Raw genomic sequence first — 72,089 nt, 5'->3', positions numbered from 1 at the left:
TAAAAAATTAAAATGAAAGGCAAAAGTTTTAAATACAAGAAAATGTAAAAAATGGACAATAAAATGTGAAAAGGGACCCATCCAAGAAACTATGAATTATGCCAATACACAATGGAGTACCTTGGTAGAATTAACGCGAATCTTTGTACCCAATAAGCTGAATTGAAGAAGAGATGAAGAGGGAGCTATTCTTTGATGCTGGAGAGGGAGCTCGTTGTACATAGGTGCCCATTGTCTTGGGACCTGGAATTCCAAAAAGTACTGCAGATCCTCTGACGTAGGTTTGTCTGAAGAGATCAGAAAGATTATATTTCAGATAAATAGGTAACAAACCACCAGATTCCAAATGAGTAAATGAATAATATGCATAATAATACAGGTTCACAAGAACTGAGTTCTGGTATCCTAGAAAACATGTTCTTTCCACATATTGCATTGTTGAAAGATTGAACAAACACAGCTGTCTGCATATAGAAAAAAAGCACTAGCGCACCAAAATTGCAAATTAAACCAAATTTCAAAGATGTACGGTGAGAACTTACATCTTAAATACAAATTAATTGCATGGCTGAGATAACCGCTGCCTGGGATTCCAGTAAGGAGTGAAGTAATAGGCACAAACTTGAAGAGAATTGCATCAGGGTGGCTAGGGACTGTCTGGAGCCATTGGGAGTGACTATGCAGAAAAACATTCCCTCCTCTTCGTGAACGTATAACAGAGAGTCCCTGAACAATTTAACAATATAATTGATAACTGCTACATAAGAAGAATAATATGAATGAGAGCTCAAAAATCGTCAAATCGAGCTTAAAATTACAAACTTACATCCTTGTTTGATGTTTCAACAATGCTAGTCAGTTGTAGAGTATTGGACTGCAGGATCCGACTGAATACCTCGGGAGCCTACATGATAAAAGAAAGTACAGGTCATAAAACAAAATATATAATTTTTCAAGCACAATAAAAATATGATCCCGTACCTTTGGTTGCCCATCCCTAGCTTTTCGCAGTAATAGTGGATCTTTTTCATCTGAAAACAGTGCGTCTCCAATATCCTCCAGATGTGCTCTGAGTTCAGCAGGAGGGATTTCTGACGAAGGTGCCTGTCTCACACAAATCAAATCTTGACCTCCAACTGCCAAGCCCACAATTATGTGTGTCCCATACTTCTGGATAAACCTGCCTAACAAGTGAGATCAGAAACTGGTGCACAAACTAAACAAACACAAAAGAATTTGGAGTAATACCATACGACAAGGGAGGACAACATATCAGTGTTGTTTTTTGTCTATTTACCTGTGATAGTATAATACATGCTTCCTCCATTTTTTTAGCTGCAACGTTTTGACTTTTAAACTATTTACATACTCTACATTGATACTCCTTGATGATTAATACTTGAGTAAATTAATGGTCATGTGGGGTCTTGTTAGATTCATATCAATGTATACTTTTAAAATATCAACTTTTTATAATTTTTGCTTATTGATAATTAGAGATGTTAGTTATTGAAATAATTGCATTAGCAAGCATGAAATGAGAAACTTTGCAACTAAATAAAAACGGAAAAAGTATTACAGAATACAAACAAAAAGAATTGGACTAAAACAAATCTACCACAACAACTGCTCAACGTTGAAAATTAGGGTAGATCACAAGAATTTCTATGTGAAACTGCATTGAAGTGTAAATACGTGAGTGACCTTCTATGCAGAAGCTGTTAAAACGTATAAGCTTCAGGCACTCGTCGATTAGCCAAGTGGAGGCCAAAGGCAGACAATTTTAACAGGTAAATGGCAATTTCTATACCAGTACATTTCTTTTTCAAAGTAAAGAAATAGACTAGATTATAATTTCCTGTGTTGAATGTAACACGTAACAAGTCATTCATTATCATTACCCCATTGCCTCAAAGAGGCTCCCGCAAGAAGCGGGGTAAGGGGGGGTCGGACGTACGCAACCTTACCTCTGCAATTACAGAGAGGTTTCCAATTGACCCAAAAGCGATAACGGGACGACAACGGGACAACCATCTTCTACTTCGTGGTAAAGAAGAGAAGAGGTATTAAGAGCCATTTTGATTTAGTCCATTACATCCCACAGCCAAAAGAACAAATGAATATTTGGCTCCATCAGAAATGGACAACGTAACACGTAACAAGTAAACAAAAAAAAAAGATATCCCTCCAACATAAGAAAGGGTAAAGAAAAACAGGAAATGGGTAAGGTTTTGAGATGTAGGGTTTATCATGTTAACCTAAGCTGAATAACAGATTCTTGCAGCAGCATTCATTTTGCAGATTTAGACAGTTGTTACCCACAGAAATTAATAAACATCAAATATCCAGTATAAATCCTGTCAATAGAAGGTCCAAAGATTCTGCATGCAACTTTACCCCAAACCAGTAAATTATTCCTATGCATTTACTTGCTAATCAGAACAACTGCAAAGGAGAAGCTACCTTGATAATGATGCAGGATCCCAATGTGATGGAACAGACTTCTTTACTTTGTCATGCAGAACAATGGCAGATGCCATTAAGTGCATGTGGTACAAAGCAACGAAGTAACCATCAAAAGCAAGATGTTTACTTTCCGATGCATCATTTAACCAGGCTCCGCTAAAATTAAACATGGCATTGAAGTAGCCAGAAGGAACTTTTCCTTGTACGGTAGATCTTTGATTGAGTAACTCTGACATCTGCACTTACAGAGACATAAAGTTATTTATTTAATTCAGATACTACATACTATCAAAATCAACAAACAATCACTAACAATTCAGTCAGCCATTTAATACAAATAAGAGTATTATTATTGTGTAGGTCTGTGCAAATGCCTTCAATTGACAATTAATTTTTTCACTGACAATTTAAGCCATAGCAGATAGAAAATTCTTACATTCTCACTAGTCACTACTATGACACTCAATTCTAAAATAACGAAAGAATACGGCATACCAAATAGAGATTTCTATGCCAAATAGCCTCAAACATTGTCATTTATACTCTCTACTGTTGGGCTGCTGGCAATACTAGCATATAGTCATATACTTTTAACAATTGTCTTAAGAACAGATGCATTTAGCATACTACGAAACTTTTCATCTTATCCTGTGTGGAGGTATGTCGTCCATTGGTGATGTTGACATGGAAATAAAAAATCACAAAAAAGTACCAAACTTGACATTTCTCCAGTGCTCAAATGGGAGTGGAACGTTTAGAATAAACCGTAAGTATAAGTATAACCAGATGAAGCAATCTCATTAATTCTAGGAAATGAATTGCATATTATGGATGATATTGGACTTCGAATACATACATACATTATATTCAAATTCGACAATTATGCCTCTCTTTTAATCATTTTAAATTTCCAGCTAATTCAACAGCTAAAGAAATCAAAAGCTAATAATACTATTCCATTAAGTCACAAACTAAGAGTCTAAACTCCAAAATTAACAAGGGAGTGATTTCTGCTCACAATTAAGTGTCCTTTCAGCTATCCAATACAAAAAATAGTCCGTATAACCTTATGTCAAATAATTATGTATCATAGAATGTGGACTTTTAACAAAAATTGAATTGAGGCAACTTGGTTATCTGTAAACAATCTGGATACCCTTGAGACCTCTACACACAACTTATATTACCTCCAAATCCCAAATGTAACTTTCTTTTGTGAACTAAAGCAGTATCTATCGAACTTCCAACTAATAATACAAAAGTATGGAGTATGTAAATAGCTATAGCTTAATACTCCCACTGTGACTGTCCCTTAATCTCATTGTCTTAGCATAAAATTCTTTCCAAAAAATAAGTGTTATTTTAGGATCATACAAAACTTTGATCATTTTCATTTGTCCCAAATTATTTACGGAATAGTACCTTACTAACTCGAAAATCTTTTCAACATTACAGAAATAGGATAATTTAGCCGTTCAAATTACCTCCTTTAATTCATGAGCAAAACTCTAAAAATAACCCCTATATTAGGACAACAAGGGAGTGCTTACCCTCCAAATTCCAATATCCAAACAGCTATATTTGCACTACAATTCCTGAATTAATTTTTCGTATGTACATACGAAAAATTACAAAAAAATAATTAACTTAGTCCCTCCTTTTTTTTCATTTAATAAATATAAAAACCATAAACTAGTAACCATATTTTTGTCCCTTCAATTAAATGGTTCCTTAATCTATACTCCATATCATAACCTTAAATGACCTCTAGGATCGAATTCCGTCTATATCACCGCCCTTTGCGGCTAATAAGAGCATCTTTAATGGTTAGCTAATATCATTGTAGCTTGGTATGCCACATCAATTTTTCAAGCAACAACATTTTCTAGCAAGAACATGCTCCAATGGTTAGCAAGTGGCTTGAATTTTGTTTTAACTTCTTTTTTAAATTTTTTTTATTCTATTCTTACGTTTACTTTCCTAATAATTAGGTAAAAAAGGTTATTTTTTTTTCCAAGCTAATTAGCTTGCTAGAGCTAATTTGCTTTGTCTAGCTAATTTAACAAAATTGCTCCAATGGTTAAGCCACTTGCTTGAAAGTTTTGGAAATTACAAGCAAGTCCCTAAATGCAACCATTGGAGTTGCTCTAATAACCTTAAAACGACCCAAATTTATCAAAAAAACCAACTTCAACAACCATAATTCTCAGGTCAATAAAAATTAAAACTTGTAAAAATTAAAAGCAACCTGATTAAATTGAAGAACATCAGACTTAAACCGCAACTGTTCTCCCTTGTCGCAACGAATATCAACTGAAACACCAGGAATCGAAACGTTTCCACCAGGGATGACGACGTTTCTTTTATTCGCTTCATCCAAAACAACGAGCCTGTCTTTTTTGGCGAATTTCAATCTGAAATCAGAAGTTAGATCAAAACCTAACCCTAACGATTCCACTGCTCTTAACTCTATCGGCTTCTTTTCTCTCTCCTCCCCCCAATCCTCCATTTTTTTGTCGATCGATAAAAAAAAATCCAAAAAGCGAAGGAAAATTCAATCAATTCAACAGAAATCGCTTAATTCAATGATTTTTAATGGCGACTGTAATGGATTTTGAAGAAGAAAAAAGTCAAAATTTGTGGAATTGAAATCGCCAATTTGGACCAGCAGCCTTTCTTACCATTTATGATTTATGAATGAATAATAATGATGAAAAAAATGAAGAACAAAAAGAGGAAAGTAGTGAAAATGAAGAGAGGGGGGAACAATGTGGGGACCCCACTCTTGGATAGTTTGACTATAGTGAGGTTGTATATTTGTAGTATACTCATCAATCTTGCTTACTTGGTCAACTTTGTTTTAGGATAGTCTATCACTCTATTTTGGAGAGTTGTATGAAATTTTGAAAGTTTGCTTATTGTGAGGTTGAATTGTGTTCTATCTTTTGACCTTGGATTTGTGGGGAAAGTGTTTTCCGTTAAGATAAACGGGGTGTAAGAAATGATATGAGTCTCATTTTTACTAATGAGATGTGCATTTTACTTTTTAAGATAGGTAAGATGAATTGTCTTATCGGGCTGAAATCTCTCTCGAGTCAATCTGATCCAAATTAACAGACTAAACACTTTAAAAGAGGGGATAAAGGTAAAGGAATTGCCAGTCATCTCTAAATACTATCGGTAGTAATTAAACCCCCTCGGTTTTTTAAGGTATTTTACTTTCCAATTGGTCAATCTCTAATCTATACCTAGTATTTAAAAACCCAAACCATATATACTTACACGCCATGTGTCATATTTTCTTTCACCAAATTTTCCTGCCACGTGTCCTGTTCTTCTTTCACCAAATTTTCCTCCTTTTACCCCCTCAACTCATTTTCCAGTTTTCCGATAAATGTCTACGCTGCGGTGTCTGATGGAATGGGTGTGAGTCTTGGAGTGGTTATTTGGGATCATGAGGGAATGGTAGTTAGAGCAACGAGCTCTCAAGTGAAGGGAGTTTGGCCGGTTGATGTTGCCGAGGCTAAGCCGCTAAGGCTATTGCACTAGGCTTGAAGATCGCTCTTCAATGTAATACGTTAATGGTCCAAGTAGAGAGTAATAACATGTTTTTCATAAATAAATTGAAGATCAAGGCTATGGATGGCTCGTACTTCTAATTTAGTAGGTGCTTTTGATTGTGTTGCTTTTAAGCATGTGTTTAGAGAAGCCAATGTTGTTGCTCACATCATGGCTCACATAAATCCATTTGATTACTCTACTAGGGTATAGGTTGGGTGTGGTCCGGAAGCTAAAGAGGATGTAATCGCTGCGGAATTTTGTCTTGCCTCTAATGAAAATTAAGGCCTCTCGGTTGTTATCAAAAAATAATAATTATTCGTTATGTTTGGTTGGTTTTTAAAATTTAATCTGAATTTCTTGTGAATTGGAAACTTATCAGAAATGGTGTTTAATGATAGCCTATTCGATGATAGGAATAGTGGTTTACTCTACTAAATATTAAATTATAACCAATATAAGTTTATTTTTGTAGAGAATGGGAGGCCTACCAATCTTCTATAATTCTCAAAGATAGATCGATGTAGTATCATGCATTTCTAAATATTTCATCTTGCATTCAGATAAAGCTTGATGGTACCTATTCATATTAGATTATGAAACAACAATGTAATAGAAATGACCCGTTTAAATGAAGCATGAAGTGGTGCGTAATTTGAAAAGAGTTTGGAGCAATTTGGAAGATTTTCCTTAATTTTACTGTGTTTAGGCTTGTAGAATGACGAGTATAATGAACTATAAGTGGCAGTGGGCTTCAACCTTTGACTTAATGAATCATTTCGGTTAAATAGCCCGTTCATGGAACAGGCCAAAAAACTAGTTTGATTTAATTTACAAAATGTAATGTTATATGAATTGCACATTTTTAGTATGTGTCAATGATACGTCGGACGGATAAATGTATGAACAACACAACCATTATAATGTTTGAATGTAATATAACCAAACTTTTTAATCATTCAATGATACTTAAAATTCTTTTATTCTACACATGATCGACTAATTATTATTATTACTTATTCAGGTCTAAGGTCGTGGTACATGTTTGGCATAAACACATGGTGTAATTTTGGTAATGGGAAATCACTTATTTATGTGTGCTCCATAGAAAATAAGATTTTTACTTAAACTAATTAGTGCATTTGTGAAACATACTCCGTAGAAGCTTAAATACAATATACGTCATGCACAAACACCACCGTTATCTCAAGGACTCGAGGTATATATGACACTCGATAGACTTGAACACTCCATAAGCAATGGTCGTTACAACTTAAATTTGTGACATCTTAACATTTGCGGTGTCTAGTTCACTGTATACACTTTAATACTACCTTCGTTTTAAAATAGTATTTATTGATATTATTTGCATAAATATTAAAATAAAAAAGGATGACCAAACTAGGATAGTTAAATACGTTTTGCGAACCGTTTGCAGGTAACTAGTATGACCAAACTAGGATAGTTTGCGAACCGTTTTTCTCTGAATGAAATTTTTAAATATGGTATGCGTACCATGAAGTCTGTGAAAAGGTGGGTGAGTATAATAAAAATATAGATAAATTAAGAGAAATGTGTTAAAAATGTGAAAGGGTGTAGGAAAAAAATGAATAAAGCAAGATAAATTGAATTGAAAGTTGTAAATGTTGTTGTATAAGAAGGGACGGATACACAATAGTAAATTTTCATGTTCAAAAATAATATAAAACACGCTATAAAAACATTTATACGAAAAATGTAAAGATCATTTTGAAATGGAGAAAGAGCACTTGTCTTTATCTAAAGTAACTATATTTCTATATGGTCTACAACATATGGTTATAAAATTATAAAGTTGTAAATGGAGTGTAATATTTTATGTATGAAGTTGAAGATTAATGTTTGATTAAAGGGGTGAGTTAGTTTGGTATTGAAATTGAATACCAACTACTCACCTAACACTGAATTAGCTGGTCTACTTGGAAGTCTTCCACTTTACAGTGGACGAGATTATAATGGGTCACCATCTCATAACACACACCCCATAACATTATACTTCTACTTGTACTTCTCAAGTTCTCATTGTCTTAATGCTAAGGGAAACTTCCTGGGAAGTTACCTACATTTTGGTACATCTTAGTATCTTACTATGTACTTCCTCCGTCTATTTTGTTCTTTGCGTTTGATCTTTTGTACGTTTATTAAGGGCATGCTTGGATTGAGTGTAATGGATTATGGGGGTAATAAAAGTCAAACTACCTTAATAAAAGGACAATGAATGTGAATTGAGGTGGTTGCAAGGAGGATGGTGTGGTGGTATTGTGATGAGAATTTGTGGTAGTGGTGGTGTTGTGAGGAGAAGAGAGGAAGGGGGGAGTTATTACCCCCCAAATGAGGGTAATAATCATCATAGTGGGAGGTGGGTAACTATTTCCCCCATAATGAGGGTATTTGTTCCCCCTTTTCTTTTATTTTCTTATTGCCAACACTAGCTTATTCTCTATGCCAACACTTCATCCCCTCATCATCACCTTCAATTACCTTTTTTTTTTTTTTTTTTTTTTTTTTTTAATTTGACTTTTATTACCCCCTTAATGTATTACCCTCAATCCAAGCATGCCCTAATGATTAATTGATGTGCATTGCAATTTCTCTTATTTTTTTTATTTAAACAAGAAAAATTACATTTATTTATAATGTTTTCACTTTTATCAAAATTCTGATATTGGAACAATGAGAAAATTTTAATTTTGCAATAGAAAAATGTGAGAGGTTAAATGAACTAATGAATTTAATTGGTAAAATTAATCATTGGACACAAATTTTGATAGAATATTAAAGCATTTATGTGATAATATAAAAGGAAAGGTAAAGAGCATTTTGAGACACCCTAAAAAGAAAAACGTAAAAAACAAAAAGAAGCGGAGGGAGTAATGTCCTTTATTTTATTTCATGTTTATCTACTACTACGTATATTGTAATAGAAAATATAGTGGGAGACAGTGAAAGAAATTTTAATCAAATATAAGGAGGATGTGTGATGTGGATTTGAATAGCTATGGTTAAGATTTAAAATGAACATCACGGTTCAAGTTTAAAAAGGTTGTACGACGGAAAAGAAACTTGACGTACAGGGAGTCTATTAGGCTTACTCCTAGTCAAGTTAGGATATACCATAATTTTAATGCTTTAGTAGGTCTTATACGGTTTGACTAGTCCCTTAAGCAGTGAAGTATACATAATTACATATAGAAAAAAAAGATGTATTTATTATTATTACGAGTCCTAGTATAATTAGGTGTTTGTTTTTTAAGTAACTTATAATTCTTATGTTGCCTATATACAATTAAGGCCTTTGGTTGCTATTTCATTAACAATAGTGTGATTGAGATGAATAGAATTTTGAGTTTTGTGATAAAACTTATGAGAGTAGGTGAGATGCTCAGCTTATTTAGCATCTCTAGTTGGTTATTATTTGGTATATTTGATCAAATTGTTTAGCTAGGTCCGTTTGACTCTAAATTAACAAGTTTTGTGAAGTCCGATTAACCAAACAAAATCATATCAATGTGAGATCATAAATTTTGCAAAAGGTCTTGCGCGTATAAGGTGTACAATAAATTTATCGTACACTAAGATATATAATTTATACTCAGTTTTTTGCAACTTTTACCTAGTTTGTGTAACTTTTAATATGTTTTGATTAACTTTTACTCCGTATATTATAAAAAAAACTTGATAGATAAACATTTTAAAGGATTAAATGATTAACTTTATACTACCTCCGTTTCAAAATGATCTTTACGCCTTCCGTTTTACTATGTTTCATAATATTCTTTACACTTTGCTTTACTCTATTTTTGGACATTAAAATTTACTATCTTATCCTTCTTACCTCACATTATTTACAATTTCCCACTCACTTTCTCTTACTTTATTCATTGTTTTCTTACACCCACCTAAAGATGGTCGTGGGCCTAAACCGGCCCATGTTAGGCCCACTCTCCATCGCGTCGGGCCATATGCCGAGCTAAAAATTCAAAACTGTTAGGTTATGATTCATATGACAAAACATAAATCATGCGGAAAAACCATAAAGTCAGGAAAGCATATTATTTACACATAATCATTTAGCACAGTTTAGATGCATACACTTTGTTGCGTGCCCTCCCTAGCTGCGCCCGAACCGAACAAGAACAAGTCTTTAGGACTCCAAATGTCGTCCCTCCGTAGATAGTCCACAGCACGTCCGGATCTGCCTTAAGCTTGACCAACTAGAATCTCCCTTAAGGTAGCTTAGGAATTTCGGCTAATATGGTGCAAGTGTATGGCTGATTTTTCTTCAAAATCTTACCTTTAGAATACTTCAATTGTGTCTATAAATTATGACCCTAGGCACCTATTTATAGAGGTATGGAAAAGGAACTGGAATCCTATTAGGACATGAATTAATTAAACTAGAATCCTAATAGAACTCTTATTTAATTAATTCATCCTTTTAGGTTTAGGAATTTAATCATATGTCGAAACCTGATAGCTTTAGGATTCGTATAGCACACAAACACACACACACACACGCACAGCAGCCCACGAGGGGCGCCATGCGCGCGGGCGCAGCCCGCGAGCTCGCACCCCATTGCCACGAGGCCCACACGCTGCCGCAGCCTTGGCGCGCGCTGGGCCTGCCTTGCGGTGGGCCTGGCGCAACCTTGGCTAGTGCGTTGTGGCGCGCTGGCTTGCTGGGCGATGGCCCGGCTTCGTGCTGGGCCTTCGTCTGGCAGGCCTCGTCCGATGCTAATTCGTACGATACGCTTCCGATTAATTTCCCGATTTCAACATTCATTTCCGATACGAACAATATTTAATATTTCCGATTCCGGAATTAATTTCCGCTTCGAACAAATATTTAATATTTCCGTTTCCGGAATTATTTTTCGATTCCGATAATATTTCCGATTCAGACAATATTTCCGTTTCCGGCAATATTTCCGATTCCGGTAATATTTCCATTTCCATCAATATTTTCCGATACGTACCATGTTTCCGTTTCCGGCAACATCTACGACTTGGATAAAATTTATATTTCCGATTCGATCCATATTTCTGTTTCCGACAATATCATCGTTTCCGGAGTATTCATTTCTTGCTTGTGAGGATCTCAGCTCCCACTGAAACCAAGATCCGTCGATTCCGAATATCCATAGATGGAGTATTTAATGCCATTAAATACTTGATCCGTTTACGTACTATTTGTGTGACCCTACGGGTTCAGTCAAGAGTAAGCTGTGGATGAATATCATTAATTCCACTTGAACTGAAGCGGCCCCTAGCTAGGCATTCAGCTCACTTGATCTCACTGAATTATTAACTTGTTAATTAATACTGAACCGCATTTATTAGACTTAACATTGAATGCATACTTGGACCAAGGACACTATTTCCTTCAGTCTCCCACTTGTCCTTAGGGACAAGTGTGCATTACCTAATTCCTTTGTCGCTCGATGCTTGCTCTTGAACATAAGGTAAGAGTTGTCATCCTTATTATGTCCAGAGGTGTTTCTCGGTTTCAGAGTTCAACTGATCAAATAAACAGATAATCATAGCCTATGATTCATCCGAGCACGACCATGCATTTTACAGTTTCTAGCTCTCCGAGTGGCCTTGTACAACTTTTAAGCATCTCATCCCGATTTATGGGAGGACAATCCCAATCTTGCGGTCTTGAGATTAGACTTCGTTTGATAGGTGATTACCTGAGCGTTGCCTTTATAGCCTCCTTTTACGGTGCGACGGTTGGTCAACGTCAAAGTAACCAGTTCTCAAACAAGTAATCTCAAATCACTCAGGTATTGAGGATTTAGTGTCTAATAATTTTAATGAAATTTACTTATGACAGATTTTCATCTCTTACAGTAAAGTTTCATAGGTCTGTCCGACACTAGTCTTCCCAAAGTAAGTATCTATGCAAATGATTGCGACATTGCCATGTCCACATAGTTCAAGAAATAGAACTACTAGTCATCTTGCATTCTAGTCGTCTAACGTTTTCTATGCGTCCAATTTTATAGAAAACTCCGACCAGGGACCATTTTCAACTTTTGACATTCAAGTTCACTTGATAGACATTTCTTAGTCACAGGACTGGTCCTGACAGTCTATCTTGAATATATCGTCAAATTGAAGGGACTCATCATTTAATAAACCACAAATTAAATGGAAAAATGAATTCTATCATTTATTGTGAATGATTAACCAATAATGTTTTACAAAGAATTAAACTCTAAAACTTTAAAACATTAAACAAGGACATCAAAGCCATTCTCCAATATGCTTGATTCCCATAGCTGCAGTGTGCGAGTTGTGCTTCGCCTCCGGCAGAGGTTTAGTCAATGGATCTGATATGTTGTCATCAGTTCCAATCTTGCTTATCTCGACTTATTTTCTTTCAACTAACTCTCGTAGAAGGTGAAATCTAAGAAGTACATGCTTGACTCTTTGGTGGTGTCTAGGCTCCTTTGCCTGTGAAATACCTCCGTTATTATCACAATACAGGGCTATTGGTCCTTTAATGGAGGGGACTACACCAAGTTCACCTATGAACTTCTTTAGCCATATAGCTTCCTTTGCTGCTTCATGTGCAGCAATGTACTCCGATTCAGTTGTAGAATCCGCAATGGTGCTTTGTTTAGCACTTTTCCAGCTTACTGCACCTCCGTTGAGGCAGAAGACAAACCCAGACTGTGATCTGAAATCATCTTTGTCGGTTTGGAAACTTGCGTCCGTATAGCCTTTAACAATTAATTCATCATTTCCACCATATACCAGGAAGTCATCTTTGTGCCTTTTCAGGTACTTCAGAATGTTCTTGGCAGCAGTCCAATGTGCCTCTCCTGGGTCTGACTGGTATCTGCTCGTAGCACTGAGTGCGTACGCAACATCCGGGCGTGTACATATCATAGCATACATTATTGAACCAATCAATGATGCATATGGAATCCCATTCATTCGTCTACCCTCATCAAGTGTTTTTGGGCACTGAGTCTTGCTTAGAGTTATTCCATGAGACATGGGTAGGTAGCCTTGCTTGGAGTCTGCCATCTTGAACCTATCAAGCACCTTATTGATATAAGTGCTTTGACTAAGTCCAATCATCTTTTTAGATCTATCTCTGTAAATCTTGATGCCCAATATGTACTGTGCTTCTCCTAGATCCTTCATCAAAAAACATTTCCCAAGCCAAATCTTGACAGTGTTCAACATAGGAATGTCATTTCCGATAAGTAATATGTCGTCGACATATAATACTGTGAGGGGGTCGAAAAAGCACGAGGCTAATGCGTGACCTCATCCCTCGTGGGTGTGACGATTCTTTTTATTCAATCAAGTGTAATTGGATTTCCTGTGAGTTTACACCCAATTGACTAGTAATATAGGAGTCGCCATTCAGTTTTTAACGACAATGAGAAAAACTGACAAAACCCGGTTATCGTGACATAAAGGGAGTGCAATTATGTTTGACCACGACGGCCGTAGGTTCCCTTGTGATCCCTGGTGTGGGGATCTCTCAACATACACCCGCAAGGTAGAGATTGAGGGTTCGGGGGACTGTAACTACCGAGAGGAGTACTTCGCTCGTCGATAACTCCAGAGGGAGGATATCCTTACTAGCTCAGCATAAATAATTGAAGGGACATGCGTTAACTATTAAACTAATCTGAGTTGATTTTAGCAATATGCAACATATAATACTAGATCGATCGCGATTATCTGATTTAAGTAGCATTAAGGGACCTAGCATGATAATCCAATTTCCCGAAAATATTATATTTGTTAGGCGTGATAGAACAATCAGATTTAGTTAGTTTAACAGTTCATAAAAAGGACGAGGAAAGCAATTAAATCATCGAGAAGGGACACATTACGACGCACCCTTGAGAGGTGCGTCACGGTTCTCAGAAAACTAACCACTTTGACTTTGCTATTTCTCCTTTTTATTTAACGAATCTCCATTAGGGGACAGGATACGTTCTGTTCGATTTATGGATCGATTGCGACAGAAAGCGTGAACAATTTCGCAGCGTGAGGCTTAGGCTAAGGGTTGGAGTCAATACTCAGAATATAATTGTGTGTTGTGTGTGTGTGTTTCACGTCGAATTTGGGGCTGTAATTATAGGGAAGAGTTCGTGGAAAGATAGAATTTTAGAACTCTAATCCACGAGTAATTAGGAAAAAACACGTCCCAGTTATTTTCAGCGCCCAGCTCTGGGCGTCAAAGATTTCGGCGCCCAGCTCTGGGCGTTGAAAATAGGACCCATGCAATTTCAGCACCCAGGGCTGGGCGTTGAAATTGCTGTTTGGGCCGTTTTTTGTCAGATTCGGATTCCTGAAATCCGTAGTGTTTGAGACTTAATCGAGTCTTTTAGTGCGTATCAATTTCATGACGGAATGCGTCTGGGCCCGTTACGAACTCTAGGCTCGTTAGGATTTTAATTAATACGTAACTCTTATTTCCGAATCATATTAGGAATAGGATTCTCGCAGTTTTCTATCTCATTTAGGATTTATGTTGGAGTGCAACACCTAATTCTGACAGGTTTCTATCTTTTATGACTTGCCACTTTTAGAAGCTACCTTTTACGGCAGTTACTATTTTTAGCAGGTTTCCATAAATAGCAGGTTTCGGGTGAAATGAAAAGGGGAATTGAGATTCGTTATTTTATAGGAGATGCGTTGTCAAGTGGAGATTTACGCTTTCATCATCGAACCTTTCCCTTTCGGGAATGGGGACAAAAGTAGGTGTCTACAGTTAGCCCCCACTTTGACTGAGTCTTGGAGTAAGACGATGGTCAAAGTATTAGACGGAGTGTGTCACACAAGCCATGGTGTATGTGACCTGTTTTGCGAGGGTCTCACGAGCCCCCGAGTGATAACATTTGACTTAAGGGTCATCACTTGAAATGTCGACATATCCCTCACGTGTTATTGGGATTTGTCAACGGATAGTATAGAATACTCCCTCACTTTGTCATTGGAAGTATCTAAAGAGGCGTAGAAACTCCCTCACTTTGTCATTGGGAGTAGCTACAGATGTTTTCGAAATCAAAGCTATAAAGTGTAATTGGGCCTGGCCAAGTCCAATCACGAGGTGAAAATGTTTTTAAAGATTCTCATTTTCAGGGCTAGCTAAACGAGAAAACCCCCTTGTTTTTATTGGACGTAAAATGAAGGAAAATCCAGCACGTCGCTCTTTTTTGGAAAAACGGAAAACCAATCTTTTAATTTTTGGAAAAAGGGAAAACCAGTCCTTTAATTTTTGGAAAAAGGGAAAACCAGAAAAAGTTATCGCTGCAGCGACTAAGGACCTGCGCGGTTAGTGGCGCAGACCCCGCCGGCTAAAGATGGCGAGCCTGTCCGCTAAGGGTGGACACCCCGTCCGATAGAAGTGGACGAATCTGTTTTTGAAATTTGAAAATAAGGACCTACGCGGTTTGTGACGTAGACCCCGCCGGCTGAAGATGGCGAACCTGTCCGCTAAGGGTAGACACCCCGTCCGATAGAAGTGGACGAATCTGTTTTTGAAATTTAAAAATAAGGACCTACGCGGTTTGTGACGTAGACCCCGCCGGCTGAAGATGGCGAACCTGTCCGCTAAGGGTGGACACCCCGTCCGATAGAAGTGGACGAATCTACTTTGAAATTTGTTTGTGCTTTTTGAAAATAAGGACCTATGTGGTTTGTGACGTAGACCCCGTCGGCTGAAGATGGCGAGCCTATTTTGAATTTGTTCTATTTTTCGAAAACTGAGGTCCTGCGCGGCTAGTGACGCAGACCCCGCCCGCTGAGGGTGGGCGAGCCCTGTCCGCTGAGGGTGGACGTCCCTGAATTCATTTTTTCGATATGGAACTCGCGCGGTTCGTGGCGCGATCTTGCCCGATTGAGGTGGGCGAGTCCCTATTTCATTTGTTCTTGTGATTTCTTTGAGAATTTCTTTTCTTATTCATTCTCGCAGGAGCGAATTCTTTCGAGGGATGCTCGGATTTAGTTGTAACCTGAATGTGGGTTGACAATGTGTTTAGATGGACCATAGTCTCGTGGTCATCACCTTTTCATGGTTTTGAGCTAGTCTTTTCGGCTCAATTTTGCCACTACCTGGGTCCTTGATTAGGGGACTATGTATAAGTATCAACGGCGACCTTTGTCTTGAGGTCGTAAACCCGTTTTATTTTTTGAGACATCCAAACACGGGACTTCATACAACGTTAGTCCGGGAATATTGTTTTTAACTTTGCATAATATATATTTTCCTTCGAGCCCCCAAGCACTCGTGCTTGACGTTAGTCCGGGAATCTTGTCAAAGAGGTTCCTTGCAGATAAGCATTTTGTAATGTCCTTGATCGTGTTTGGGATTGTGCTCGTAAGTGCGAGCGATCTTTGTAGTGGTGTGCTACTCTTAACAAAGCCGTGAGGTGCGACTTTCAGTAAAGAAATCGGCAATTTTCAAGTCGAATGAATAAGGCAGGGCCCTATAGAAGTCAGGGGCCTTTTGGGTCTGGGATCATTTTCGGCGCCCATGCCTGGGCGTTAAAGATTTCGGCGCCCAGCGCTGGGCGCTGAAAATGATTTCATAGTTGGCCTTTTGTTCGTTTGTTTTCTTTTTTTTCTTTTGAACGCGTTCGTTAATGTTCGATATTTAGAAAGATGATATGTATGTGCGAACGAGCGTTCATAGAATGGCCGTTTGTGTGCGGTCCATTAATCAGTTTGTTTGAATCATTTTTTTTTTGAGCAATGACTGATTGTGAATAGTTTGCTTAGAAGCTTGATAGGGTTCAGGCCCATTCATGAAGTGGGCTCAAACATCGTGCCCTTTCGATTGTTCAAACATTTGCTTCGAGATTTTTTTATTTTGCTATGGTTGTTTCGTAGCTTGGAGCCCCCAAGTATGCATGTTGGGATGCTTTCCTTTTGGTGTACGATTTTTGTAGGTTCTTTCGAGAAAGATGCCTTGGGGTTCCGCTCGTGTAGGTGCGAGCTATCCCTTTCGTGGTAAGTAATATTTGGCTACCTTTTAATCCTTAATGTAGAAGTCGTGTGGCTTGTATTTTGAATTTGGGCGATAAGTAGTCTTTGCCTCTTTTACACGTGCTCTTGGTCGTGCCTACATTAGTGCAATATGCCTTACTCTTTTTTTAGACTTGTTTTGTGGGATGGTTGAACTTATGGTGCGACGTAGGCTTGTGTGGCCTAACAACAGGTATTAGAACATTTCTCTAGGTGTTGGGATATCATTATTATTTTTTGCATTGGAGTACTTCATCACGCCTTGTTCAGGTGCTCGAACAAGTGTAGCACCTTCTGCGTGGGTGTGCACGGCTTATTACTTCGTTCGATGCGAGGATTCATAGGTGTTTCTTTCTTATTTTTATATCTGGGCAAAACTTGGCTAGCAGAAAGATTCAGCGCCCAGGCTGGGGCGTTAAAGGTATCGGCGCCCAGCTCTGAGCGTTGAAAATGATTTCTGGGTATATTTTGACAGTTCTTATCCTTGATTTTTTTTTTCGCTTTTGCCTTGGAACGAGGTAGACTGTGTAACGGGCGCTTTATAGGGCGAGCGTTATGTGCAGTGGTTTGATCGGAGTTTTGGTGACTCGCGATTTTCAGTTACCCTTGTTAGTGGGGTGACTTTATATATTCTAAGTAGTGCTTAGAATTTGGGAGGGGTTGTAGCCATTCTAAGGTTCGTTTTGCACGATTAAAGCTTAGGATTGAGCCCCTATGACATATGTATAGCATTAGCGTCGAGAATTTGCGATAAAATCGTCATTTCGAGCATTTTTAGAGTGTTTTTCTCAAGCCCCCAATTGTAGCTACGGGATTGGCTTGGTGCTATAATGCTTTGCATACGTCTTTATGCATTCATGGTGACATGGATCATGAATAGTTTGAACCAGACTCGTTTAGTGCGAGGTACGTTTCGAGTAGTGACCCGCTACTTCTCTTGTAATTGTCGTATTGTGCGACATTGCCATGGTCAAGGTAGTCACATGTTGAAGTGTGCCTTGACCAAAATCTAGGTGCCTTTCTTTACCCATAATCATATTTAGAAATCTTTTGACTCACTTGCAACATTGAGATAAACGCATACTTTGCTTAAACCAACGACACTTTATTATGTTCGAGGAAGTCTTTGAAAATCATTTGAATTTTTTTTAAAAAATCCGAATCCTTCTGTGTATAATCCGAGGTGTCCTAAGTAAGTTGACTTATAGAAGGGTTCGCACAGGATTACTTGAGTGAATCAAAATACTGTTACGATTTTTGGAATGCTGTCTAAGGATTTGCTGGAGGCCAGGGTGCAGGCGTCAAGATACACTTGTGCCCGTTTGGCATATGCTTTAGGCTTTTAGGGCCATCTTTTCCAGAATTGCGGGAATATGAACCGTTTTCAAATAGACTTAGATTTACTTGGTGTATGTCCGTACAAAAGGTCAAGGTATACCTAGTTCTCTCCCTAACTCTTTCATTTCAATTTTTAGCCCCCACTTGTTGTTATGTCTCCCCATTAATGATGCTTTCAGAGTTTGATTTTAGATGCCTGTGTCATATGTCTGAGTAGGGTGAGCCTTGGTTAGGTGCCAAGTCATATTGACAAGGTCTGATTTTTTTTTCAAAGGAGATTAGCAAGCATTTGAATTACCATGAACGGGTGCCCTGAGTTCAAAGGAACGATGGGGCGATGCCGTAGAAAAATCCTCTTCTTTGCAAGCTTACTGCCTTTACTACTTGTTGGCGATTATGACTGTGTCTAGTGGTGAACTGAAAGAGGTCATGGATGCTTGCGCTAGCCCCCATTCAATTGAGGCAAAGCGATCTTTTGAGTCTTGGCTAAGTGCCTAGGAGTGTGAGTGCTCCTTCTGGCAAGGGTACGTGCCCTTATTATTTTTCGATGTGTGCTCGTTTTGGCATCTTGGTGACTTGGATTCTTCCTTTGACTTTTCTTTCGACTTGGGTTGCAAGTAATTAAATTTCAATAAGGGACTTCTATTCTTTATTCTTGTTTTTCTATAGGCTTTAATATTTTTGCAAATTGGTTGGACCGAATCATGGATTGCCTACGTATCCGCCTAAAATAGATTTAATTTGGAATCAGGTATTGCGTAGTTCTTAGCCTAGAAAATGGTTTCTTAGAATGCCGAATTCGACAAGTATGTTCTGAGATGGAAACATATTATTTAAAACGGTAGAATAAGTGAAGTTTATTATTATTTTAATCTGCTGCTTTGCCGCAAGCCAAAAATTTGTTTTATATATTTTTTTGAGTACATGTATTTTTGGTGGTACGTATATCTGAATACGTGTTATACCCCTCCAAGTGTTCGTTATTTTTCCGTGCATGTGCGGACAAAATGACGAGCACTTCTGGACAAATTTTAGCAAGCAGAGAGATTCAGCGCCCAGGCTGGGGCGCTAAAGATTTCGGCGCCCAGCTATGGGCGCTGAAAATGACTTCTGGGAGGATCTTTTTTGGTGCGCTAAATGCTTCTTTTTCTTTTTAGACGAACTTTTAAAGGCGCTTTGCAAAGTTTGCTTTTTTATTATTTATTATTTTTTTGTACTTTTCATTTGTCTTCCTTTTTTACTTGTGACTCAAGACGGTTTGAAAGATGGGTTGAATGAGATAGGATAATTTGTATAGGCATTGGTCAAGCATGAGGATTATATCTGCTAGGACTCACAATTTGCAGCCTCAAACTAGTGTCACGAGTTTACATCAATCAAGGCCAATGAGTAGTATGGGGACGGCTCAAGGGCATATCAACAGGATGTATCCACACAAGTTATATGGTCATTATGCTAATGGTGGTGTAAGAACAGGTTTTGGGCTTTGGAAATAATGGGTATGACGCACGTGTCAATGGCCGTGCGTGGTTTGCAGTTGATAACAAGTTCAAGAACAAGAGTCGGGGTAATGGTTTCTTGGGTTATGGCAATGAGAACATGGATGGGTTAAATGAGCTGAACAGGGACCCCAGAGCGAAGGCGTTTAAGAACATAAGGACTGGAAAAGGGTAGACATCGTAGAACTTTATGTAGCTTTTGTGGCATGATTTGGGATTGGTTGACTCAGTTCTTTTCCTTCGTTTACTTGGGTAAATGTTGCACTTTGGGAGGTACGGGATAAGTATTCCATGGCTCGCTCTTTTCTCTCTCCCTTTTCTCTTTCTCTTTTTTCTTTTTCGCTCGAGATTTCCCTCCCCTTTTTATTTAGGCTAAAAGGTAGATGGTTGTGGTCTTTGAGTCACGAGGCGAGACTGAGTGAGCCTCGTTTGGTAGGCCTATAGTGGACCTTTAGCCTTAGTAGGCCTAGGGTGGACCTTTTAAATTGTCTTACTTTGCAAGCGTATTTAGTCGTTTCTTAAGGTGTGCAAATAGCGTAGATTCGAAACCTTGTTTTTACCTTTATTGAAATTTAACAAAAGAATTACATCGAAAATAATATTTTGCTTCTTTTCAAATTCCAGTTTTCGGGATTTAATTGGAAGTTGTGATTTAGACTCAAACTTTCATTAATCTTTCTGATTATAACCCGGGTATGAATATAAGGAGGTGGCCTAGACACAAAATAATAACGTGGCGTAAGCCTATAATACTTGACCAAATGACCCTCAGACTTAGGCTAATTGGACCATAACTTTCGTCGGTTGACACTTTAGATTTTAACCCTTGGGTGTTCGTTTGTCATGCACCATTTTGCTTAATGTTGGCCAGGTAGTTAATTGGGGAGATCGAATTTTTATTTTTGCAAGACTGGAATCATTAGTGCGGCTTCTCTCTTAGTGTGTATTGCTTTACCCCAATGGTAGCCTTATGGTATGCAATGAGAACATGTATGGGTTAAATGAGCTGAACAGGGACCCCAGAGCGAAGGCGTTTAAGAACATAAGGACTGGAAAAGGGTAGACATCGTAGAACTTTATGTAGCTTTTGTGGCATGATTTGGGATTGGTTGACTCAGTTATTTTCCTTCGTTTACTTGGGTAAATGTTGCACTTTGGGAGGTACGGGATAAGTATTCCATGGCTCGCTCTTTTCTCTCTCCCTTTTCTCTTTCTCTTTTTTCTTTTTTGCTCGAGATTTCCCTCCCCTTTTTATTTAGGCTAAAAGGTAGATGGTTGTGGTCTTTGAGTCACAAGGCGAGACTGAGTGAGCCTCGTTTGGTAGGCCTATAGTGGACCTTTAGCTTTAGTAGGCCTAGGGTGGACCTTTTAAATTGTCTTACTTTGCAAGCGTATTTAGTCGTTTCTTAAGGTGTGCAAATAGCGTAGATTCGAAACCTTGTTTTTACCTTTATTGAAATTTAACAAAAGAATTACATCGAAAATAATATTTTGCTTCTTTTCAAATTCCAGTTTTCGGGATTTAATTGGAAGTTGTGATTTAGACTCAAACTTTCATTAATCTTTCTGATTATAACCCGGGTATGAATATAAGGAGGTGGCCTAGACACAAAATAATGATGTGGCGTAAGCCTATAATACTTGACCAAATGACCCTCAGACTTAGGCTAATTGGACCATAACTTTCGTCGGTTGACACTTTAGATTTTAACCCTTGGGTGTTCGTTTGTCATGCGCCATTTTGCTTAATGTTGGCCAGGTAGTTAATTGGGGAGATCGAATTTTTATTTTTGCAAGACTAGAATCATTAGTGCGGCTTCTCTCTTAGTGTGTATTGCTTTACCCCAATGGTAGCCTTATGGTATGCCGATTTGGGTATTTTCATGGTTGGTCATGTTGCATTCATGGAAAATCTTTTAGTTCGTACTTAGTAGTATTTCAAGGAGCGAGTGGCTCGAGAGTACTATGATAGTCGTGACCCAGTGTGATCATAAGCCTTGAGGCCATTAATTTTTGCCAATGGTATTAACACCTTAGGTTCACTTTGGGGTTGTGCGACTATGGGGGAATGGTTTTCAGAATGTGACCGTTTCCATTTTGCAAATACTTGAATAATATAATATGTTCTTTTTATTGGTGAGAGAGAGTATTGAGGCCGTGGATTCTTAGCAAGGGATGACAATTACATATGGGTGCTTATTGATTTAAATGTTAGAAAGGGAGACTCAATATGGTTTAACCTTTTAACTTGCAGAACGACACCAAGCATTAGGACCGATTCTATGGATAAGACAAATAAGACTTAGGATTTAGATGGTACTTCGGCATAGCCTAGTCTAGACTCGGATTTATGTATTTTTTGTTTGAACATTTATTTTTTTCTTGAAGACTTTATTCGAACATTATTTTTTGAATACTTTGCCCATGTGACATTCAAGGTCGTTTAATTAGCATGCTCGGTTTTGGTGCCGAGCATTGTCGTCGTAGGAGGCCTAACAACGACACAAAGAGTTATTTATTTTTATTTTTTAGTCGCTTTTAGAGTCGAGTGCCTTTTCATACGCCCTTGCAGCAATTTTTACGAAAAGTGTTTTTTTTGCTACGTGTTCTTTTTTTTTGCGCGGGCACCGAGGCTGCTGTGCCTGACCACATAGTTCAAGAAACAGAACTACTAGTCATCTTGCATTCTAGTCGTCTAACGTTTTCTATGCGTCCAATTTTATAGAAAACTCCGACCAGGGACCATTTTCAACTTTTGACATTCAAGTTCACTTGATAGACATTTCTTAGTCACAGGACTGGTCCTGACAGTCTATCTTGAATATATCGTCAAATTGAAGGGACTCATCATTTAATAAACCACAAATTAAATGGAAAAATGAATTCTATCATTTATTGTGAATGATTAACCAATAATGTTTTACAAAGAATTAAACTCTAAAACTTTAAAACATTAAACAAGGACATCAAAGCCATTCTCCAATATGCTTGATTCCCATAGCTGCAGTGTGCGAGTTGTGCTTCGCCTCCGGCATAGGTTTAGTCAATGGATCTGATATGTTGTCATCAGTTCCAATCTTGCTTATCTCGACTTCTTTTCTTTCAACGAACTCTCGTAGAAGGTGAAATCTACGAAGTACATGCTTGACTCTTTGGTGGTGTCTAGGCTCCTTTGCCTGTGAAATAGCTCCATTATTATCACAATACAGGGCTATTGGTCCTTTAATGGAGGGGACTACACCAAGTTCACCTATGAACTTCTTTAGCCATATAGCTTCCTTTGCTGCTTCATGTGCAGCAATGTACTCCGATTCAGTTGTAGAATCCGCAATGGTGCTTTGCTTAGCACTTTTCCAGCTTACTGCACCTCCGTTGAGGCAGAAGACAAACCCAGACTGTGATCTGAAATCATCTTTGTCGGTTTGGAAACTTGCGTCCGTATAGCCTTTAACAATTAATTCATCATCTCCACCATATACCAGGAAGTCATCTTTGTGCCTTTTCAGGTACTTCAGAATGTTCTTGGCAGCAGTCCAATGTGCCTCTCCTGGGTCTGACTGGTATCTGCTCGTAGCACTGAGTGCGTACGCAACATCCGGGCGTGTACATATCATAGCATACATTATTGAACCAATCAATGATGCATATGGAATCCCATTCATTCGTCTACGCTCATCAAGTGTTTTTGGGCACTGAGACTTGCTTAGAGTTATTCCATGAGACATGGGTAGGTAGCCTCGCTTGGAGTTTGCCATCTTGAACCTATCAAGCACCTTATTGACATAAGTGCTTTGACTAAGTCCAATCATCTTTTTAGATCTATCTCTGTAAACCTTGATGCCCAATATGTACTGTGCTTCTCCTAGACCCTTCATCAAAAAACATTTCCCAAGCCAAATCTTGACAGAGTTCAACATAGGAATGTCATTTCCGATAAGTAATATGTCGTCGACATATAATACTGTGAGGGGGTCGAAAAAGCACGAGGCTAATGCGTGACCTCGTCCCTCGTGGGTGTGACGATTCTTTTTATTCAATCAAGTGTAATTGGATTTCCTGTGAGTTTACACCCAATTGACTAGTAATATAGGAGTCGCCATTCAGTTTTTAACGACAATGAGAAAAACTGACAAAACCCGGTTATCGTGACATAAAGGGAGTGCAATTATGTTTGACCACGACGGCCGTAGGTTCCCTTGTGATCCCTAGTGTGGGGATCTCTCAACATACACCCGCAAGGTAGAGATTGAGGGTTCGGGGGACTGTAACTACCGAGAGGAGTACTTCGCTTGCCGATAACTCCAGAGGGAGGATATCCTTACTAGCTCAGCATAAATAATTGAAGGGACATGCGTTAACTATTAAACTAATCTGAGTTGATTTAGGAATATGCAACATATAATACTAGATCGATCGCGATTATCTGATTTAAGTAGCATTAAGGGACCTAGCATGATAATCCAATTTCCCGAAAATATTATATTTGTTAGGCGTGATAGAACAATCAGATTTAGTTAGTTTAACAGTTCATAAAAGGGCGAGGAAAGCAATTAAATCATCGAGAAGGGACACATTACGACGCACCCTTGAGAGGTGCGTCACGATTCTCAGAAAGCTAACCACTTTGACTTTGCTATTTCTCCTTTTTATTTAACGAATCTCAATTATGGGACATGATACGTTCTGTTCGATTTATGGATCGATTGCGACAGAACGCGTGAACAATTTCGCAGCGTGAGGCTTAGGCTAAGGGTTGGAGTCAATACTCAGAATATAATTGTGTGTTGTGTGTGTGTGTTTCACGTCGAATTTGGGGCTGTATTTATAGGGAAGAGTTCATGGAAAGATAGAATTGTAGAACTCTAATCCACGAGGAATTAGGAAAAAACACGTCCCAGGTATTTTCAGCGCCCATCTCTGGGCGTCAAAGATTTCGGCGCCTAGCTCTGGGCGTTGAAAATAGGACCCATGCAATTTCAGCGCCCAGGGCTGGGCGTTGAAATTGCTGTTTGTGCCGTTTTTTTGTCAGATTCGGATTCCTTAAATCCGTAGTGTTTGAGACTTAATCGAGTCTTTTAGTGCGTATCAATTTCATGACGGAATGCGTCTGGGCCCGTTACGAACTCTAGGCTCGTTAGGATTTTAATTAATACGTAACTCTTATTTCCGAATCATATTAGGAATAGGATTCTCGCAGTTTTCTATCTCATTTAGGATTTATGTTGGAGTGCAACACCTAATTCTGACAGGTTTCTATCTTTTATGACTTGCCACTTTTAGAAGCTACCTTTTACGCCAGTTACTATTTTTAGCAGGTTTCCATAAATAGCAGGTTTCGGGTGAAATGAAAAGGGGAATTGAGATTCGTTATTTTATAGGAGATGCGTTGTCAAGTGGAGATTTACACTTTCATCATCGAACCTTTCCCTTTCGGGAATGGGGACAAAAGTAGGTGTCTACAAATACTAGGAAAGCAATTTTGCTCCCACTGACCTTCTTGTATACACAAGATTCGTCTGCGTTCTTGATGAAGCCAAAGTCACTGGCTGCTTCATCAAAACGTATATTCCAGCTCTTGGATGCTTGCTTCAATCCGTAGATTGATTTCTTTAGCTTGCATACCTTTTTAGCATTCTTTAGATCCTCAAAACCTTCAGGCTGTGTCATAAACACAGTTTCTGTTAAAGCGCCGTTTAAGAAAGCGGTTTTGACATCCATCTGCCATATTTCGTAATCGTAATATGCAGCGATTGCTAACATTATCCGAATAGAATTTAGCATTGCAACTGGTGAAAAGGTTTCATCGTAATCCACACCGTGGACTTGCCTGTAACCTTTTGCAACCAATCTAGCTTTGAAAACTTCAAGTTTCCCATCCTTGTCCTTTTTCAGTTTGAAAACCCATTTGCTTCCAATGGCTTGGTAGCCATCTGGCAAATCGATCAAATCCCATACTTGGTTTTCTGACATGGAGTCTAATTCAGATTGCATGGCTTCTTGCCATTTCTTGGAGCTAGGGCTCGTCATAGCTTGTTTGTAAGTCGCAGGTTCATCACTTTCAAGTAATAGAACGTCACAGCTCTCGTTCGTCAAAATACCTAAGTACCTTTCCGGTTGAGATCTATATCTCTGCGATCTACGCGGGGTTATATCTCTAGATTGACCATGATTCTCACCAGATACTTCTAAAGATCTCTGAGTTTCATCTTGAATGTCATCTTGAGAATTCTCTAGAGTTTGTTGTTCGACTCGAATTTCTTCGAGGTCTACTTTTCTCCCACTTGTCATTTTGGAAATGTGATTCTTCTCCAAAAGACACCATCTCGAGCAACAGACACCTTGTTCTCAGATGTATTGTAGAAATAATACCCCTTTGTTTCCTTTGGATAGCCCACAAGGATACATTTGTCAGATTTCGGATGAAGTTTGTCTGAAATTAATCGTTTGACGTATACTTCACATCCCCAAATCTTAAGAAAAGACACTTTTGGAGGCTTTCCAAACCATAACTCATATGGAGTCTTTTCGATAGCTTTAGACGGAGCTCTATATATAGTGAGTGCAGCTGTATTTAGTGCATGTCCCCAAAATTCTAATGGAAGTTCGGCCTGACCCATCATTGACCTAACCATGTCTAGCAAGGTTCTGTTCCTCCGTTCCGACACACCGTTCCATTGTGGTGTTCCAGGAGGAGTCAATTCTGATAGAATTCCACATTCTTTTAGATGGTCATCAAATTCATAGCTCAGATATTCACCGCCTCTATCAGACCGCAATGCTTTAATCTTCTTGCCTAATTGATTCTCTACTTCACTCTGAAATTCCTTGAATTTGTCAAAGGATTCAGACTTATGCTTCATTAGGTAGACATAACCATATCTACTGAAGTCATCAGTGAAAGTCATAAAGTAGCTGAAACCACCTCTAGCATTTGTACTCATTGGTCCACATACATCTGTATGGATTAAACCCAATATTTTATTTGCTCTTTTTCCAACTTTAGAGAAAGGTTGCTTTGTCATTTTTCCAAGTAAACATGATTCGCACTTACCATAATCCTCTAAGTCAAATGGTTCTAGAATTCCTTCCTTTTGAAGTCTTTCCGTGCGTTTCAGGTTAATATGGCCTAATCGACAATGCCACAGATAGGTGAGATCTGAATCATCCTTTTTGGCCTTTTTGGTATTTATGTTATAAACTTGTTTGTCGTGATCTAATAAATATAGTCCATTGACTAATCTAGCAGATCCATAAAACATCTCTTTAAAATAAAACGAACAACTATTGTCTTTTATTAAAAAGGAAAATCCCTTAGCATCTAAGCAAGAAACTAAAATGATGTTTTTAGGAAGACTTGGAACATGGAAACATTCTTCCAGTTCCAAAACTAGCCCAGAGGGAAACGACAAATAATAAGTTCCTACAGCTAATGCAGCAATCCGTGCTCCATTTCCCACTCGTAGGTCGACTTCACCCTTGCTTAACTTTCTACTTCTTCTTAGTCCCTGTGAATTGGAACATAAGTGTGAGCCACAACCAGTATCTAATACCCAAGAAGTTGAATTTGCAAGTATACAGTCTATAACGAAAATACCTGAAGATGGAACGACTGTTCCGTTCTTCTGATCTTCCTTTAGCTTCAAGCAATCTCTCTTCCAATGCCCCTTCTTCTTGCAGTAGAAGCATTCAGATTCAGAAGTGGGTTGACTGACCTTCCTCTTTTCAGATTTGGCGCCAGCTGGTTGCTTAGTTTGGCTGGCCTTGTTGCCACCTTTTTTAGCATTCCTCTTCTTTCCAGATTTCTTGAACTAGCCCCCACGCACCATAAGCACATCTTGCTTATCACTTTTGAGCGTCTTTTCAGCGGTCTTCAGCATACCGTGAAGCTCAGTGAGCGTTTTGTCCAGACTATTCATACTGTAGTTCAGTTTGAACTGATCATACCCGCTATGAAGAGAATGGAGGATGGTGTCTACAGCCATTTCCTGAGAGAATTGCTGATCCAGCCGACTCATATTCTCAATGAGTCCAATCATTTTGAGAACATGTGGACTTACGGGCTCGCCTTTCTTAAGTTTGGTCTCAAGAATTTGCCTATGAGTCTCGAATCTTTCGACTCGAGCCAGATCTTGGAACATGTTCTTTAACTCACTGATGATCGTGAAAGCATCTGAGTTGATGAACGTTTTCTGTAGATCTGCACTCATGGTTGCAAGCATTAGACATTTCACATCCTTGTTGGCATCAATCCAACGATTGAGGGCTGCCTGAGTGACCCCTTCGCCTGCGGCTTCGGGCATCGCCTCTTCCAGGACATACTCATTTTCTTCCTGCATAAGAACTATTTGCAAGTTCCTTTGCCAGTCAAGGAAGCTTTTTCCCGCTCAACTTCTCCTTTTCGAGAATCGATCGAATGTTGAATGAATTGTTGTTTGCCATAATTAAAACTACAATTGAAAAGAATAAACAAATAAATAACCATTCACAGTTTCTCTTAATAAACTTAAATTCTAGCATACATGCATAATTCAATGTTCATTAAGCATTTTATTCAAGTTATGTGTTCCGGAAGGTGTGAATAAAATGATTCCAAGATCCTAAAATCCATTGAAGAATTAAGCACATTATGTATTTAGACTCAATTCTAAAATCTTTTAGGTAAGCAAAAGCCTTTTGCTAATAGTCTAGAAACTACTCTTGGTTGATAGGTACGTCTAAGAACTTATTAGGTAAACCTATCGATTTTGCCACGACATAAAAGTACTCCTTACTTATATCGTTGAGTTTCACCAAAACTAACTTGTACTCACAATTATTTGTGTACCTTACCCCTTTAGTATCGATAAGTAACACCTCGCTATGGCGGAAAACTATTACTAAGATCGATGTAAAGGATATCCAAGTAAGTGTTATTTTGGCATGGCACCTTTTAACTCAATTTTTAAGTTTGGAACTTAAGGCTCTTACTATGTTGGTTAGATTTTAAGTGAACTAAAATCCTTAATCATGCAACATAATCAAGCCACAATCTCATGCATAATTAAGACATATTTAAAGCAATAAATAACTTAAAGCATGCATAAGATAAATGTGATCTAGTATGGCCCGACTTCATCTTGAAGCTTCAACTTCAAAGTCCGTCTCGAAAATGGAAACTTCGTCTTGAATTTCACCGTGGGAGGCGCCATTTTCTCCAAATAGGATAAGCTATAATTAAACTAATTACAACTATTTGATGGTACGCAGACCATATTTGAATTGAAAAACAAATTTGGTACTTTAGACCAATTACATTCAAATTAATGGTACGCAGACCATATTTTCTATCCTATTTGGGCCATACTATTCACCTCATAACATGCAAAACAGTACATATGCAATATATACCATTCATCCATTCATTATCATGAATGACCCACATAATTGGTTAGTTAAAACATATTGTATGCATCATATAAACATTTGCAGCAATTAATCAAGGGCACCAATAATCTACCAATTATTCAGTCCTTATTAATTCTAATCAAGTTGTTTAACCTTAAAGGATTTGTAGACCTAATCAAGAATTAATGACTAAAAAGGGCTCCCACTTAAACCAATAAATTCATATGCTTTACTAATTTTTAAACATAAAAATGTATTTCTAGTCTAACCGAAAACATACAAATTTAATTAAAATTTAAAGCTCATATAAATTTATAATTGAATCCACTTATTTAATTTATTTTCAGTCGAATTTAAATTAATTCAAGGTTTTTAATTTTAGTAAAATAATTAGAATAAATAAAATTTATAATAATTATAATATTCAAAATTAAAATCCAAGAAAACAATTTAAATTATTAATTTTAAAATTAATTAAAATTACATGAACTGAAAATCTCAAATTAAAATTTAAAACTCGACAATCGTAACATGACGAGCACTTGGGCTTGCATCCAAGCCCCGTCGATTGCTCGGCCTGTCGCTGGCCCATGGCACATCGTAGCAGCAGCCACGCGCAAACGCAGCAAGCCACCCACGCTTGCGCGCAGCCTGCCTGCCCATAGCATCGCAGCAACTACGATGGTGCTCGCTCGCTCGCGCAAGCAAGCGCTCGAGGCCACGCGTGTTGGTGCGCAGAGCAGCGATCGTTGGGCGACCAGCTCTCGCCCACGCGCGCGCGCGTCTCCTCATGCCATGCCATCGCTCTTCGCCCATCGCCCACATGCGCATAGCACTCGACACAAGGCAGGGCTGCTGCCTTGTGCTCGCGCGCTACTCGCCTTGCTCGCTGCATTCGTACCGCATGGGCGACGAGCTCCCTTGCTCGTCGTCGCATGCCCGCACTATACAACACCCCTTAAGGGTAACACGTAGCGTCCATTGTTTGTGCGTGCAAGTTTTATAAGCGAATTGCATAAAAATTTAAAATTTTTAATTCAAAATTTATGACAAATTAATAAAACATATTAATTTCATAATTTTAGGGCGAAAATTTGAAAATTTATTAATTAATTAATTTCCGATTAACATGGATTCAAATCTAGGTCATAAAAATTTAAAATTTAACACAAATTAATAATTTTTATGGTGGTTTTTAATCATTGGTACCTAATTAAATTATTAATTAATTATGAAAATCAAATTAATTCTAAATTATTCTAATTCCAACAAATTAAACATAATTACGAATTAGGTTGTATAATTAACAAGGCTAGGCATTCAAACTTGTTAAACATATACTGTAGGTCAATCAAAAATTCAAGATTTATCAACAAGAATCGCAAATATTTAATTTAACATCTTAAATTTACAAACTTTTGCGTTCGAAAAACTAAAACCTCCGAAAAGTCATAGTTAGGCTTCGAATTTGGGAATTCTGGGTTCGGCCAAAATTGACACAAAAATTTAGAATGCCTTTTACATGAGGATTTGACACAAAAATCACTCGATTTGGATGAGTAACGAAGAAACTGCCGAAAAACTGCGTACATATAATTAAATAAACGCAATTTGCAATTAATTAACAATTATGAAAATTAATCACCCCTTTTAATTCCTTGCAAATTTGTAATATTTAACCATGTTTATGCAATTTAGATTATGAAAATAATAAGAGGCTCGTGATACCACTGTTAAGTTATGATTCATATGACAAAACATAAATCATGCGGAAAAACCATAAATCCAGGAAAGCATATTATTTACACATAATCATTTAGCATAGTTTAGATGCATACACTTTGTTGCGTGCCCTCCCTAGCTGCGCCCGAACTGAACAAGAACAAGTCTTTAGGACTCCAAATGTCGTCCCTCCGTAGATTGTCCACAGCACGTCCGGATCCGCCTTAAGCTTGACCAACTAGAATCGCCCTTAAGGTAGCTTAGGAATTTCGGCTAATATGGTGCAAGTGTATGGCTGATTTTTCTTCAAAATCTTACCTTTAGAATACTTCAATTGTGTCTATAAATTATGACCCTAGGCACCTATTTATAGAGGTATGGAAAAAGAACTGGAATCCTATTAGGACATGAATTAATTAAACTAGAATCCTAATAGAACTCTTATTTAATTAATTCATCCTTTTAGGTTTAGGAATTTAATCATATGTCGAAACCTGATAGCTTTAGGATTCGTATAGCACACAAACACACACACGCACGCACAGCAGCCCACGAGGGGCGCCATGCGTGCGCGCAGCCCGCGAGCTCGCAGCCCATTGCCACGAGGCCCACACGCTGCCGCAGCCTTGGCGCGCGCTGGGCCTGCCTTGCGGTGGGCCTGGCGCAGCCTTGGCTGGTGCGTTGTGGCGCGCTGGCTTGCTGGGCGATGGCCCGACTTCGTGCTGGGCCTTCGTCTAGCAGGCCTCGTCCGATGCTAATTCGTACGATACGCTTCCGATTAAGTTCCTGATTTCAGAATTCATTTCCGATACGAACAATATTTAATATTTCCGATTCCGGAATTAATTTCCGTTTCGAACAAATATTTAATATTTCCGTTTCCGGAATTATTTTCCGATTCCGATAATATTTCCGATTCAGGCAATATTTCCGTTTTCGGCAATATTTCCGATTCCGGCAATATTTCCATTTCCATCAATATTTTCCGATACGTACCATGTTTCTGTTTCCGGCAACATCTACGACTTGGATAATATTTATATTTCCGATTCGATCCATATTTCTGTTTCCGGCAATATCATCGTTTCCGGTGTATTCATTTCTTGCTTGTGACGATCTCAGCTCCCACTGAAACCAAGATCCGTCGATTCCGAATATCCATAGATGGAGTATTTAATGCCATTAAATACTTGATCCGTTTACGTACTATTTGTGTGACCCTACGGGTTCAGTCAAGAGTAAGCTGTGGATTAATATCATTAATTCCATTTGAACTGAAGCGGCCTCTAGCTAGGCATTCAGCTCACTTGATCTCATTGAATTATTAACTTGTTAATTAATACTGAACTGCATTTATTAGACTTAACGTTGAATGCATACTTGGACCAAGGGCACTATTTCCTTCAAAACATGGTCCAGGCAACGGGCTTTCGTGTCGGGTCGGGTCCGGCCGCCGTGCCTAAGTCTAATTTTACTAAATTTAGCGTGCTTTTCGTGTCGGGTCAGTCGTGTCGTTCCTTGTCGTGCTTTTTCCAAAAAATGCGGCCCAGGTCCGCCCCCCACGGCCCACGACTTTGTGCTCGTGTCTGGGCGTGCTTTTTTCATGTTTGTGTCGGGCCGGCTTATTTCATGTTTGTGTCGGGCCGTCTTTTTTCATGTTCGTGTCGGGCCAGGCATGACACCCACCCATCTTTTTACATATTTCTCTTACTTTATCCATATTTATTATATTCAACCAACTTTTCCACTTTTGTCTTAATATTTGTGCAAAAAGTAACCATAAAGATATTTATGAAACAGAAGTAGTACATTATTAATGATTTGAAGAAATATTTTTTTATTAAAATGAAAATTTTTATCACTAAAAATACTCCCTCCGAATCTAAATGTTTTTCTCATTTCTATTTAGCACACATGCCAATGCACATTTTACATCGTTAATATCTTTAGTTACGTGTTATTAAAAATTATAAAATTTTCATATAGTTAAAATACTCATTGAGACGAATGAAACAAGACCCCACATGACTATGTTTTTTTTCTTATATATTGAACTTAATTCATAAGATTCTCTTCCATTATGAATATTGTCAAGATTCTAAATGGGAAAAACATTTAGATTCGGAGAGAGTAGATAACTTTTACATAAAAAACTTTTAGGCATTTTGAATTAACTTGTACTCCGATATACAATATTTATTGTACACCACTTACAAGTAAGAATTTGAGTAAATTTTAACAATGGAAAGAAAAAGGTTAGATTTTTTCAGTGAGTCTATATATAAAAAACTGTGATACGAGTAATTAAATTGTGACAGACTTAAATGGGAAGTATATGAGTCCAAACCCCCGATCCTCAACCCATGGTAACTCTCCTAAAAAAGGAAATCTAAATAAAATCTTAAAAAACCACCTAATCATTAATCTATTTCCCTATGTCTTTCTATCTCTCTCCTTATGGTCTCACTTCATCCAATCACTACAAAAAATTGTACTATTAACGACGGGATCCCGTCGCGAAAGGCCAATAATCGTTGATTAACAACGGTATTTCCTGTCGCGAACCCATCATAAAAGGGGGCCGTCGTTAATAGAAATCCCGTCGTAAATCCGTCGTAAACCCGTCGTAAAAGACATTTGCGACGGCTATTCCCGTCATTGTTTAGTTGTTAGCCCCGTCGCAAAAGGCTTTTGCGACGGGATTTTTGACCCGTCGTAATTAGGTTGTCGTTAAAGATACAAATTCTTGTAGTGAATCATGTGCACATTTTACACCTAATTTTCAATAAAGTGAATTTTATCTATAGGACAATAAAAAAAAGGAATCGAATGAGTAATAGTTAAAACTTAAAAGTGTGTCACAATCTTTTATTCAATTATAACGACACGAATGATAGCTCTTTGATATTAACTTATTGAAATTCGTTATCTAACCCTTTTATCTGACCTTGAGTGAGAGTGGAGGATAGTGTTTGCTTTAAATTGGTTAAGCCTGATTTTGGGGTAGGTTTTTATTATTTTGGATTAGAGTTATCTGTTTGGTCTTATTTATGGAGTTTTTCTACATATATTTAAGAAGTACTATATAAATTCCCTAGATTATTCCATCAAAAAAAATAAAAAAAATTCCCTAGATTATATCATAATTGTATTCTCATGTTCTTTATTATTCCTTGCATCCCTTATAAAACAGATAGAATTAAGATTCATTGGAACAACTAATGCAATTTCCAAGTCAACTTGGAAACAAACAAAGTCAAACTAAGACTTGGAGTTAACTTGGAATCTTAGAATTATCTCCATCTTTCACATGTGTTCAAAGTTAAAGCATCAAAACTTATCAGTACTTTTCCTTTTCAAAAATAAAAATCATGAAAATGTAAGACACGCTTTTTATTTTGTTTCTCTCACACGGTTTCTCACTTTCTCAGGCTGAGTAGCTGACCAAAATCACAAACCCAGCTTAGCCCAACAATGAGCCAAAGTGTGGCCTTGTTCGAGAGATATGGGCCCAAAGAAAATAAGGCTTTTAGGCTTCTAAAGTTCTAGGCTTTTGACATGCAAAACCTAGCTTTTTTGTTGTTCTTATACTTCATTCGTCCTCAAATAGATGCATTGTTATTTGTTGGTGTGGACATTTTTAACGTAAAAGCCACGAAATATGTACTTACTAATTAGGGAAAGTCGGATACATCAACCTCAAAACAAGAGGAAATAAGACCTAGAACCATACCCGAACTAGACCATAATAAAAACTAATCCCCCTCATGGAGATTAAGAAAGGAGATGTTCAGGGGTGGAATTCCCCCCATGATAGGTTTAAGTATTAAATATGTATTATAAAAGCACATGTCTAGTATAGCTCAAGTGGTTATTTTTCTTTAAAATTGGAGGTACAAGGTTCGAATCTTAACTAACAGGGTCTGCTAGAATAGAAAAGACCAACATTTGTTATACACTTATACCCAAGTAAAGAAACTCCCAACTAATATAATGCATTTAAGTTCTTGTGCTCTCATTCATTGCAAAAGGTATATAAGTTCTTGTTTTTGAGAAAAAAATTGGATTTTTCAAGAATTTTCAAGGCTTTCCTGACCCAAGAACATTACAAGTAAGGTCTTTTTATCCTACGATTAGGCCTCACCCCGACAACTTATTTCATTCCCAAAACAATTAGGTTTAGGGTTTGGGAAGAAGTGAGAGAAAATGGATCTTTAGAGACGTAGTTGGTCGGAGCTTTACTTGGAACTCATGGAGCAGATTATCAGACACTTAAAAACTAGAGGTGACCTCCATAAGGTCTGAGCAGTTTGCAAGAATTGGTGTAATTCAGTGCCTTTCAGAAAACCAAAAATCCTACCTCTCTTATCTCCTGGGTGTCGTAAACTTCTGTCTAACCCAATTATTCCATTAGAAACAAGAGAGATTATAAATAACTTAAATAAGGAACACAGAGATTTAACGTGGTTCACTAACTAACAATATTGTTAACTACGTCCACAGGCAGATTACAGAATACAACTCGGAATTTTTTATGATCTAAAGAGTTTATATTGTACTCTCTAAACAGATACGGAAAAGACCGGGATAAAAAGACCAGAAAAGAAATCCCGCACTGAAGCGTTGGAGTAAGGGGCTTGACTGACTCAAAATATATTCTAACATGAAAGCCTACTTATTTGGCAGCTAACGCAGTGTATCTCATCCGACCTCGAAATTCTCCAGATTCTAACAGTTTAGCAAAGGTGCACTTCACGTGTTCTACCCCTTATCTCGTAATTGTATTCGTTACCCAATAATCCATGTGTACGGGAAGCCCTACCGGCATGCCGGTAGGACAGCCCATAACAGCTGTAACATAGGCATATATTCATAAGAAGCACCAAGGGTGCAGTCGGTATTCAGGGTTTACAAACCCAGCCGGCATTGCTCTGACATCATCCACCTATCAGAGCCGAAAGAGAGGACCCGGACCCAACGGGTAATAACCCGGATCCTCCGTACAAATAACCCGTCTATATATACGGACCCCCATCAATGCCAAAGGTACGCAATTCCACCCCAATCATTCTTATAAGCATTTATTACAGAGCTATCAGCATAATCTGACTTAAGCATCGGAGGGGCAATTCTCGGATCACCCCCGAGGCTAGTTCACGGTCTCACTGTGCAGGATCCAGTCAGCAATCTCAGTCGGAAGCCAGTCATCCCTTTCCTGTTCCAAGTCCATAACCGGAACAATTGGCGCTAGAAGGAGGGGACCCCCACTTGTAAACAGAACCCACATCCAGACAAAAAAAAAAAAAACCCCCAAACCATCAAAGTTCACCATTGAGAATGGAAGGTACGCAGTCGGATTCGTATAATAAAAGCAAAAAACAGGCCTCGAAAACAACCCCACAGAGTACACAGACGACAAAAACAACAACTCCGTTGAAATCCACGCTGTTCTCAGCAGAGCCAATCATAACACCCGTCAATGACCAACCCACCCCCCAGCTAGGGAGTCAGTCGGTAGTCAGCAAAACTACGACTGCGGCAACACCCTTACATGTCCTTGGATACTTAGTCGAGGACGACGACTCAGACGAAGAGCCTGAAAGCCCAGCCCAAAATGATACACAAATGCCGTCTGAACTCGCCGATCAGTTCTCAGAGGAACAGTTGGCCACGGCAAGAGCGGTGATGGCCGCGTTGTCGGCCCTGAAGCCAGCAAGAAAAGAAAACACAGAACCCGCACCCAGGGCAGTCGTAAACCAAGCAACGGAAACACCAGTCGGCGCAAAAAGGAAGAGACTATCGATAAAAAACCTATTCGGAGAACAGATCATAATGCAACACGAACAACACCCCAACACAAACCAGGCGATTGCTCTGCGCAGTCGGCCAGAACCCATGGTCATCGAGGAGACAAGAGAAGCGCCTCAGCGATACGCACCGCGCCGTTACACCATCCAACCTGCAAGCTCACCCTTGTGCGCGGACATTCTGGAATAACCAATGGAGAAATTGAAGTTCCCACTCTGCAAGTATGACGGATCCACGGATCCGGAGGTCCATTGCAACACGTTCGAGCAACATATGATGCTGTACACAGATTCCGATGCCATGTGGTGCAAAGTGTTTCCCTCGACACTGTTGGGAGTGGCGTCCGGGTGGTATAAGGGACTGCCAAAGGGGTCAGTATACAATTACCGGCAGTTAGAAGCAGAGTTCATGCTCCGGTTCATCAGTCGGCAGCAGAGAAAGAAAACGTCAGGAGAACTGATGGCAATCACCCAAAGGAGCGGAGAGTCCTTAAGAGATTACCTAACCAGATTCAACAACGAATCCACCAGCATACCAAACTTGCAACAAGAGATAGCTGTGGTGGCCCTGATGAGAGGAATGAACCACTGCGAGTTCAAAAAATACTTGGGAAGGAAATCCTTCACGGATCTGGGAAACGCACTGGTGAAGGCCCATGAATACATCAAAAGTGATGAACTGATGACAATCCCAAACCATTATCAGTCGGCACCGACTAGAAATATCGCGCCAAGGCCTGCTCACCCGGCGCAGCAAATTCAGAACAAGGGATTCAGGAAGGATGATCAGAGGAGGGACCTCCGAGGGAGAGATCACCAGAAACAGTCAACCAGCACCTACCCCACTTTCCATGAATACACCCCATTGAACGCCCCAAGAGCCGCAATTTACAATATCAACAAGAACAAAAACTGGGAAAGGCCTCCACCAATGGGTGACAAACCCAGACCACAGTCGAAGTAATGTGCATTCCATGACGACTATGGGCACTATACGGAAGACTGCATAGATTTGAAAGATAACATCGAAGATATGATCAGGAGAGGCTACCTGACGCAATATAAAGCGCGACAGAACAACAACAACAACAACCAACAGAATAGCAGCCGGCAGGGTAATAACACAAACAACAGGTTACCATCCACCCAAACACCACTCAGAATAGAACAAAAGGCACCAGAAACCAGCCGCAGCGGAGAGGCTAGAAACAATGGCCAGAAAGGGCCGACAGTATGGGTCATATCCGGCGGACCGTGCCATGGAGGAACAATCAGTGGAGCAGGTAGAAGCCTGGGCGAGCACCGCCACCTGATAAACTATCATAGCGCCAGAAAATGGCTGTCACCCCAAGTCATGCCAAACATCTCGTTCACCCCTGCCGACTGCCGCGGAATCATATACCCCCACGACGACCCACTGGTTTTGGGCCTCGAAATAGCAAACTTCCCAGTAAAAAGAATACTGGTGGATGGAGGGAGTTCAGCGAACATTATCTTTTAGGAAGCCTTCATTCAGCTGAAAATAGACGAGAAGGAGCTCACACAAGTCAACTATCCAGTGATAGGATTTTTCGGAGCCACTGTCTTTCCGGAAGGTAGCATCAGGCTACCGGTGCAGATTGGAGAGGGGAGGACCGCAAGGGACCTAATGGTAGACTTCTTGGTAATCAAAGTGCCAGCTGCATACAACGTCATAGTGGGCCGGCCATTCATCCACGATGCACAGGCAGTGGTATCGACATACCATCTAACCATGATATACATGTCCAATTTCGAGAAGGCTGAGAGAATCCGAGGCAGTCAAGAGTCAGCAACATCATGCTACTTGACGGCATTAAAAACACCAGGCCGATTGACCCCATCCAGGAATATAACGAGAGAGGCAGCAGAAAAGACCGGCAAAAAGCCAAACCCCAAAATCAGAGGGGGAGCAATCTCTGTTGCCCAAGAAGGAGAAAAGGCAGAAACAGGAGTCACCCACAATCGAAAGCATCGAGAAGGGGGCTACCTTACCCAGGCTAGAGGCCGGAGGAGAGGTGGAGGAAATTGAGCTGGTGGAAGGAGAGCCCGGCAGAACAGTGAAGATAGGGACCGACATTGACCCACAGTTGCGGGTAAACATGATCGGTCTGTTGAGAGAACACGCGGATGTGTTCGCATTTTCTGCAGAAGAAATGCCAGGTATAAGCCCGGATGTAATCGAGCACCAACTGAACGTCGACAGATCAGTTAGGCCGGTAAAGCAAAAGAAAAGAAACTTCTCAACCGAAAAAAAATCAAGCAATACAGGAGGAGGTAGAAAAGTTGCTGGCAGCAGGATTTATTGAACCATGCGACTACCCAGAATGGTTGGCCAACGTCGTAATGGTTAAGAAATCAAACGGTTCGTGGAGAATGTGTGTAGATTTCACAAATCTGAATAGAGCATGCCCGAAGGATTGCTACCCACTGCCAAGAATCGATAGGCTAGTCGACTCCACATCCGGCCACGCACTGCTCAGCTTCCTCGACGCATTTTCCGGATACCACCAAGTCAGCCTTGCAAAGGCCGACAGGAAAAAAGCAGCATTCATCACCGAGGGGGGAGTATTCTGTTACAAGGCCATGCCGTTTGGGCTAAAGAACGCTGGGGCAACATACCAAAAGCTGGTCGACAGAGTGTTTGCAAACCAAAAAGGCCGCAACATCGAAGTGTACGTCGACGACTCCTTAGTAAAAAGCAAATTGGAGAACGACCATGTGGACGACCTCAGGGAAACGTTCGAAACTCTACGCCGGTATCAAATGAAGTTGAACCCCAAGAAATGTGTGTTCGGGGTGAAATCGGGGAAGTTCTTGGGTTTCCTTGTCAGCGAGAGAGGTATCGACGCAAACCCAGATAAGGTAGAAGCAATACTCAATCTGCCTCAGCCAAAAAGCATCAAAGATGTACAAAGGCTGACAGGAAGAATGGCAGCTCTGACAAGATTCGTTAGCAAGTCAGCCGACAGGTCGATCCCATTTTTCAACACTCTTAAGCAGAACGGAAAATTTCAATGGGGAGAAAACGAAGAAAGAGCCTTCGAGAAGGTTAAAGACCATCTTCGAGCTTTGCCAACGATAGCCAGGCCGGAAGAGGGCGACAAGCTGCAGTTGTATGTGTCCGCTTCAGCCCAAACCATTGCTGCCGTACTAATCAGCGAAAAAGACAAAGTCCAGCAGCCGATATACTTTGTCAGCCACATTTTAAATCCGGCAGAAGTAAGATACTCGCTGATAGAGAAAATAGCCTATGCAGTCCTGATAGCCGCCCGAAAACTCAGACCATACTTTGATGCACATACCATAGAAATCCCGACGAACTTCCCACTAGAGAAAGCTTTGCAAAAAATGGATACAGCCGGCAGGCTATTGCGATGGGCAATAGAGCTGTCGGAGTACGATCTTGTATTCCACCCGCGCAATGCAATAAAAGCACAAGCCTTGGCCGACTTTATAGTCGAAGCATCCTATCAGGAGGATGAAGCCAAAGCAGAATCCTGGGAAGTATCGATGGACGGATCAGCCGCCTAGTCGGGGGCGGGAGCCGGCGTTGTCATGACTTCTCCGACAGGAGATAAGTTCGAATACGCAATCAGATTCACTTTTTCAGCTTTGAACAACGAAGCAGAATATGAGGCAGCCATCGCAGGGGTACAGCTGTGTTTGTTGGCAGATGCCAAGAGGATAGTAATGACAACAGATTCTCAGTTGGTGGCAAATCAGTTTTCAGGAGAGTACGAAACCAAAGAGCCGTCAATGCGGCGATATCAAGAGAAACTGAAGGCACTCACAGCGAGGTTAGAAGCTTTTGAGATCAAGCTGGTCCCTGGAGCGTTGAAAACTGCCGCAGACAGTTTAGCAAAACTAGCCAGTTCGAAAGCAGTCGAACTCAGTAGATCAGTAATGATAGAAATCATGCACAGAAGGAGTACGGAGGATAAAGGAAAAGAAGTAATGGTCATCACGGCAAACAAAGAATGGTGCGACAATATCTGGACGTACAAGACGACAAGAATGCTCCCGGCCGATATCAAGGAAGCAAAGAAAATTAAAAAAGACGTCTGCTGGTACGTTATATATCAGGGACAACTCTATAAAAAAGCATTCAGTCTCCCCCTGCTGCGATGTTTGACAGCATACGAGTCCGCAAGATTAATCGAAGAGATGCATGAAGGAATTGAAGGAAATAGTGCCCTTGGTCCAAGTATGCATTCAATGTTAAGTCTAATAAATGCGGTTCAGTATTAATTAACAAGTTAATAATTCAGTGAGATCAAGTGAGCTGAATGCCTAGCTAGAGGCCGCTTCAGTTCAAGTGGAATTAATGATATTAATCCACAACTTACTCTTGACTGAACCCGTAGGGTCACACAAATAGTACGTAAACGGATCAAGTATTTAATGGCATTAAATACTCCATCAATGGATATTCGGAATCGACGGATCTTGGTTTCAGTGGGAGCTGAGATCGTCCCAAGCAAGTGAATACTCCGGAAACGATGATATTGCCGGAAAAAGAAATATGGATCGTATCGGAAATATAAATATTATCCAAGTCGTATATGTTGCCGGAAACGAAAACATGGTACGTATCGGAAAATATTATCGGAAATGGAAATATTGCCGGAATCGGAAATATTGCCGGAAACGGAAATATTTCCAGAATCGGAAATATTATCGGAATCGGAAAATAATTCCGGAAACGGAAATATTAAATATTTGTTCGAAACGGAAATTAATTCCGGAATCGGAAATATTAAATATTGTTCGTATCGGAAATGAATTCCGGAACCGGGAATTTAATCGGAAGCGTATCGTACGAATAAGCATCGGACGAGGCCTGCCGGAAAAAGGCCCAGCACGAAGCCGGGCCATCGCCCAGCAAGCCAAACGCACGCCACACGCCCAGCCAAGGCAGCGCCCAGGCCCACCGCAAGGCAGGCCCAGCGCGCGCCAAGGTCACGGCTGTGTGGGCCTCGTGGCTTGGGCTGCTGCTCGCACGCATGCGCATGGGCGGCCCTCGTGGCTGCCGTGCGTGTGTGTGTTTGTGTTCATGCACGATTCCTAAAGCTATTAGGATTTGGTATATGATTAAATTCCTATTCCTAAAAGGATAAATTAATTAATTAGAGTTCTTATAGGATTCTAAGTTTAATTAATTCGTATCCTACTAGGATTCCAATTCCCTTTCCATACCTCTATAAATAAGAGCCTAGGGTCATAATTTATAGACACGGGATTGAAGTATTCTAAAGGTAAGTTTTTGAAAGAAAAATCAGCCATACACTTGCAAACACAATAGCCGAAATTCCTAGTATCCTTAAGGGCGATTCTAGTTGGTCTAACTTGAGGCGGATCCGGACGTACTGTGGACTATCTACGGAGGGACGACATTTGGAGTCCTAAAGACTTGTTCTTGTTCGGTTCGGGCGCAGCTAGGGAGGGCACGCTACAAAGTGTATGCTCCTTAATTATGCTAAATGATTATGTGTAAATAATATGTTTCCTGGCATTAAGGTTTTTCCGCATGATTTATGTTTTGTCATATGTATCATAACCTAACTGTAGACACCTACTTTTGTGTTAGGTTATGATTCATATGACAAAACATAAATCATGCGGAAAAACCATAAAGCCAGGAAAGCATATTATTTACACATAATCATTTAGCATAGTTTAGATGCATACACTTTGTTGCGTGCCCTCCCTAGCTGCGCCCGAACCGAACAAGAACAAGTCTTTAGGACTCCAAGTGTCGTCCCTCCGTAGATAGTCCACAGCACGTCCGGATCCGCCTTAAGCTTGACCAACTAGGATCGCCCTTAAGGTACTTAGAATTTTCGGCTATTGTAGGCAATTATGTGACTGAATTTTTGCTCTCAAAAATCACTTTGAATACTTGAATACTTCAATTGTCTCTATAAATTATGACCCTAGGCACCTATTTATAGAGGTATGGAAAAGGAACTGGAATCCTATTAGGATACGAATTAATTAAACTAGAATCCTAATAGAATTCTTATTTAATTATTTCATCCTTTTAGGTTTAGGAATTTAATCATATGTCGAAACCTGATAGCTTTAGGATTCGTATAGCACACAAACACACACACGCACGCACAGCAGCCCACGAGGGGCGCCATGCGCGCGCGCGCAGCCCGCGAGCTCGCAGCCCATTGCCACGAGGCCCACACGCTGCCGCAGCCTTGGCGCGCGTTGGGCCTGCCTTGCGGTGGGCCTGGCGCAGCCTTGGCTGGTGCGTTGTGGCGTGCTGGCTTGCTGGGCGATGGCCCGGCTTCATGCTGGGCCTTCGTCTGGCAGGCCTCGTCCGATGCTAATTCGTACGATACGCTTCCGATTAATTTCCCGATTCCGGAATTCATTTCCGATACGAACAATATTTAATATTTCCGATTCCGGAATTAATTTCCGTTTCGAACAAATATTTAATATTTCCGTTTCCGGAATTATTTTCCGATTCCGATAATATTTCCGATTCTGAGAATATTTCCGTTTCCGGCAATATTTCCGATTCCGGAAATATTTCCATTTCCGATAATATTTTCCGATACGTACCATGTTTCCGTTTTCGGCAACATCTACGACTTGGATAATATTTATATTTCCGATACGATCCATATTTCCGTTTCCGGCAATATCATCGTTTCCGGAGTATTCATTTCTTGCCTGTGACGATCTCAGCTCCCACTGAAACCAAGATCCGTCGATTCCGAATATCCATAGATGGAGTATTTAATGCCATTAAATACTTGATCCGTTTACGTACACTAGTAGAAAAAACCCCTATTGCAGCCCCCTTGTTGCAGCGTACATATATTAATACGCTTCAACAACCAGTAGGTCAACACGGGTCAAACCATTTAAAGGGTTTTTGCAGCGTACAAATTAATTGCCCCCTGCAAAAGAGTTTTTTGCAGCGTACATTGTAAAAGCCCCCTGCAATAGCCCGTTACTTTGCAGCGTACATGGTAAAAGCCCCCTACAATAGCATGTTGTAAATTTTTTTCGCTGCCACGTTTAATTCAGACCAAACATATCCTCTCAAAATCTATACCAACTTCGAATTTCATAGCCTGCGCTCAGTTCTCCCTTCTTCTTCTCTCTGCTTTCCCTGCGTCTCGCCCGTCGCCGGTGGTTCTCGCCAGTTGCCGGTGGGTCTATTTACCCGCCTCCTCGCTGGTGGTTCCCTGCTCGAAAAACCACCGCTGAAATTACTCCCTGCTTGAAAAACTACCGCTGAAATCAGGAGGTACGACAAGCTACCTTGCTCGGCCGGTGGTTCCAAGGAATATGGTTGGCTCGCGAACAACGGTTCTCCATAAATCCTCGCCGCGGCAAGTAACTATTTTCCCTTTCCCCTCTTGAATTTCGTTTTCAGATTTAGGGTTTGTTCAAATAATTTTTTTTGTTAATTTTTAGTTTTGGGGTTTCTAGGGTTAGTTCTTTTGATTATGATTTGTGTTTGATTGTTTTGGAATTACGGTGGGATTTTTATTTTATTTATGTCTTTTGCTTTTCGATCTGGAAAATTGTGAACAGGACGACAGATTTAGTTTGAAATTTTTGGATTAATTTCGGGAATTTGAGCGTTTTTTCGGGGATATTTCATGAACAATTATGCTTTTTATTTTTTCTTCCTGATCTGAAAGTTACTTAATCTTTTTTCTTAATCTTTTTGAAATTTTCTGCTACTACTAAACTGAGCTCGGGAATCAATAGCATCTTATGCGCTGGGATTTTAGAAACTCTTGTTATTTTTGGTATTTATTACGAATTTTATGAATTTGTTTCTGACTTGGATGATTTTGGAGTTAGTGGAACACAACTGAGGATATGTAATTTGGTTGAGGAATCATGTTGGTTAGAAATGGGTAGCTGCAGTAGCTCAAATTTAGTGTTATTCTAAATAAGTTGAGCTAATAGTATAATTTGTTTGATTGGATGTGGTGGATTTTGTTAGAAAAAAATTGGGGTGAATTTGATAACACTTCATTTGTTTCGTGCTATTGAGTATATGGTTATTGGCCACTTGTTCACTTCTGTTGCATAATTCTTGTTTTGCAGTGTTGTCACCATTCATGTTCAGGGAAAAGATCTAAAATCTGGAGCAACCTCACATGGAAGTCTGCATTTGGTAGATCTTGCTGGTAGTGAAAGAGTTGACAGGTCTGAAGCAACTGGAGATAGGTTGAGGGAAGTATAGCATATCAATAAATAACTATCAGCTTTAGGGGATGTTATCTTTTCACTTTCTCAGAAAAACCCCCATGTACCTTACAGAAATAGCAAGCTTACGCAGGTTCTTCAAGCGTCTCTAGGTAATTTTTTTCTTTTCTTTTCTTTTCCTTTGGGTCATTATAACTTATTCTTTGAACCTAAATTCCTCTCCCCAATGTTCTATATATGACTTGCCTCATGTTGCTAACTGAATCTTGATAGTTTGATACTTACCATTAATATTTCAGGTGGTCAAGCAAAGACACTTATGTTTGTTCAGGTTAATCATGATGTTAGTTCGTACTCTGAATCATTAAGCACTTTAAAGTTTGCTGAAAGGGTGTCCAGTGTTGAGCTGGGTGCTGCTCGGAGTAGCAAAGAGGGCAGAGATGTCAGAGAATTAATGGATCAGGTGGTTATTTGTGACCTTATACATGCATGTTGCTTACTTTAATGCATGGCTTACTCTGAATGACTTAAATGAAGTACTATAACTGGGTTGTTTGACTGGAGAATATTCGTTTGGGTATAAAATCTTTATCTTTTTTTACTAAAAATATTAAAATAATAGGATTTTGAATTGATAAATGCAATTTAAAAATGGTATTAAACAAAACTTCGTAACAATCAGGCTTTTCATACATTTAAATTTAATTACTCTGTAATTGTTTTGATATTTTTAGTTTCACTCGTAGTTATTTATCCATAATTCTAAAGCTAAAAGTTCTCTATATCTATTTAACATGAAATTGACAATTACTCTGTAGTCCGCATGTTTTGTATTCATTTTATTATATTTAAAAAGTTTTTTGCCCAAGTTAATAAAGTACCCTGTAATAATAATAATAATAAAAATTCCGTAAAGTACCCCCTGAGTATAAAAAATTAGGTGCAAAATAAATATTACTAATGATAAAAGAAAAACAGAAAAGATACTCCGTTTGTAGGTTGATCTTAGTTTGTTTTGTGGTTCGTGGGATGATTGAAGAATTAGGTAACACTGGTTCAGACTAAATGCTCGGTTTCAGTTTGAGGTAATAGGTCATTTAAATGCTCGGCTTCAGTTTGAGGTAATTGGTGTGAATGTTACATAAATAAGTGCCTCCCTACAAGTGCTTGACTTTAATTTGTTGTTTTATCTTTCTTGGAACCTCACACTGTCATTTAACTTTAACTATAACATTTCCGACGGCACTGGCGAGCTTTCAGTGACTGCTTTCACTGCTGATTCTGAGCGGCTATTCAGGATGCCTGCTGCAGACCTCTTCCGCATCAAACACACAGTATGTGTTTTTCACTCTCACACCTACATATGCTTCCTTTGTTGGATGTTTCCTTGCTTGAAGCTGCATAGAACATACAAATTACATGCTAGGATTTCAGATTTTCAGCAATTCTATGAAATAGAGTTGCTTATGCTGTACCATAGATGATAGGACAATCCTCACACAGAAATTTTGTGATTCATCGAATTTAGCAAATACTGTTTGCACCTATAAAGGTTCCCAATCAGACAGAAGAGACTGTTTTCAGCCTTTCAGGCATAAACCTTAGAGCTAAAATGACATTTACGAAGAACTTTATTTTTAAAATTCTGTTTAAACGAAGGAAAATAATAGTATAATTTTACTAAATGCCCAAAACCACTGTCTTCTAAAATTTGATTTATATGTACAGGATTTTTTCCAAGCATTGGTACTATAATATATGCTTTGCTTCAGGTTCGAAAAACATACTTCCTGTTGTTAGTAGGATAAGTTATCATGTGTCTGTGTTCCAACTTTAAAGAACCTAAGGACTCATTTTAAACATTTTACATGATTAATATGATTAATTTTGAGTTTTCAATACTCTTTCCAATCTATTTATGCACATTTAAGGATAATTGGATCGTTATAGGTCATATTTAGGCTAAAATGACATTATAGTTCATATTTAGGCTAAAATGACATTTTCGCTCCCAACTTTGAACTAAAGAACCTAATGACTCATTTTATATTTAATACATGTTTAATATGCATAGTTTTAACTTTTTAAGACTCATTCCAATCTATTTACGCACATTTAAGGCTCATTGGGTCGTTATAGGTCATATTTAGGCTAAAATGACATTTTCGCTCCCAACTTTGAACTAAAGAACCTAAGGACTCATTTTATACTTATTACATGTTTAATATGCATAGTTTTAACTTTCTAAGACTCATTCTAATCTATTTATGGACATTTAAGGCTTATTGGGGCGTTATAGGTCTTATTTATGCTAAAATTATATTTTCACTCCCAACTTTGAACTAAAGAACCTAGGGACTCCTTTTAAACCTTTTACATGATTAATATGCTTAGTTTTAAGTTTCCAAGACTCATTCCAATATATGTATGCACATTTAATGCTCATTGGGTCGTTATAGGTCATATTTAGGCTAAAATGACATTTTCGCTCCCAACTATGAACTAAAGAACCTAAGGACTCATTTTATACTTATTAGATGTTTAATATGCATAGTTTAAACTTTCTAAGACTCATTCCAATCTATTTATGCACATTTAAGGCTTATTGGGGCTTTATAGGTCTTATTTATGCTAAAATTACATTTTTGCTCCCAACTTTGAACTAAAGAACCTAGGGACTCCATTTAAACCTTTTACATGATTAATATTCTTAGTTTTAAGTTTCCAAGACTCATTCCAATATATGTATGCACATTTAAGGCTCATTGGGTCGTTATAGGTCATATTTAGGCTAAAATGACATTTTCGCTCCCAACTTTGAACTAACGAACTTAAGAACTCATTTCAAACTTATTACATGATTCATATGATTAGTTTTAACTTTCCAAGACTCAATCCAATCTATTTATGCACATTTGAGACTTGTTTGGTCGTTATAGGTCATATTTAGGCTAAAATGAGACATTTTCGCTCCCAACTTTAAACTAAAGAACCTAAAGACTCATTTTAAACCCTTTACATGATTAATATGATTAATTTTAAGTTTTCAAGACTCCTTCCAGACTTGTTTGGCCGTTATAGGTCATATTTAGGCTAAAATGACATTTTTGCTCCCAACTTTGAACTAACGAAACTAAGGACTCACTTCCAACTTATTACATGATTAATATGATTAGTTTTAAGTTTCTAAGACTCAATACGATCGATTTATGCCCATTTTAGACTTGTTTGGTGGTTGTAGGTCATATTTAGGCTAAAATAAGGCATTTTCGCTGCCAACTTTGAACTAAAGAACCTAAAGACTCATTTTAAAACCTTTACATGATTAACATGCTTAGTTTTAAGTTTCCAAGACTCTTTACAATCTACTTACGCACATTTAAGGCTCATTGGGTCGCTATAGGTCATATTTAGACAAAAATGACATTTTCGTTTCCAACTTTGAACTAAAGAACTTAAGGACTTAATTCAAATTTATTACATGATTAATATGATTAGTATTAAAGTTTTCAATACTCATTCCAATCTATTTATGCACATTTAAGGCTCATTTGGTCGTTATAGATCATATTTAGACTAAAATGACATTTAATCTAATGCTCCCATCAAAATTTTGTTTTTGAAGGTATATACTCCGAGGAATGCGCCTTATGCTAGTGAGGAATTGATGTGGTTCGTGAGCAATTGGCTAAATTTTTTACCAGCAAGTATTTATTATTGGCCTGAGCGCGCTTGGTCGAGTTGTTTGATAATAAAATGTATGCGTACGTTGAAATTGGAACGAACAAATATTTAAATGTAGTACTTGCACTTTGGATTTGGGAGATATTAATATACAAAACAACAATTATTGTTTTTATATTTGTTATACAGGTTGCGATATTCTATTATTGTTGTGACAGGTTTCTATATTTGGTGCAAGGCACTCTAGGTATCCCTAAACAAAACTAAAATTGGTTTTGGGATATATATATGTATACAAAACATCAGTTATTGTTTTTATATTTGTTCTACAGGTTGCGATATTCTATTATCGTTGTTGACAGGTTCCTATATTTGGTGTAAGACACTTTAGGTATAAATAAATAAAACTAAAATGTTCCCGCCAAAATGACGACTTTGTTGCAGGGGGCATATACTTGTTCGCTGCAACAAGTATGCTAAAATGAAGACTTGTTGCAGCGTACAAATTGTTGTTCGCTGCAACAGGGTAGGTCTGTTGCAGCGTACAAGTAGTTGTTCGCTGCGACAAACCCGTCTGTTGCAGCGTACACCAATTTGTACGCTGCAACAGGTCTTGATTTTTGCCTAAATTTACACACTTGTTGCAGCGTACGTCTAAAAGCCCGCTGCAACAAATCACTTTTTGCAGCGAACATTGTACGCTGCAACAAGTTCAGACTTGTTGCAGGCCCCCAGTTGCAGCATACGATGTACGCTGCAACAAGGGTCTAAAAGCCCACTGCAACAAGGGTTTTTTCTACTAGTGGTACTATTTGTGTGACCCTACGGGTTCAGTCAAGAGTAAGCTGTGGATTAATATCATTAATTCCACTTGAACTGAAGCGGCCTCTAGCTAGGCATTCAGCTCACTTGATCTCACTGAATTATTAACTTGTTAATTAATACTGAACCGCACTTATTAGACTTAACATAGAATGCATACTTGGACCAAGGGCATTATTTCCTTCAGTCTCCCACTTGTCCTTAGGGACAAGTGTGCATTTCCTAATTCCTTTGTCGCTCGATGCTTGCTCTTGAACATAAGGTAAGAGTTGTCATCCTTATTATGTCCAGAGGTGTTCCTCGGTTTCAGAGTTCAACTGATCAAATAAACAGATAATCATAGCCTATGATTCATCCGAGCACGGCCATGCATTTCACAGTTTCTAGCTCTCCGAGTGGCCTTGTACAACTTTTAAGCATCTCATCCCGATTTATGGGAGGACAATCCCAATCTTGCGATCTTGAGATTAGACTTCGTTTGATAGGTGATTACCTGAGCGTTGCCTTTATAGCCTCCTTTTACGGTGCGACGGTTGGTCAACGTCAAAGCAACCAGTTCTCAAACAAGTAATCTCAAATCACTCAGGTATTGAGGATTTAGTGTCTAATAATTTTAGTGAAATTTACTTATGACAGATTTTCATCTCTTACAGTAAAGTTTCATAGGTCTGTCCGATACTAGTCTTCCCAAAGTAAGTATCTATGCAAATGATTATGACATTGCCATGTCCACATAGTTCAAGAAACAGAACTACTAGTCATCTTGCATTCTAGTCGTCTAACGTTTTCTATGCGTCCAATTTTATAGAAAACTCCGACCAGGGACCATTTTCAACTTTTGACATTCAAGTTCACTTGATAGACATTTCTTAGTCACAGGACTGGTCCTGACAGTCTATCTTGAATATATCGTCAAATTGAAGGGACTCATCATTTAATACTAAACCAAGATTAAATGGAATATGAAAATACATTTCATATATGATAAATGTTCAACCCCATTGGTTAAGAACCATGGGCCTCAAAACCCATCTTTAAAACAGTTCATGGAATTCAAAGCTATGCTTGATTTCCAGTGCTACAATGTGAGTGTTGCTTCTCACTTGTTGCATAGGTTTAGTTATCATGCTTTGCCAATCTTAATATCCTTTTCATCGAATGTTCTTCGAGATAGATGATAAGATCTTTTGAGTATGTTTATTTTGTGATCTAGTCTTTCTTCCTACAATAGTGGTTCTACGCATTTTGCAATGAAGAACCATTAAGTCAACAAACATGTGATCTTCACAAGTTCAATGAAGAACTCTTTAATATAAACAACTCTATTTTATTGCTTCTTAGGCAATAAGTACTTTTACTTCAATTGTTTAGGTTGCTAGTGATGCTTTGGTTGGATTTTCTTATCCAAGCAGTTCACAGATATGTGGAAGACTTTCCAGCTGTATCTTAGAACATAGAAATTAATATTCAATTTCCCACGCAACAACTCATGGTCTCCAATCCATGTTGCCATTTCGAAACACGATGCTCTTTAGCTCGTCCTTGTCAATGGTTAACTCCAAAGGGTCTTTGCTTGATCCTTTGCCAGTGTTTATGCGTGTAGCATCAATATTTAGCATATCTTTATTTCCTTGAATCAAGAACTATTCCTATGTACCTTTTCAAGTACCATAAGTATTCTTGATCTCAATCTAGTTGATCTTCACTTAGATAAATAGAGATTGGTATATGTTCGTCATGCCTAAAGTCATACGATACGTTTTTGGCGATCCTCATATTATATCATACATGATAAATTCTTTTGCAGAATAATTCCCAATTGAATTCTATTCATGTAACTTTAGCTCATTCAATTTCAGTAGATACTAAATTCAGCTAGATTCTTTGACATATAATATAGGTTAAGAACCTTACTTAGATCCTTTGATGTTTAACTTAGTAAATGCTTATACATAGTTCAAACATCTTTTACTTAGATTTATTCACATGGGTCGAATATCTCTAATGGAGTCTTTCGTGTTTGATTTAGTAAATGCCATTACTTAATCCAAAATATTAATATAAGATCTTTGTAAATAGATCTTAATACCCAGTATGTACTAAGTTTCGCCTTGGTCCATCATTGATGAATAATCTCAAATCTAAGTCATTAGTATTTGAATTTTATTTCACAATAGAGAGATATGTGTGTGATACACATAGGACCAATTAAGTTTTTATGTACTCCCACTAAACTTCTTATATATCTATAAGAATCATGTACATTTTATGAAACTAAAATACTTATTAGCTTCACTAAAATACAGTTCTAATTCCCAATTGCTTGCTTAAATCTGGACTTAGATTTCATAAGCTAGCTTTCCTTTTCAAGCATTATTTGGATCCACAAATCCTATGACATGCCATGTACATAGTTTATTCCAACATTTGATTGAGGAATACGTTTTGTCATCCAATTGCCATATTTACCAATATGCAATCATTGCTTGAATTATAGACTTGAAGCATTACGATTTTGCATGAGGTTTCAATACAATCCACATCGTGAATTTGCTTGTAACCTTTAGCAACTAATCTAGCTTTGTGTGTGAACACAATTTCATGTTTGACGGTTTTTATCCTTAAAACAAACTTGCAACCAATAGGTGTGAAACTATTCTTGTAAATCAACAAAATTTCAATTTTGTCATCAAAACATTGAGTATGTTTTATGGCCTCTAACCATTTAAAACATTTGAGTTTATATATGGCCTCTAACCATTTTAGGGAATCTAGGTTTCGTCATAGCTTTCTTACAGGTCACAAACTCATTAATCTACATGATAATAGTTTGACTGCAAGTTGTAGGTTTCTTCACTATCTAATAGAAGAATTGCATAGTTTCAGTGACCTGAACTCCATGTTTCTTCACTATCTAATAGAAGAATCTCATAGTTTCAGTGATTTGAACTCTATGCCTACTTGGGTATAGAACATCAAACAATAGAATATCAATAGCCACTTGAAAGTCCTTTGAATATTCTGTTCTCCTTGAAGCACTTGTAAAGTCTTCTAAGAGATGTCTATTCTTTAAAGCCACTTCTAAAGTCTTCAAAGAATAAGTTCGGATTTTCTGAAGCACTTCGAAAAGCCTCCGGAATGTCCGTTTATGTTTGTTGTTCGCCTCGAAGACTTTCGAGGTCTATTTTCTCCCACTTGTAATTTTGGAAACGAATCTCCAAAAGGACATCATTTCGAGCAAACAAACATTATGTTCTCAAAAATTCGTGGTAGAAACAATACCCTTGTGTCTCATTTGAATAAATCACAATGAAACATATATCTATATTTGGGCCTTAGTTTGTCGAATGACAAACACTAAGCTCCCACTGAGTTTTGCAACTCTCTAGATATATTTTATGAAAAGTTATTCTGAAATTACTTTTCAATAGCTTTGACGAATTTGGTTTAGTTTGGTGGTAGTTGAGCATTTTGTTTTAGAAATTATAGGAAAAAGTTTTTATGATTCTTCATTAATCGAATCAAGTACTAATTGACTTCGATTATTCCAACTAAGATATGCCATATCTTATGGACCTAGATTGTGAAATTACAACACACAATCATTGATGATCATATTTGGTCTCAAGTAATCATCAACATGATCTAACCTAGATCTTTATGATTTCTTGCCAAGTGGATTTATACTTCTGAATCTTGGAACTACCCAAACAGATTCAACTTATATCACATTTGAGTCAATAAACCTATATTCACTCAAATCCATGTGAAATAATAAAGTCATAAAATCTTTCTTTAGCTTTGAACTCTATTGTCTAGGCGTTCTAACAATAGTTCATATCTTTTGTTACTTTCAACAAGTAAGACTAGTCGTCTTAAATTGATCTAGAAATCAATGAACTTTCAAAAGTCCATCAAAATAGAGCTTTTGAATGTTAACTTGTTGATATGGTCTAAGCAACAATGCCAAAGATTTAGTGGAACTCAAATCAAGGGGTTGATTTGAACCTAGTAAAGTTCTTTAAAGAGTTGTTTGTTTTAATCAAGCATATTGACTCAACCTGTAATTGACCATTTCATTCAAATAAACAAACAAACTTTGTTTTTTTTTCCTTGAATGTGAGTCTTTCTGTGTTTGAAAACAGAAATTTAGGTATGTTGATCATGGAACAAAATAGCCATTAAGTTCCAGCCTTTGAAAGGACTTAAAACAAACTAGATGACCCTACAACTAATGTAGCATTACCATGCTTCATTTCCCACTTGTAGGCCATTAGTGTAGCCTAGCTTCCATTGTTTGAGTTATTACCGAAGTAAGAACCTCAAGCGGTATATGATACCAAGGAAGTTTGATTGCTAGGTCACTTCTCTTTAAACATAAACTTACAGGTAGAAACGGAATTGTAAATTCCTTTCATTTGTTCCTTGTTTTCCTATTTCTCGTACTCTTTCTTATAGTCTTAAGAATTGAATTCTCTAGTGTTGACTTTTATACTTTGTTAGACATGTCCAATGTCATTCCAACAAGGTTCTTACCATTTTAATTTATGTTGAATATTTTGTTTCAACTAGATGATCTTACCAGAAGCTTCTAAAATTCTCTAAGCATCGATCTATTCGAATGTCTAGGGACTAGACTCATTCGAGAATTAAATGGACAAAGATGTTTAGGTTGTTAACCATTGGTAAAGCCGAGCGTTTAAGCTCAATGCTTTATGATCTCAAAACTACAGTGTATTTTGAATTCACAAGCACCAATTGGTTTGCCATTCGATTTTGATACTCGAAAACAACCATAAAAGTCGCTATAAGAAACGTACATTTTAAATTGCTCATTTTCTCTCATTTCCGTGAATCGTTCTTGAATTCACTACCAATCGAGGAAATTTAATGTTACCTTTCTAAAAGGATTTATTGCAGTGCAAGATATTTAATTATAAACAATAATTAAAACATACATTGAAGCATGCAAAGTCTAAACATTTATCATGAATAATAACTTGAAAATTAAAGCAATCATGCAATTTAAACAAGTCATTAGCATTTTATTCGAGTTTATTGTTCCGGCAGGTGTGAATAAAATGATTCCAAGATCCTAAAATCATTGAAGAACTAAGCACAGTTTGTCGACTTAATCCTAAAACATCTTAGGTAAGCAAAAAGCCTTTTGCTAATAGTCTAGAAACTATTCTTGGTTGATAGGTACGTCTAAGAACTTATTAGGTAAACCTATCGATTTTGCCACGACATAAAAGGACTCCTTACTTATATCGTTGAGTTTCACCAAAACTAACATGTACTCACAATTATTTGTGTACCTTGCCCCTTTAGGACCAATAAGTAACACCTCGCTGAGCGAAAACTATTACTAGATTGATGTAAAGGATATCCAAGCAAGTGTATATTTTGGCATGGCACCTTTTAACTCAATTTTTAAGTTTGGAACTTAAGGCTCTTACTATGTTGGTTAGATTTTAAGTGAACTAAAATCCTTAATCATGCAACATAATCAAGCTTTTGATCTCATGCATTTTAAGACATATTTAAAAGCAATAAATAACTTAAAACATGCATAAGATATTTGTGATCTAGTATGGCCCGACTTCATCTTGAAGCTTTAACTTCAAAGTCCGTCTTGAAAATCTCCGTGGGAGGCACCATTTTCTTCAAATAGGATAAGCTATAATTAAAACTAATTACAACTATTTGATGGTACGCAGACCATATTTGAATTGAAAAACAACTTTGGTACTTTAGACCAATTACATTCAAATTAATGGTACGTAGACCATATTTTCTATCCTATTTGGGCCATACTAGTCACTTCATAACCTGCAAAACAGTACATATACAATATATACCATTCACCCATTCATTAACATGAATGGCCCACATAGCTGGTTAGTAAAACACATTATGCATCACATAAACATTTGCAGCAATTAATCAAGGGCACCAATAATCTACAAATTATTCAGTCCTTATTAATTCTAATCAAGTTGTTTTAACCTTAAGGATTTGTAGACCTAATCAAGAGTATATGACTAAAAACGGGCTCCCACTTAAACCAATAAATTCATATGCTTTACTAATTTTAAACATAAAAATGTATTTCTAGTCTAACCGGAAACATACAAATTTAATTAAAATTTAAAGCTCATATAAATTTATAATTAAATCCACAAATTTAATTTATTTTCAGTCGTATTTAAATTAATTCATGATTTTAATTTTAGTAAAATAATTAGAATAAATAGAATTTATTATAATTATAATATTCAAAATTAAAATCCAAGAAAATAATTTAAATTATTAATTTTAAAATTAATTAAATTTACGTAAACTGAAAATTTCAAATTAAAATTTCAAAACGATCTAATCGCAACGCAACAATCCCATGCAACGCACGCCCATGGGCCACACGCACACAGCCATCGCTGGCCATGTGCGCGCAGCCCATGCGCTGCGTCGCATTGCTGCTGCTCACCATCGCAAGGCATCAATCGAACACGCGAGCTGGTGCTCGCTGCGCGCGCTTGCCAGCGCTCGATCCATGCGAGCCATCGCTCGCTGCGCGCCTGCCTTTCCCGCACGCGAGCTTGCGCTCATCGCACGAGGCATCAGTATGCGAGCTGGCGCTCGCTGCGCGCGAGGCATCGACGCTGTGCGTAGCGCTCGTGGCACGCGAGCTTGCGCTCGCTGCGCGCGAGGCTCCGCATGCTTGCGCGAGGCAGTGCGCGCTGTGGCGCAGCACGCTTGCTGCCCACACGCGACTACTCGTGCCTTGCTCTCGCCCCTGCCCACACGCCCATTGCTCACAGCCCACGACACAAGGCAGGGCTGCTGCCTTGTGCTCGTGCACCATGCCCTTGCTCGCTGCATTCGTACCGCATGGGCGACGAGCTCCGTTGCTCGTCGTCGCATGCCCGCACTATACAACACACCTTAAGGGTAACACGTAGCGTCCATTGCTTTGTGCGTGCAAGTTATATGAGCGAGTCGCATAAAAATTAAAAATTTATATTCAAAATTAATGACAAATTAATAAATAATATTAATTTCATAATTTTAGGGCGAAAAATCGAAAATTTATTATTTAATTGATTTCCGATTAACATGGATTCAAGTCTAGGTCATAAAAATTTAAAATTTAACATAAATTTACAATTTTTATGGCGGTTTTTAATCATAGGTATCTAATTAAATTGTAACTAATTATGAAAATCAAATTAATTCTAAATTATTCCAATTTTCAACAAATTAATCATAATTACAAATTAGATTGCATAATTAACAAGGATAGGCATTCAAACTTGTTAAACATATACAGTAGGTCAATAAAAAATTCAAGATTTATCAACAAGAATCGCAAATATTTAATTTAACATCTTAAATTTACGAAATTTTGCATTCGAAAAACTAAAACCTCCGAAAAGTCATAGTTAGGCTTCGAATTTGAGAATTCTGGGTCAAAATTTTAGAATGCCTTTTACATGCGGAATTGACACAAAAATCACTCGATTTGGATGAGTAACGAAGAAACTGCCGAAAAACTGCGTACGTATAATTAAATAAACGCAATTTGCAATTAATTAACAATTACGAAAATTAATCACCCCTTTTAATTCTTGAAAATTTGTAATATTTAACCATGTTCATGCAATTTAGATTATGAAAATAATAAGAGGCTCGTGATACCACTGTTAGGTTATGATTCATATGACAAAACATAAATCATGCGGAAAAACCATAAAGCCAGGAAAGCATATTATTTACACATAATCATTTAGCATAGTTTAGATGCATACACTTTGTTGCGTGCCCTCCCTAGCTGCGCCCGAACCGAACAAGAACAAGTCTTTAGGACTCCAAGTGTCGTCCCTCCGTAGATAGTCCACAGCACGTCCGGATCCGCCTTAAGCTTGACCAACTAGGATCGCCCTTAAGGTACTTAGAATTTTCGGCTATTGTAGGCAATTATGTGACTGAATTTTTGCTCTCAAACATCACTTTGAATACTTGAATACTTCAATTGTCTCTATAAATTATGATCCTAGGCACCTATTTATAGAGGTATGGAAAAGGAACTTGAATCCTATTAGGATACGAATTAATTAAACTAGAATCCTAATAGAATTCTTATTTAATTATTTCATCCTTTTAGGTTTAGGAATTTAATCATATGTCGAAACCTGATAGCTTTAGGATTCGTATAGCACAAAAACACACACACACGCACGCACAGCAGCCCACGAGGGGCGCCATGCGCGCGCGCGCAGCCCGCGAGCTCGCAGCCCATTGCCACGAGGCCCACACGCTGCCGCAGCCTTGGCGCGCGCTGGGCCTGCTTTGCGGTGGGCCTGGCGCAGCCTTGGCTGGTGCGTTGTGGCGTGCTGGCTTGCTGGGCGATGGCCCGGCTTCGTGCTGGGCCTTCGTCTGGCAGGCCTCGTCCGATGCTAATTCGTACGATACGCTTCCGATTAATTTCCCGATTCCGGAATTCATTTCCGATACGAACAATATTTAATATTTCCGATTCCGGAATTAATTTCCGTTTCGAACAAATATTTAATATTTCCGTTTCCGGAATTATTTTCCGATTCCGATAATATTTCCGATTCTGACAATATTTCCGTTTCCGGCAATATTTCCGATTCCGGCAATATTTCCATTTTCGATAATATTTTCCGATACGTACCATGTTTCCGTTTCCGGCAACATCTACGACTTGGATAATATTTATATTTCCGTTACGATCCATATTTCCGTTTCCGGCATTATCATCGTTTCCGGAGTATTCATTTCTTGCCTGTGACGATCTCAGCTCCCACTGAAACCAAGATCCGTCGATTCTGAATATCCATAGATGGAGTATTTAATGCCATTAAATACTTGATCCGTTTACGTACTATTTGTGTGACCCTACGGGTTCAGTCAAGAGTAAGCTGTGGATTAATATCATTAATTCCACTTGAACTGAAGCGGCCTCTAGCTAGGCATTCAGCTCACTTGATCTCACTGAATTATTAACTTGTTAATTAATACTGAACCGCACTTATTAGACTTAACATAGAATGCATACTTGGACCAAGGGCATTATTTCCTTCATTTTGTCCCCATTCCCGAAAGGGAAGGCTCGATGATGAAAGCGTAAATCTCCACTTGACAACGCATCTCCTATAAAATAACGAATCTCAATTCCCCTTTTCATTTCACCCGAAACCTGCTATTTATAGAAACCTGCTATTTATGGAAACCTGCTAAAAATAGTAACTGCCGTAATGAGTAGTTGTTAAAAGTGGCAAGTCATAAAAGATAGAAACCTGTCAGAATTAGGTGTGGCACTCCAACATAAATCCTAAATGAGATAGAGATTATGAGAGAATCCTATTCCTAATATGATTCGAAAATAAGAGTCACGTATTAATTAAAATCCTAACGAGACTAGAGTTCGTAACGGGCCAAGACGCATCCCGTCACAAGGTTAATACGCACTAAAAGACTCAATTAAATCTCAAATACTCCGGATTCTAGGAATCCGAATCTGACTAAGAAAAACAGCCCAGATCCTATTTTTAACGCCTGGCTCTAGGCGCTGAAAATACCTGGTACGTGTTTTTTCCTAATTCCTCATGGACTAGAGTTCTACAATTCTATCTTTCCACGAACTCTTTTCTATAAGTAGGGCCTTAAGTTCGACGTGAAAAGGACACAACACACAATTATTATTCTGAGTATTGACTCTGAACCCCTAAGCCTAAGCCTCACGCTGAAAAACTGATCACGCGTTCTGTCGCAATCGATCCATATATCGAACAGAACGTATCCCGTCCCATAATTTGAGATTCATTAAATAAAAGGAGAAATAGCAAAGTCAAAGGGGTTAGTTTTCTGAGAACCGTGACGCACCTCTCAAGGGTGCGTCGTAATGTGTCCCTTTTCTATGATTTAATTGCTTTCCTCGCCCTTTTATGAACTGTTAAACTAACTAAATCTGATTGTTCGATCACGCCTAATAAATATGATATTTTTGGGAAATTGGATTATCATGCTAGGTCCCTTAAAACAATCTAAATCAGATAATCGCATTCGATCTAGTATTATATGTTGCATATTGTTAAAATCGATTCAGATTAGTTTAATAGTTAACGCATGTCCCTTCAATTATTTATGCTGAGCTAGTAAAGATATCCTGCCTCTGGAGTTATCGAAGAGCGAGTACTCCTCTCGGTAGTTACAGTCCCCCGAACCCTCAATCTCTACCCTGCGGGTGTACGTTGAGCGATCCCCACCACCAGGGATCACAAGGGAACCTACGACCGTCGTGGTCAAACATAATTGCACTCCCTTTATGTCACGATAACCGGGTTTTGTCAGTTTTTCTCATTGTCGTTAAAAACTGAATGGCGACTCCTATATTACTAGTCAATTGGGTGTAAACTCACAGGAAATCCAATTACACTTGATTTGACAAAAAGAAGCGTCACACCCACGAGGGACGAGGTCACGCATTAGCCTCGTGCTTTTTCGACCCCCTCACAGTGGCGACTCCACTGGGGATAGTGAAGGAAATACTTGTGCTTGTAGGTAATCAAAATAGCCGAAGGGTGAAACGATCCTACCCATCAAGTTTATTTCCCCATCAAGTTGGGACGACCTGAAATCAGCATATTAATGTGAACGGACAGAACCGCATAACGAATCTTGGCTAACCGGGGGGTGCATACGCTTCGAATGTTGTCCACTCGGCACTTTCCCTAGTAGTACACCTGTCCCAAACCCAATCGCTCGCCCACTAGGTCCCTCTCGTCTGCATGCCCCCTTGGCTTGCACTTGCGGGTTGGCCTTCTGGGACGAAATTCGTCTGTTGAAAGCACTACCCCGACCGGGGCATGTGGTGGATCTGCGATAGAAGCGGTACCAAGCCAGGCGCAAATAACTACCCATAGAAGCCTATCATAAACTACATGACATATTATTATTGCCTCATGATGGAATGTTAGGTATGTGTAGCGAAATATATGATTGTGTGTGACAAACTATCCTAGAAAAACCAACGACCTTAAAAATTGCCCAAACATTAATAAACCAATTTGCCAAAGAGTTATACCGAAATACGTGTTCCGCAAACCCGAACGATCGCCACAAAAATAAGCGACGCTCGGGATGGCCTGTAACGAATCCCACAAACGCTGCACGACGCGTAAAGGACGTTATTAGGCAAGCACGCAAAATCGAAGTCGCATAAACAAAAGTAGACGCAAACAGAAAACGAGAACCAGCCAGGGACGCATTTTCAACGCCCCTGGCTGGGCGCCAGAATTTCTCACGCCCGACGCTGGGCGCTGAAGTTGCTGTTTGACCTTCTGGTCAGGCGCAGCAGCCTCGGTGCCCGCGAAAAAGAAAACACGTAGCAAAACAACCGTTCGTAAAAAAAAATTGTTGCGAGGGCGTAAGAAAAGCACTCGATTCTAAAAGCGACTCATAAAAAAGAATAACTCTTTGCGTCATTGTTAGGCCTCCTACAACGACAATGCTCGTCACCAAAACCGAACATGCTAATAATTATGAATGTCACACGGGCAAGTGTTTCGAAAATCCAAAGAATGACCAAAAGAAAGAACTAAAAAGTGTACCAACAAAAGAAAGAGTGAAAAACCAATAGAGAGAGTCGAAGTCTAGACTAAGTAATACTTGAAACTTTGGGACCTAAACTTTAGCTTATCTTATGGCATAGGACTGATCCTGCCACTTGGTGCCGATCAGGAAATCAACTGTTAGTGCGCCTCGAAGATACATCGCCAACACCAGGTTTAGTGACTCCAAGCTCCGTCCGTCATCCCTCATTTCAAGGATATCCGCTTCCCCAACCTCGATTCGAACCCTCAAACATGTCCATCGAAGAGTTGCGAGACCAGATGGCTCAAATGACCCAACTCATGGGCCAACTGAAAATCGAAAACGAAGCCTTAGCGGCTGCACAAGCCAAAAATGACCTCGATAACGAGAAGTGGATTGAAAAAATGGTCCTACAACAAACCATGGGGAGCAAGTACTTCTCCCTCGATCCTGAACCTTTTCCTGGCAAACTACCAGAAAATTTTAGTTCATCTGACTTACCAAAGTTTAAAGCCACGGACAATCCCCGTGATCATCTATTGAGCTTTGTGAATGCCTTGAACTTGAAAGGCGTGGACAAGTCCATGTATTTACCTGCCTTTCCTTTGTCCTTGGAACCTGTGCCGCTCAAATGGTACTATCACCAGGACCCTAAGCTCTTCCCCACTTGGGAAGACTTTGTCAATGTCTTCATCAAGCAATACTCGTCGAACATGGATTTTCAAGTCACCATGCGCGAGCTGGAAGTTCTCTTCCAAAAGAAAAATGAGGGTTTCACAACCTACTTTGCTAGATGGAGGGACCAGGCGGCCCAACTAATCAATAGGCCTCCCGAAACAGAACTGGTCCAAAATTAAATTCATTGACAACCTGGACCCGGCTTACAGACAACACCTTAGGTACCTGGGACTTGACACTTTCAAAAGAGTTTATGATGTGGGAATAATGATCGAGGATGATCTCGCAAAAACAATACAAAGTAAACCCGCATACAAAAGAAACACCTACAACAGGGGCAACACGTCCCAAGCCCAAGAAGTCCATGCCGTAGAGGAGACTCCCGCCCGAAGAAGCCCTGGAAGATGGGTCCGAGACCGAAAGTTTGCCCCACTCGGGTCGACTTTGGTACAAGCCATTGAAAGACTAACAAATCAAGGAAAGTTGAGACCTATAGGCCCCACCCGTGACCCTCCTGTCAAGGGAAAATATTGGGTCGAAGGTACTTACTGCAAATTCCATCAAGGAAATGGGCACGACACTGAAAACTACTAGAATCTAAAACATACGATCCAGGACATGATAGAGGATGAAGTGATACCTCTCCCTAACGTTGGCAAACCCAACAACAACAAAAGCCCACGCGGCTCTTGTCACGTCTCTCTCGACCAACCAGAAAATGAGAACTTCGACCCTACGGTGTATATTACACCTCAAGGTGCACCACTCGCTGTGGTCCCTATGGATCGAATCGAGAGAGAAGTGTGCGGTGTGTGGGATGATGATGCTGAAGATATCTACCTATATCAAGTATCGGGCCAGGACCTCTTTACTGAAACTTGGCCCGGGTATGCTCTCATTGACACCACCCCTCAGGAACCCGAAGTCGACAATCTCACCCGATCCGGAAGGATATATCAATCGGATATTCGCCCACCTCCTATGGACGATATCCCAGTCAGACAAACTCCTGAGAATGGACGGCACACCACCGTCGCGGAAGTCATTAAAAATCCTCTCTTGAAACAACTAAAAAGAACCAAGGTCGAGATTACCATCTGGGATCTCATGTGTACTTCAAAGGAACATCGCGAAAAGCTTATTCGCTCACTTGATCTCATCTCGATGCCTACAGATATCACACCTGACTCATTGGTTAACCATGTCACGAGAGATGCTGGAGAAAAGGCCATAGTTTTCACTGACAAAGACTTGCCCAAAGAGGGGGGTGCTCACAATAAAGCCCTTTATCTAGTGGTTGGATGCAAAGGACAAAACATCCCCCTAGCGCTCGTAGATAACGGTTCGGCGGTTAATGTTTGCCCATTGCGAACCGCCCATTGCTTGGGGCTAGGAAACGATGACTTCCAAACCTCCACGCAAGGGGTACGAGCTTATGATAACTCCCGAAGGCCTGTGTTGGGAAAAATCAACCTTACCATACAAACCGGGCCTGTGGCACGCACCACGGAGTTTCAAATAATCGACATCAAGCCCACTTTCAACCTCCTCTTGGGGCGACCTTGGCTCCATGACTTAGGAGGTGTGGCTTCTACCTTGCACCAAATGGTTAAACTTAACCATAACGGGGTAATACTAGAAATCCGCGCCCCTCCTCTCGACGCCAGTTGTACTATGGTTGGAACGGCCGAAACTGCAGACGACCTTTACGGGTTTCAAATGGAAGAAGCAATCCAGTTCATTGAAGATTATGATCTAGCATTCCTAGACCCGCACGCATCTCGACTCATCCCTAAAATGTTGTTAGCTCAAGGCTATTTCCCTGGAACCCCATTGGGCATAAGGAAAAAGGAATGCACATTCCATCCTTTACCCAACAAATCTACTCCCTTTGGCTTAGGCTATGAACCAACGGAGGAAGATATTGCTGACCGCCTGTCTGGGCTACGCCTTAACAAGGCCAAACAAACCACCCTCCTTCCCCCGTATCAAAGAACCCTTAACGGGATGTTCGTTCGGGAAGGAGAAGGCCGGCCACCCATGCTGTGATTTCCCTGAACCCTTCGTTCAGGATGGCTTGCTAAAACCAGGATTTGAAATCTTCCATGACTGCCACACCTTGGATGAGGCACCCCACCTCACCAAGACTAAAACAGCTGAAATATTGGACAACCAGGCTTTATGGACATTGTTCAACGAATCGAGGCCTATGGAGGACGAGACTGTGATGACTACCCTAGCTTTACAAGATGAAAGTTTCGATCCAACCCGGTTAATCGCTCCTGCATCAATATATCAGTGGGTCAATGCAAAAGGAATAGAATTCAAGATGAGTACCGGTGAAGGACCAAAGTTTTATGAGACTAAACCCAAGGCTTGAGCCACATAGAGCACCTTAATAAAAAGCGCCTAGTAGTTCTTTAGATTGGTAGAAAAATAATAAGGACTTTACATGGTCCTAAGACCCCTTAGAATATAGGTCAAGTTTATTTCAGTGTGTTTTCCGTACTTTTTAAATTAATAAAGGCGTAATATTTCTCCTAAAATTTTATTCTAACACTAAGTAAGCACCAAATGTACTTGCAAAATACAAAAATAAAGAGGCGGCCCACTCTAGGCCCGACAAACGAGGCCCACTCGGTCTTGAAATAGTGCCATGGGAACCAATTCCCGAAACCCACAAAATAAACCGTACCCTCCCCTTCATATCCCCAAAACATAAAGGTCAACCAGTGTCATCATAAAAGTCAATCCATGCAACCCAAAGAAATCAAAGGAAATCAAAATCCAAAACAAATGCAAATGTTGCTTAAAAAAGGAATTAATAAAATGTAACCCCATCATATCCTTCAAAAATGACACGCACCTCAACCCACCCAAAATCCTACACAAAGATCTTCATATCTTCCACACCCTAACTCCATTTTCAAAGCCGTTTCGAGTCACGGATAGAAAAAATTAATCCGGACAAAAATGCATCTCACGCTAACAGTCAAAAAAGCCTCCGAAATAGCCTCAAAATTGATTTTAAATACGAGCAAAAATCAAAGCACTAAAACGAAAAAAAAGAAATGCAAGGACACGTGAAGCAAAGCGTCAAAAACGACCGCCAGAAATCATTATCAGCGCCCAGGGCTGGGCGCCGAAATCTTTGACGCCCCAGCCTGGGCGTTGAAACTCTCTGCCTGCCTAAATATTTTAGAAGTGCTCGTCATTTTATCCGCACATAACGGAAAAATAACGAACACTTGGGGGGTACAGCACGTATCCAAATAGGCTCACAAAAAATATAGCCATACAAAAAATAGTCGAATTTCATTTTTTACGCGACTTACGGCAAAAAAAACGGCAGACGAAAATAATGATAATACTTCACTCATTTGACCGGTTAAGTAATATGCTTCCACCTCAGGGCATATCTATTAAAATCCGGCACCTTAGAATTTATTCTAGCTAGAACTACGCGTGACCTGATTCTGACAAGATACGTAGGCAATCCTTACCAAGGATTCGGTCCAATAAAAAAAAACATATATAAATTGTGCAAAAAGTGTTAGACATATAAAAATATAAAAAAGAGGAGAAACAAAAAAAATGAAAAATAAAATACGCCTTTATTGAAAAATAATAAGAAGGAAAACAAAGTGCTAAGAAATGAAAAAACAAACACAACTGAAATAAATAAAGGGCACCTACACCCTAGCAAGAACTACACTACTCTAGTTCTTCCGGATCATCAAATAAAGTCTTGTAGAGGGCAATGTTCGCAGGATCCACCCCCACAGTCTTCTGCGCTGCCCCTATATCAATCTCCATAAGAACCGGCTCCTGGACACTAACTTCCAAAGATGCCAAGGCTTCAGAAACATCCTCAGTTATAGCCCGCTCAGCCTCAAGGGCACAGACAATGGTGGGAGAAGGATTATTATCATCAACTAGACTAGTCACTGTTTCTACAGGCGGCTGAGCCTTCCTAACCCATACATTGTTCCGACGACGATCTCCGCGAGAGCTTGCATTTCTTTTAACAACAGCAAGCCCCTTCATGTTAGGCATCTTTTTAGGCCTGGAACTGGAACGGGGAGGAACTTCCTTTCGCTTTCAATCAGGACGAGCTTTCACAGTCTTAATACCATGGGTACGAGGTTTGGCAGAATCAGGACCCTCATACTTAACACGAATACGAGGTATCAAAAGCTCAGCCGGCTCCCCATTTCGAGCCTCGGTCCTCACAGCTTTATCATCGGAGCTCATCCACAACTTGTAGTTTTCAGAAAGACCCACAAAGCCATTTGTAGCTACGGCCCAACGCGGGAGACCATCATAATACCTAGCCCACGCTTGAACCCGTGCTTGTGAAAAAGGCTGCTACTTTAGGTGGTACCGTATCGGAACAGGGGATAGTCTGCCTTAAACCGTATTGACGCATGACTCGGTAAGGGAAAATATAAGTGGGCCGAGATAGCCCCAACAAAGAAACATAAACCGATACATCAGAACCCCCCGTCATAGTAGTCAAACCCCACCATGGTACCACCCACTTAATAGAACAGATACCATGAGTAAAAAAGGAGGCCCACTCGGCCTCGTCCTGGCCTCGGTGCAAATATTTTCGGTTACCCAAGGCTATAGGGCGATAATGTTTAGGATCGGCAGGAGCTTCCAAGAGCCTAAGCCGTTCCACGAGCCAAATCTGCAAAAAACGGGTACGATAAAAAAAAAAAAAAAAAAAAACGGTTCCTGGGGCGTAGTTTCAACGCCCAGGACCGGGCGTCGATAATTCTAGCGCCCAGCCCTGGCGCTGAAACTCAGCCCCAAGGCAGGACGAATGAAAAATATATACGCAAAAAAAACGTATACGTGCGCAAAGAAAAAAAATCGATTACCTGCAGTAATAGGGGGCTTCCCTTAAAATATTCAGATTTGGCGTCCTTCTTCAGCTCATCCGCACTCAGCAAAGTCTCGGCAACAACCAACGGCATAATAGAATAGCAACTTTTCATCTGGCTAATCAAGGGAATCAACCTTATGTCACCGAACTCACCATTGTTATTCGACAGCAAATAATGATTCAACAAGCAAAATACAAGGGCTCGAATATTCAATTTCTGTCCGGTCATATTCTTACTAAGCCTAAAGTGGTGTTTTACAAGTTTTGCCAAATTAACCTCATCACTTACAACAACTTCAGCAAGCATGTTAGCATCTAGTCCTAGGAAAGCCCCTATGGTTGTTTTACTCTCTTCAATAGTGCCAGGAGTGGCAGGGGTAGCATTATTAGGATAACCAAGGATCGCAGCAAATTCATCTGGCAAAGGACATATTTCGTTGCCCCGAAAGACAAAAACATGATGATCAGTATCCCAAAAGCTTAGGGCTGCGTGCAGAAAATCATAGTCAATGGTAATTTGTTGTAAGCCTAAAAGTGCCTCTAAGTGGTATTCTTTCAACAAAGCCTTTTCTGTAGGATTAAGGGCCCGTAGCCAACGCCTAACAGCCCGTTGGAGTGAGAAAGTGGGAATCGACATGACGAAAGCAAGGAGTAATTAAAACACAGCAAAGAAAGAAGGAAATTGAGAGTGATGGAAAATAGGGACGTATCTAGCCTCTATATATAGCTGAACGCATCAAGTGACATCCTGATCCCATTCGGAAACACGTTAAGAAATCCGAAAGTCAAAATTCGCCAGGAAAGGACTTTCAGCGCCCGAAGCTGGGCGCCGAAATAATTAACGCCCAGCCTTGGGCGCCGAAAATGCAGCCCAAGGCCCAGATTTCACAAAACGCGGAGCAGGAAAAGACTTAAAACCGTGTTGCTAGACACGAGGCCCTATTGCAATTAAGATCAAGCCCAAAAGCACCTTTAAGCTCCCAAATAGCAAAAATGAATGGTAAAACTTGGTCGAAACATAGACTTGTCTCAAGAAACATATATGTACACTTTTCAAAACAAACATGAAATATCAAGGTCATTCTTCGAAACACCAAAAAAATGTTGTTAAGTTGTTGGTTTCTCAAATAAAAAATGTTTGTCTGTCAAAAGATTAAATCGGGCCAAGCTAAACCGAATGATATTAAACATTGTCGCCCGAAGACTAAAGTCGCACCCCATGACTTCGCCAAAGTAGCACACCACTATGAAACGTCGCTCGCACATACGAGCTCGACCTCAAACATGATTAAAAGACGTTATGAAGTATGCGAAAAATGACCAGCAAAGCCCGAGTGCTTGGGGGCTAGCGAAAAGTATACTCCAACAGAGAGTGCGCAATCAAAATCACATTCCCGGGCTACGCTATTCGCCGTCCCATGTTTGGATGATCTCAAAAGAACAGGTTCGACCTCAGAAAAGGGTCGTCATTGACATTTGTACATGGTCCTCTGATCAAAGACCAAGTAGTGGCAAAAATCGGGCCGTAAAGACTAGCTCAAAACCACGAAAGCAGATGGTCGCAAGATAAAGGTCCGTCTAAACCCGTTGTCAACCCACATTCAGGTCACAACTAAATTCGAGCATCCCTCGAAAGAATTCGCTCTTGCAAGAATGAACAAAAGAAATCACGATGAAAAATAGGAAACTTGCCCATCTCAGTTGGCAAGATCGCGTCACGAACCACGCAAGTTCCAAATCAACAAAAAACGAATTCAGGGACGTCCACCCTCAGCGGACAGGGTTCGCCCACCCTCAGCGGGCGGGGTCCGCGTCACTAGCCGCGCAGATCCTCAGTTTTCGAAAAATAGAATCTTCAAAAAACAAAATGAAACAGGCTCGCCATCTTCAGCCGGCGGGATCTGCGGCGCAAACCACGTAAGTCCTCATTTTCAAAAAATGAACACAAAACAAATTTCAAAGTAGATTCGTCCACTTCTATCGGACGGGGTGTCCACCCTTAGCGGACAGGTTCGCCATCTTTAGCCGGCAGGGTCTACGTCACAAGCCGCGTAGGTCCTTATTTTAAAATTTTCAAAAATAGATTCGTCCACTTCTATCGGAAGGGGTGTCCACCCTTAGCGGACAGGCTCGCCATCTTTAGCCGGCGGGGTCTGCGTCACTAACTGCGCAGGTCCTTAGTCGCTGTAGCGATAACTTTTTCTGGTTTTCCGTTTTTCCAAAAAAGAACGATAGTAGCTTTCCCTTTTTCCAAAGATTGGTTTTCCGTTTTTTCCAAAAAAGAACGATGTGCTGGATTTTCCTTCGTTTTACGTCCCATAAAAACAAGGGGGTTTTCTCGTTTAGCTAACCCTGAAAATGAGAATCTTAAAAACATTTTTACCTCGTGATTGGGCTTGGCCAGGCCCAATTATACTTTATAGCTTTGATTTCGAAAACATCTGTAGCTACTCCCAATGACAAAGTGAGGGAGTTTCTACGCACCTTTAGATCCTTCCAATGACAAAGTGAGGAAGTTTCTATACTATCAGTTGACAAATCCCAATGACACGTGAGGGATATGTCGACACTTCAAGTGATGACCCTTAAGTCAAATGTTATCACTCGGGGGCTCGTGAGACCCTCGTAAAAACAGGTTACCATGGCTTGTGCGACGCACTCCGTCTAATACTTTGACCATCCTCTTACTCCAAGACTCAGTCAAAGTGGTGGCTAACTGTAGACACCTACTTTTGTCCCCATTCCCGAAAGGAAAGGCTCGATGATGAAAGCGTAAATCTCCACTTGACAACGCATCTCCTTTAAAATAACGAATCTAAATTCCCCTTTTCATTTCACCCGAAACCTGCTATTTATAGAAATCTGCTATTTATGGAAACCTGCTAAAAATAGTAACTTCCGTAATGAGTAGTTGTTAAAAGTGGCAATTCATAAAAGATAGAAACCTGTCAGAATTAGGTGTTGCACTCCAACATAAATCCTAAATGAGATAGAGATTATGAGAGAATCCTATTCCTAGAGTTCGTAACGGGCCCAGACGCATCCCGTCACAAGGTTAATACGCAATAAAAGACTCAATTAAATCTCAAATACTCCGGATTCTAGGAATCCGAATCTGACTAAGAAAAACAGCCCAGATCCTATTTTCAACGCCTAACTCTGGGCGCCGAAATCTTCGGCGCCCAGGCCTGGGCGCTGAAAATACCTGGTACGTGTTTTTTTCCTAATTCCTCGTGGATTAGAGTTCTACAATTCTATCTTTCCACGAACTCTTTTCTATAAATAGGGCCTTAAGTTCGACGTGAAAAGGACCCAACACACAATTATTATTCTGAGTATTGACTCTGAACCCCTAAGCCTAAGCCTCACGCTGCAAAACTGATCACGCGTTCTGTCGCAATCGATCCATAAATCGAACAGAACGTATCCCGTCCCATAATTTGAGATTCGTTAAATAAAAGGAGAAATAGCAAAGTCAAAGTGGTTAGTTGTTGAGAACCGTGACGCACCTCTCAAGGGTGCGTCGTAATGTGTCCCTTTTCTATGATTTAATTGTTTTCCTCGCCCTTTTATGAACTGTTAAACTAACTAAGTCTGATTGTTCGATCACGCCTAATAAATATGATATTTTTGGGAAATTGGATTATCATGCTAGGTCCCTTAAAACAATCTAAATCAGATAATCGCATTCGATCTAGTATTATATGTTGCATATTGTTAAAATCGACTCAGATTAGTTTAATAGTTAACGCATGTCCCTTCAATTATTTATGCTGAGCTAGTAAGGATATCCTGCCTCTGGAGTTATCGAAGAGCGAGTACTCCTCTCGGTAGTTACAGTCCCCCGAACCCTCAATCTCTACCCTGCGGGTGTACGTTGAGCGATCCCCACCACCAGGGATCACAAGGGAACCTACGGCCGTCGTGGTCAAACATAATTGCACTCCCTTTAAGTCACGATAACCGGGTTTTGTCAGTTTTTCTCATTGTCGTTAAAAACTGAATGGCGACTCCTATATTACTAGTCAATTGGTTGTAAACTCACAGGAAATCCAATTACACTTGATTTGACAAAAAGAAGCGTCACACCCACGAGGGACGAGGTCACGCATTAGCCTCGTGCTTTTTCGACCCCCTCACACTAACAGTGGTATCAGAGCCTCTTATTATTTTCATAATCTAAATTGCATGAACATGGTTAAATTATACAAATTTGCAAGGAATTAAAAGGGGTGATTAATTTTCATAATTGTTAATTAATTGCAAATTGCGTTTATTTAATTATATGTACGCAGTTTGTCGGCAGAATGTTCGTTACTCAACCAAATCGAGTGATTTTTGTGTCAATTCCGCATGTAAAAGGCATTCTAAAATATTGACAAAAAACAGTATTTTTCGCCGAAACCCAGAATTCCCAAATTCGAAGCCTAACTATGACTTTTCGGAGGTTTTAGTTTTTCGAACGCAAAAGTTTGTAAATTTAAGATGTTAAATTAAATATTTGCGATTCTTGTTGATAAATCTTGAATTTTTGATTGACCTACTGTATATGTTTAACAAGTTTGAATGCCTAGCCTTGTTAATTATGCAATCTAATTTGTAATTATGATTAATTGGTTGAAAATTCGAATAATTTAGAATTGATTTGATTTTCATAATTAATTAATAATTTAATTAGATACCTATGATTAAAAACCACCATAAAAATTGTTAATTTGTGTTACATTTTAGATTTTTATGACCTAGACTTGAATCCATGTTAATCGGAAATTAATTAATTAATAAATTTTCGATTTTTCGCCCTAAAATTATGAAATTAATATGATTTATTAATTTGTCATTAATTTTGAAAACAAAAGTTTTAATTTTTATGCGATTCGCTCATAAAACTTGCACGCACAAAGCAATGGACGCTACGTGTTACCCTTAAGGGGTGTTGTATAGTGCGGGCATGCGACGACGAGCAAGGGAGCTCGTCGCCCATGCGGTACGAATGCAGCGAGCAAGGCAATGGTGCGCTAGCACAAGGCAGTGGCCCTGCCTTGTGTCGCGTGCTATGTGCGATGGGCGAATGGGCGAGGGCGAGGAGCAAGGCAGCCAGCAGTCGCATGCAACGCGCACTGCCTCGCACAGCGATCGAAGCCTCGCGCACAGCGAGCGCTGGCTCGCGTGCGACGAGCGCTACGCCTACACGAGCGCTGGCGCGCGCATCGAGCAGTGGCTAGCGTGCTTCGATGATGCCTTGCGATGGTGAGCAGCAGCAGATGCGATGCAGCACAGAGGCTGCGCGCACGTGGCCAGCGATGGTTGCGTGCGTGTAGCCTATGGCTGTGCGTTGCGTGGTGATGTGCGTACCTTGTGTTACGATTAAAT

At 39.4% G+C, this 72,089-nt stretch overlaps 3 protein-coding genes across 3 annotated transcripts in view; 2 read left to right on the top strand and 1 right to left on the bottom strand.

Moving 5' to 3' along the window:
- The window catches only part of LOC110793785 (MACPF domain-containing protein At1g14780), a 6,191-nt gene extending 907 nt beyond the window's left edge, over window positions 1-5,284 (bottom strand). The window contains exons 1-6 of the mRNA XM_021998683.2: window positions 4,715-5,284; window positions 2,464-2,702; window positions 982-1,180; window positions 827-904; window positions 543-726; window positions 121-287 (exon numbers count right to left, since the gene is read on the bottom strand). Of these exons, the coding sequence (XP_021854375.2) occupies window positions 121-287; window positions 543-726; window positions 827-904; window positions 982-1,180; window positions 2,464-2,702; window positions 4,715-4,975 (1,128 nt within the window). The 5' untranslated portion in view covers window positions 4,976-5,284. The remainder of the gene's footprint in view (window positions 1-120; window positions 288-542; window positions 727-826; window positions 905-981; window positions 1,181-2,463; window positions 2,703-4,714) is intronic.
- Window positions 5,285-37,007: 31,723 nt separating this feature from the next.
- Window positions 37,008-37,778, top strand: LOC130462745 (uncharacterized). Its single transcript, XM_056831602.1, has one exon. The coding sequence runs from the start codon at window positions 37,008-37,010 to the stop codon at window positions 37,776-37,778; it is 771 nt and encodes a 256-aa protein (XP_056687580.1).
- Window positions 37,779-40,390: 2,612 nt separating this feature from the next.
- On the top strand, window positions 40,391-45,768 carry LOC130462742 (uncharacterized). The gene is made up of 5 exons (XM_056831597.1): window positions 40,391-40,902; window positions 44,921-45,053; window positions 45,114-45,174; window positions 45,322-45,485; window positions 45,757-45,768. Exons 1-5 carry the CDS (start codon window positions 40,391-40,393, stop codon window positions 45,766-45,768), a joined length of 882 nt encoding a protein of 293 aa, XP_056687575.1.
- The last annotated feature ends 26,321 nt before the right edge of the window (window positions 45,769-72,089 follow it).

Source organism: Spinacia oleracea, chromosome 1 (genome assembly GCF_020520425.1).
Source record: "Spinacia oleracea cultivar Varoflay chromosome 1, BTI_SOV_V1, whole genome shotgun sequence".
Classification (NCBI taxonomy): domain Eukaryota; kingdom Viridiplantae; phylum Streptophyta; class Magnoliopsida; order Caryophyllales; family Amaranthaceae; genus Spinacia; species Spinacia oleracea.
Note: the sequence above shows the minus strand (reverse complement) of the source record. Positions and strands in the feature narration are given on the sequence as shown.

What these genes read in the sequence shown, in the direction of transcription:
- LOC130462745 (XM_056831602.1), top strand. Translation starts at nt 37,008, where the DNA reads ATGGAGAAATTGAAGTTCCCACTCTGCAAGTATGACGGATCCACGGAT.
- LOC130462742 (XM_056831597.1), top strand. Translation starts at nt 40,391, where the DNA reads ATGACTTCTCCGACAGGAGATAAGTTCGAATACGCAATCAGATTCACT. An exon ending in ATTAAAAAAGACGTCTGCTG is followed by an intron (nt 40,903 to 44,920) that starts GTACGTTATATA and finishes CTTGTTTTGCAG; the next exon opens with TGTTGTCACCATTCATGTTC. An exon ending in CTGGAGATAGGTTGAGGGAA is followed by an intron (nt 45,054 to 45,113) that starts GTATAGCATATC and finishes TCACTTTCTCAG; the next exon opens with AAAAACCCCCATGTACCTTA.